The sequence below is a fragment of the Silene latifolia genome, chromosome 8, assembly GCF_048544455.1.
Source record: "Silene latifolia isolate original U9 population chromosome 8, ASM4854445v1, whole genome shotgun sequence".
Lineage (NCBI taxonomy): Eukaryota > Viridiplantae > Streptophyta > Magnoliopsida > Caryophyllales > Caryophyllaceae > Silene > Silene latifolia.
Window position 1 is genome coordinate 18,196,126 of NC_133533.1, and position 72,089 is coordinate 18,268,214.

At 40.7% G+C, this 72,089-nt stretch overlaps 3 protein-coding genes across 3 annotated transcripts; all 3 read left to right on the forward strand.

Moving 5' to 3' along the window:
• The first annotated feature begins 5,232 nt into the window (after positions 1–5,232).
• LOC141596527 (putative disease resistance protein RGA3) lies at positions 5,233–10,672 on the forward strand. The gene is made up of 2 exons (XM_074416727.1): positions 5,233–5,433; positions 6,903–10,672. Exons 1-2 carry the CDS (start codon positions 5,293–5,295, stop codon positions 10,416–10,418), a joined length of 3,657 nt encoding a protein of 1,218 aa, XP_074272828.1. The 5' UTR covers positions 5,233–5,292; the 3' UTR covers positions 10,419–10,672.
• A 33,466-nt stretch (positions 10,673–44,138) lies between these two features.
• Positions 44,139–48,011, forward strand: LOC141594796 (peroxidase 57-like). Its single transcript, XM_074414786.1, has 5 exons — positions 44,139–44,405; positions 44,525–44,704; positions 45,215–45,374; positions 45,455–45,858; positions 47,697–48,011. The coding sequence occupies exons 1-5, from the start codon at positions 44,139–44,141 to the stop codon at positions 48,009–48,011; spliced, it is 1,326 nt and encodes a 441-aa protein (XP_074270887.1).
• Positions 48,012–53,524: 5,513 nt separating this feature from the next.
• LOC141594797 (cationic peroxidase 2-like) lies at positions 53,525–55,189 on the forward strand. Its single transcript, XM_074414787.1, has 3 exons — positions 53,525–53,632; positions 54,525–54,684; positions 54,765–55,189. The coding sequence occupies exons 1-3, from the start codon at positions 53,525–53,527 to the stop codon at positions 55,187–55,189; spliced, it is 693 nt and encodes a 230-aa protein (XP_074270888.1).
• The last annotated feature ends 16,900 nt before the right edge of the window (positions 55,190–72,089 follow it).

Genomic DNA, 72,089 nt, shown 5'->3' on the forward strand with positions numbered 1-72,089 from the left:
TCTAATATACTCGCATGAATATTTATAATAATTATGTTTAAATGTTTACACATAGATGGTAGTAATGAGTATGTCTAAATGATCACACATGTAGGATGTGATCTGAGTTCTAATGTCTTTCATGTGAGTTTGTGTGCTCATAGTTATATTTATTACCTTCATCGCATTAAATTATTTCAGTTGAACCTAAACCTATGACATGATAATAAACAGTGTTGTTATTCCTTATTGGATATGTTCGTTATTATATTGTCATAAAATGCTAAAGTGATTCTTGCAATTGTATGGGCGTGATATGAAGGAAACTGTTTGATGTAACACGACATTTGACATAGCTATATTCTCGAGTCGTTGCTATCAATTATATTCTAATGAAGATTGCTTATGATAACTATGTTAGCAATTATAATGGGATAACCCTTTGATGATTCACATGATATGCGTTGGTTTAAATGATAGTCGTTATAGTTACGTTTAATTGAGCCTACGAGTTGCCTAATTATTCAAATCGCGCAAATCAGAGAAGTTGTTCGAGTTGCTAATCTTTTATCGTAAATAATGTTCTACAAAGTATATGATGGCAAATGTATATGTTTAAGCTATTTATGCGATATCTTTTGTTTTGCTGAAAATGAGTTATACTAAGTTGCTGGACACAATTGAATGATATGGTTGCTAAAATGTTAAACACATGTGTGATATGGGAGTAATGTTGTTGTTGTCATGGATCATATGTTGTTAATTTTATTGGTAAATATGTTTTCAGAATTGATATCGTGCAAACAATTTTGATAATTTAAAATATATGAATTATGAGTATGTTGTTGATTGTTTAAATTCATCGGCCTAATTCGTGACCTAAACCAGTGAGTGAGTAAATGGTTGTATGGACATGTCAATAAGATCCTGTGATTGTGGTGGATAGTAGTGGTAGATCTATTTTCTGTGATATGTTTACAAATGTGAGAAGTTTCTTAAATCGTCTTGTTATTTTTTTTTTACCCTTCTATATGATGGTGAAAATTTTATGTGTGATAACATTCTGATTTAGCTTTTCAATGCTTTAGTTTCATGCTAATATGAATTATATTTTGAGAGAAATAAATATTTTAGTTGACAGTGGTCAGATTGTTACTACACGGTTCTGTTTCGACCCATGTCTTCGAAAAAGAAACCATTTAAAACATGTTTATTGTTTATGCATAATTCCAACTCCACTGTTTAGAAGATTCATTCGCGTTTTCAAAATGATAAGCCACGTAAAATCGTAACGAGTCGTTATTTAATAGTGATTTTTGCAAGTTGCCCAATTTTCTGTCTAATTGCTGTAAAGTTTTGTTCCAATCAAATGAGTTGTAAAATTTGTTATAAATAAATTCCTTAAGCTTTGCAATTGATTCTCTTTTCTATGATTAGTTAATTCATTATATTTCCTAAAAACGATAATAGCTCGCAAAATAGCTAAGCGGTTATTTAATTATGAATTTTGAAAGTTGTTGCATGATGTTTGATTGTTGAAATTGTAAGTTATGTGAGTTTCATATAAAAGTTTAATCAAATATGAATTATGTGATGTAACCATGTAACACTCTGATATGAATTCAGTAGCATGAACGGTAGGCATATGATATGAGTATGAACCTTGTTATATGATAATATAATCTTATTTGTTTCGGTGGGTTTTATGTAAAGTAGTCTCAATTATACAAACGCTATTACATTGCTTGAATTTTGCCTAGTGTCTTTCTCTAAACCTGATTTACAGAAATATGGATTTTACTTCTATGATATGATTACTGATATGAAAATTTTAATTCGTCAAGTATGAACTATGAGTTAGTTGATTGTCTACATTGATGTAAACGTGTTAATTTGGTGTCAAAACATCCAAGTATTTGTTACCTTGATTTTGTGTAATGCGTAGCATGAAATGGACAAGTGTGTTTTGTTGCTTGAAAGGTCGGATGCTAGTTGCCAGTGTAGAGTAATTAGCTTATCAGATGATTTGTGTCTATTGTTTCAGTAATCTTCTTAAACATTGGACGTGGAATTTTATAATGGGGTTACGGGGACGTAACCATGTTTTAAGGAGGATAGGATTGTAAAATCTTGATGGTTTACGATCTGGCTAAGCAGTATGTTATGATTGGCTGACTGAGATTTGACCATGCATGGAATCTGCTGTTTTAATTTGTTATTATTCGGTCAATGTTGTGATTCTTTAAGTGTCACATACTTCTGTCGAATGTTCAACTTTGGGGACAAAGTTTCTTAAGGGGGATAGAATATAACACTTCGCGTTTTAGAGCTTATGTATATGTACTACTTGTGTTTGTCTTAAGGGGGATAGAATATAACACTTCGCGTTTTAGAGCTTATGTATATGTACTACTTGTGTTTGTCTTATGCTTGTGGATGTTTGGTTATCATTACGGGGTGGCGAACTTCGGGACGAAGTTCATTTTAAGGGGGAAGACTGTAATACCCCGTATTTTATATAATCGATTAAACGGATATTATTATATACTAGTTATTATACATTTTATATTGGTTGCATCGTAATATCGTGAATGTTATTAAGTCGGGTTTATATCGTATATGTTGAGTCGGGCTACATCACATTTTGTCTTTTGGGTCAAGAATCGTATCACCCATTTACCCATCTACATTTACCCAACGACCATACCCGTTTAACCCATTTGCCTTACCCGGAACATGTAACCACCATTTACCCTAAACCTAATCTAAGAGCCGCTCTCCCTCTCCCCTCTTTTCATTTTTATCATTCATAAAACCATTTCTAAACCTAGAGAGAGGGAGAGGAAGAAGAATTGTCGAGTCTTTCATTTGATTGAAGATTTCTCATCGATTCCAACCTAATTCGATTTCCCTGTTTGTAAGTCGATTTCATTCCATTGTTTATACTGTTTTAAAGTGTTCGTCTTCAAAAAGTTTGAAAAGAGAGTCATTTTTATTTGATGTCTAGTTTATGCATATAAAATCTCGTAGTCAAATTCTTTATGGTTTGTCCTAGGTGATTTATTTATGAACATGTCGCTGAAAAGTCCGCGAATCTGATTTGGTTGTGGAAAATGATTTGAAACCCTAATTTTTATGTCGATTCAGTTATGAGGCTTCTTCATACATCATATTTGTATAGTCTAGATGATAATAGGATTTGGAATTACTGCAAAATAATGTTTTAAACTCGTTTTATGAATCAATACTTTTTATGCGACGGTTTATGTCAGTTTTTGGAAATCAGTCTGAAAATCCTTGATAAGTTTAGAATTTGAGAAAAACACGTTAGATATAATTTGTAGTTAAGACTCATGGGGTTCCAATCCAATTGGCCTTGTATCAATTTGATTTTTCTGGAATTAGTTATGTATTTTATTCCGAATCTGTCGTGTGCTGGAAAATCAGGAAAAATCGTGTTTGTTCTTTAAGTTGATATTACTATTAAGTTATGATGAGTCTAGGTTATGTGCATGATTATTTGATTGAGTAGGTGGTAATTATACATAATTATGTTATGTAGGTGATGGATATGTGAAGGATCATATTTGATTGCTTGTGTGCTTGGATTGCGAAAAGGTAGGGAAATACACTTGACTTATCAGCGTTGTTGTTAAATTGTGTTGACTTGTTGTGTTTCATATGACCAAGCTGTGAACGTTGACTTGTTTCGTGGTTGTTGATTCATGTTATGATTCATATACTGGAATGTGGTTGACTGAACTGATCGTGTTGAGTATGTTATCACAACATTTTGGTAGCTGGCATGATTTCATTCATTGATATACATATTGTGTTGCATTAATTTCTTGAGCATTCATATGCATTGGAGATGGAGGATGTTGTGGTGACGTGGTGTGGTGTGGTGATGATGATGTTGTGATAAAGCCTAGGCGGGTTCTGCAGGACTTGCCCTGGTGTCCTCAGCTGCGAGCTGGCAGATCGGCTACGGTCGATATATAGTCTACCGGGGATCGGTATGGCTGGGTTGTACGGGTTATGAGATATGAGTTGAGATGGAGATGGAGGTGACGGAGGAGCATGCATATCATATTTTGTTGTTGCATTGTATTCCCTACTCAACCTCGTGGTTGACCCTGTGTATTCGTGAACACCTGTGATGATCCAAATATTGGGAGCGAGACTTGGGGTTTATGAGATAGGATGGGAGCTTGATGGGCGTGAGACACTAGATCAGAAGACTTAGTAGCTAGATCATTATTTAGAAGACCTTCACTTTTATTTATGCTAGTTCTTTGTAATTTGATGTAAAAGAGGTTTTGTAACAATTAAGTTAAAGTAATTATATAATCTGCCTTGGAGTTTAATTTGTTATTCACTACCTCGGGAAACCGAGATGGTAACAGTCCAGTTTATTAGGGAATGTCTTGCTAAAGGCTCCTTCATAAATCGGGGTGTTACAAAGAATTTGAATGTGAGAATCATGATTTCACATTTCTAATTTGAGATTGGTCTTTTAAAATGAAATTCAAGTCTTCAAACATTGTCTTAATAAAATTAGGGTTTGTAGAAATTACTATTATCAAATTAAGGGATATTCCGGTAAGCAATGTGCATGTTATGTGCAATAAATTAAAACCCATTATCATCTACTGTGATTCCTGGAGTATAGTAGACTCTAATCAACTCGTGTCTCCAATTTTCTTGATTTGGTCGTGGATTGATTTGACATTAAGGGGCACTAATCACTTTGGTTGCATAACCACCAAAAGTCCAAAACTGAGGAAATTTCATGCAAAAAAAAACCTGATATGAACTGATTTGACATCAAACAATGCTAAATACTGCATAATCATATGAATTCAATTTTATAATACTGCATCCAACATTCAAATCAATTATGTCGGGTTATACTCATAGTTGAAAAAAATACAATTTTGGAAACAATCTACAGACGCAATAATGACGTCGTCAATTGACATCAGCGGCTGGTCCGATAGTCTGTTGTACACGGGCGGTGGCGGTGGCGGACGACTGGTGGTTTGTTGGTAAGTGTGGATTGATTAATTTGAGAGGATTAATTAATTAGGTAACAAAATGAAAAATTGAGGTGTAGAAATGACAAGGGTATAATGGTTATTCATGTCCATGATTAAGTAAATCATGTCCATGAAAGAGCATAACCCAAACTTAGTACACTGAACGTATAGAAAACCGATAAAATCGACAAAACAGAGAATTTTAATTTTTAAAACCAAATTTAGAAAGCTTCAGTTCAGACTCAAATACGCTTTGTATAATGAAACTCCTTTGATGACCACCACAGGCGGCGGACCGACGACCACCATTCCGCCAATGACGGTCAACCGGACCACCGTTGACTCCGCTCTTCAGTCTCCGATCTTATTTCTTATCAAATCCATAATCAAACGGTCATCCAACTACCATTTCCAGGTACGATTTTGGGTATTAGGGTTCCATGATTTTTTAAAAACAAATTTAGGGAAAAATTCAATTTCGATCCTCTCTTTATCCTTTTTAGTCACTCCGTGATGTAAATCTGCATGTTTTTTTTGATTTAGATCTTCTCTTTGTCCTTTCTCTGAAATTACCAAGCTTGTTCATGAGCTGTTTGCAAAGTTAAGTTCATTAATAGGCATCTTAATTTAAGACTTCTCAAAACCTTTTTTAATTTTCACCTTTATTTTACCCCGGTTTTAATCGGGTGTGAAAGTCGTCTTAAATCAAGACGGTGGTAAACAAGAATTGGTGAAAGCTAAAAGCCTAAAATACCGGTGAGCTCACGAGACGTAACAAAAATAAAAGGGATTTCTTTCGTGTAATCCTAAGGGTGTGTTTGGATACCATTTTAGGAGGGAAATGGAGAGGAGGGGAAGTGAGGGGAAGGAAAGGTAGGGGAGGGGAGGGAATGGAAAATAAATTATGTTTGTTTGGATAACAAAAATGATGAGAGGGTGATGGAAGGGGAGGGATGGTAGAGTGGATGGAGGATGATGATGAAATGAGAGTTAAAAAAAGTTTTCCTTCCAAATCTTGCCAATAATGGAAAAATTTTAGTTTGGTCTAAAGGAGGAAAATTAAATCCTCTAATTCCTCTCCCCTTCTATTTCCCTCCTTCCGTATATTGTAACCAAACAAAGGAAATTAAACCCCTCTCTTTCCCTCCCCTCCCTTTCCCTCTAATTCTCTCAATCCAAACACACCCTAAACGTTTTCTAAGGTGTATCCCTCGTTTTTCACAAAAAAACTTTGACCGACAATAATTCTCTGTTACGAGTTCAGAAAACGGTAATTTTTTTTCAAACCAATTATCTCGTTAAGACCTTGAATTTAAAGAAAAAATTCACCGCTTTTTGAAATCGGAGCCGGTAGTTATGGACTTATGGTTGGTCAAAACTTTTTTAACGAATAAACTTTGACCGATCATAATTCCCGACTACGAGTTGAGACGTCGCTGAATTCTTTTTCAAACTGAAGACCTCTTAAAGAGAGTCAATTTGAAATTTTTTTTTATCGTATTCTGAACTTGTAGCCAAGAGTTATTGACGGTCAAAGTTTTTTTTGCAAGGAAAAAGAGGTACATCTTAAAAAATGAAAAGGTTGAGGGGTACACAAGAGAATATCCCAAAATAAAATAAAAGAGTTAACTCTACTGGCATAATGTATGCTGACACACACATAATCTAATCAAAGTCTTTAAGAATTTGAAGTTAGTCTTTAAAAAAGCACTGTTTACCAAGTGGGGTAGTGGCAGAGCATTAATCTAAGCGAAGTCGACAACTATTGGTATATGTAACTATCTTCTGAATCTGATCTCCCACAAATCTGCAATCTTTGAAAGAACTGAGAAAAAAAGTGAGATTGAGAGTATGGCGGAAGGAACATTGTTCAATGTTGCGCAGTCACTTCTTACAAATTTAGGCTCGAGAGCATTGAATGAGGTTGCGTCTACATGGGGTATCCAAACCCATGTCGGAAAGCTGAAAAACACGATAAATACAATCAAAGATGTCATGTTAGATGCTGAGGAAAGACAAGTTGAGAGCCACACTGTACGTGGTTGGCTTGACAGGCTTAGACCTGTTGTGTTCGCTGCAGATGACTTGTTTGATGAGTGTACAACAATGGCATCGCAAAGAGCAGTCATGGGCAGTGATGGTATATCTAAAAAGGTACTCAGTTTCTTTTCCCACTCAAACCAAATTGCTTTTGCCTTCAGTATTTCTAATAAGATTAAAAAGATTAGGGAAGAGCTTGATGACATAGTTAAAGACAGCTCTGAATTTGCCTTGGTACTACGCCCTCATGAGGAAAGCGAGGAAAAAAGGCTAAGTAGGCAAGTGAGAGGGCAAACTCACTCTTTCATAGCTGTAGATGAAGTTATCGGTAGAGAGGATGATAGAGAGGCCATCATAGATATTATGATGGCCTCTCATGCTGCACAAGAGCAGCGACTTGCTGTCATCCCTATTGTAGGGATCGGGGGTTTGGGGAAGACAACTTTAGCTCAACTGTTGTATAATGATGAACGCGTTGAGAAGAACTTTGAGCTCAAGTTATGGGTTTGTGTCTCTGAAGTCTTTGATGTAATGGAAATCACAAAGAAGATTATTATGTCAGCGACAAATAGCAAGTCTCAGAATTTAGAGATGGACCAGTTACAAGGCCAACTTAGGAAAGAAATTGGGGGAAAGAAATATTTGCTTGTTCTAGACGATGTGTGGAATGAGAAGCCTGAGGAATGGCGAAATCTAAAGGCACTTTTAATGGTTGGTGGAGAGGGAAGCCAGATCTTGGTAACTACACGATCAAGAAAGGTGGCCGATATCATGGGCAGTGTACAGGCTTATGAGTTAAATGGCCTTTCCGAAGAGAAGACATGGAAATTATTTGAAAAGATGGCATTTAATCCTGGAGAATCTCAAAAGCAACCGCAATTGGTGAAATTAGCGGAAGAGATTTTGAAAAGGTGTGTAGGTGTTCCATTGGCCATAAGAAGTTTAGGAACTCTTCTACGTGGAGAAGAAGAGTGGAAGTGGATTTCAATTGCAGGTACTAGCTTTGTGAATTTGCCTGATAAACAGAACAACGTTATGGCAATTTTAAAGCTCAGCTATCATCACTTGTTGTCTCCATTAAAGAACTGTTTTGCTTATTGTGCATTGTTTCCGAAGGATTATAAATTTGAAACGGATATGTTGATTGATCTTTGGATGGCGGAGGGCTTTGTTATTCCATCTGGTAAAACTCAATGTTTAGATCTTTGTCACGAATATTTAATGCAATTGCTGCAAAGGTGCTTCTTTCAAGATATAACAAGAGATGAATGGGGAAATATTTCAAGTTTCAAAATGCATGATTTGATGCATGATTTGGCAATAGAAGTAGCTGGAATCCAGTCTCGGAGTAAAGTGGGGGACTTACAGGACGGAGATATCAATGCCAAAATCCGTCACTTGTCCTTTGATTATTATTATCAGACTGACTCATGGGAGATCCCAAGTTACATGCTACAGGCGAAGCAACTGAGGACTTTTCTTTTGCCAGAGTATAATAGATCTGGATCATATTTCAACAAAGCTATTCTTCAACAGCTAATTTCCAACTTCAGATGCCTGCGCGTGTTGGATATGCGTGATCGTGGGGTCAAGGATCTACCCAAATCCATTGGTAAGTTAATTCACTTAAGGTACCTTAATCTGTCCTTGAATCCTAAAGAAGAACTTCCACATTCAGTCACAGGACTTTATAATTTGCAGACATTGATTCTCTATGGTTGCCAATGGCTTAGAGCATTACCTATCCATACTAGAAAACTTACTAATCTTAGGAACCTCAATACTCTTGATTGCAAATCTATGACCCATATGCCATCTGGCCTCGGAGAATTAACTTCTCTTCATAAATTACCCGTCTTTATAGTGAAATGTAAAGAATCTAATACCCTACAGTCCGATGCTACCACCGCTCAGTTAAGGGACCTGAAGACACTGAATAACCTAAGTGGATCGTTAAAAATAATTTTTTTCAACTATCCAATGGACCCTGCAAGCGAAGCAAACTTACATGGCAAACACAGGCTGATTGAGTTAGCTTTGGAATTTGACGACTGTGGCACAATGGACCATGATGAGGCTATTTTAGAAGGTCTGAAACCACACCAAAACTTGAAGAAGTTGGATATAAAGTCATACAAAGGTAGAGAGCTCCCGAGTTGGGCAATGCGAGAGTGTTTTTTTAAGACTCTTCCAAATCTAGTTGAGGTCCATCTTTTATTATTCCCTAATTGCCGAGAAGTCCCTTCTTTCAGCCGACTCCCTTTCTTAAAACGCATGTCTGTTAGATGTTTTCCTGAAGTGGAGTACATGGAAAGGAGTCTACTTGGGATTGATTTATCACTATCACCCCCTCAAACATTTTTTCCATCTCTTGAGGAACTTAGACTCTCTGTTATGTTTAAGTTGAAAGGATGGTGGGAGGACATAGAGACGATAGATTACAGTGATCATATGAATATATCTCACCCGTCAAGTCACCATCATCCTCTCTCTCTGTCATTCTCCAAACTTACAAAGTTGGAAATACAATCATGTGAGGAACTAAAAACCTTTCCACTTTGTCCTATTGTCGAGGAATTAACACTATGGGATGTCAACAAACACCTCACTTTGTTACCAGAAGTAACAAGCTCCCAAGCTAGTGGTGATGTTGGGTTATCAGTCACCACATCCGAGTACTGTTCAAAGCTAAAGACCTTGAGCGTGGATGAAGTTGAACACCTGTTTTCATTGCCGCGAGAATGCTTAGCTCATATTACTTCATTGGCTATTAAAGATTGCAAGTTGCTCAGCACTTGCATACTCAAGGAAGTCTTTCAGCATCTACCTTCTCTCGTCTCTTTGACTTTTTTATTTTGTTCACGTCTCACATCAATTTTTGAGGGGCTGGAACATCTCACTTCTCTGGAAAGTTTAGTCCTGCGGGGTTGCAAGAAATTATCTCTCTCACAAAATAGACAAGTCGACTGTGACATGCCATGGAAATCCTTGAAAAGTATTCGTTCGTTGGGTATTCTTTACATTCCTGAGCTACATCATCTCCCTAATGGGCTTCAACACCTTACAAAGCTAATCAGTCTGAAGCTACAAGAAAAACCTAATTTGGAAGCACTGCCAGAATGGATAAGTTGTTTCTCGTCTCTTGAATATATGCGTTTGTTCAAGTGTCCCAAGCTGACCTGTCTGCCTGAAGGATTTAGTAAGCTCACTACCTTATATGAACTCGAGATCGAAGATTGTCCGGGATTAACCAACAGATGTGCTGGCCCAACTTGTGGCGACTGGCCTAAGATTCAGCATATCCCACTACTTTCTGTCAAAGAGAATTCCAAAATGATATACCGTGTCTCTCGCGCCTAGATGATCCAGACAGATTAGTAATACTACAGTGTAATAATTTGTTTTTTCTTGTAATGATGTATTCTTACGATTTTCCTTCCTGATATTTGTCCGCTTTTAAACACATTCAATAATTTGTACTCCGTATTTTTTTCCCTTAGAAGAAGTAAAGATAGTCCTTAATTACTTATATAGTGTCTGTAACTCTCTGTAAGTATGGCTATGAGAAAATGATATGTCATGTTGAAGTAACAAAGATTTGTGTTTGTGAATCCTGATTTAGTTGTTGATTTTTCCATTTCATTTGGCCGGTGTTACGTATCAGTAGCCCGTGCTTAAGACCGCCTTGAGTCACAAGACCTCTTTCAGAGAATTCAAAAAAGTTTGCTGTGCAGGTTTGTGTCTTTGGATTGTTTCGGACTTAATTCTGTGACGGATATGCCCGTCACAAAGGAGACTCATTGTTTACATGTATTTCGAGTTTGGGAGGGTTTGGATTTTGTTATGAATTTTGTCTATTACATTGAATTTTTGATTTTAGACGTAAATTTACATTAAAATGTCTTCTTTCCAACGGGAATATATGAAAGCATGTATCAAATCAGTTTTGTTTAGGTCCGAATACTGAAAATAGGTGACCGAGCCTCTCATTTCTTCAGCTTGAAGCTTGATGAAGAAACTTTCAGGTATCTTGGGTTCACGAATTTTATAAAGCAAATGCACCAATGTCCCCTTTTATTATAGGATGTGATAAAATTTTGTAGGCCGTTTATGGGTGACCCAAGATAGGTCTGGTGAAGAAAACATCATCATATAAAAACAATAATATTGCCTTGGTATGTAAGTTTCTCATTCACGAGCTTGAACTCACGTCAAAAACTTTATCAAACAACCCCTAGTTCTCAAAATAAGAGAGTTAAATAAATCAATCGCAACATTAATTTTTAGTCACGGATAATTAAAAAGACGTAACATTAACCAAATATCATGTTTATATCAAAAACATAACTAGTAGTTCTACTAAAACTCTTTCGCAATATAATGGTATTGTGAAATTAACAATAAATCAAATTCATAGCCGATTAAGTAATTAATTAACTAACACACATTCTAAAATATAAGACCACTGAATAGCTTATAACAATATTGTTATACACCATTCAACGGTCTTATAGAGATGAATTATATTGATTAATTCGGACTAGACCCAGTAGAAGGAGAGGGGGTGTCTTGAGAAGCAATGTCGGACTTGTTATTAGTTCCCTTGCTCTTCCTGAAATATTCAACTGCGCGACCTCTAAAATTTGGGACATTAAAGTTTTGAGCTACAAATATTCCCCACATAGTTCCTGCTGCAAATATTAATCCTGCTCTCAAAATACTTATATCCATCTTTTTTTAAGGCACAAGAAATATTATAACGAAGATTATGGGATTGTTAAGGGTTGTTTTGGATCCTTAGGTTTTTGGGTTTTGGCACAATTGATAGATGATGGTGGAGAGCATGTATTTATAGTATGAATGTATGATTATGTATTTTAGGTTAATAGGTTGTCTTGTAACCCAAGTAAAATAGTGCCAATTTTAACGTGATTATGATCGTGTTTCCCCCTTCCCCAAGACTCGCACTGCTTAATTAGCATACTTAGTTTGGTTTTCATACATACGAATAATATATAATACTTTCTCCGTCTCAGAGATAAACAAATAATTGAGACAATAAAGAGAGTATATACGATGTCTATTTGTTTTATTAAGTCTTAGATGACAAGAAATCCATCCAAGTTTTCTCCTATACTTTACTTGTTTACACATCAAAATCAAGCAATTGAGCTTGTACAACCGGATAATTCTAGTTATTTAATTTGAAGAAAAAAAAAATAATTTGAAGACAATATTTTCGGCATATATTACAATTGTACCTTGCTTGTCGAGTGGTTATAGTTGATAGTCCATATAGGTGGCAATCGGGTCAGTTAGGTCGGGTCACGTCGGGTCGGGCCATATAGGGTTCGGGTCATATCGGGTCAGCATACCCTTTCGGGTCGGGTTTGGGTCAAATGATGTATCGGGTCGGGTCGAGTCATTATCGGGGCCGGCTACTTAATCGTATTACTACAATTAATTACTATTGAATTTTTAAATTTAGTTTTTAACCTATTATTTAGTTTAATTACTTCATTATTAAGTCAAACATATCAATCTAAACACAAAATAACTTTTATTTTGATTAAAATTAATCTTAATAATTGTCGAGGCATCAATTTGATCGGGTCGGGTCTGGGTCGGGTTTCGGGTCCTGTCGGGTCGGATCAGACTTGCCAGCTCTAATAGTCCATAGTGTCTAGGTCGGATTTGAGTCGTCTCCTAAGATAATTCGGGATTGTGTCTTAACTTATGAGACCTACAAGTCTACAACCAACCGGACCGGTTGAGTTATGATCAAGGTCTAGTTCATACTTCATTTGGACCTGCCTAGCTAAAATCTGCGTGGGTCGAGTCTGTGTCTAAAGTTGGTGGGCACGGGCCTCATTGGGCCTGCTTCCATGATAACCCGACTCATTGTCTTCCACTCTTCTCTAGGCAGAAGGGTCATTGTAGACATAACGGAGTTAGGTGACCGATCTCTCATTCCTTTGCTTGAAGCCTAATGAAGTTGCCAAAGATGAAACACATGATTACACAAGTGACCCAAAATCAACTAACTAGTACGGAGTATTATTGTTTACCAAAGTAAGGTACAGGATGCCATTGATGATTAATGAATAGGCTGTGGTGGTGTTGTCCTAAAACTACCTGGGATAGGAATCGAATCGGGTTGATTTTGCATTACAAGAAATTTAAATAAATGAACATTGGAACACTATTACTCTCTCTCTAGGGTTTCTATGAGAGCCTCCGTCTAATCGTCGTCTTTAGGGTCATCCTTTCTCTTCAAGGAGCTTTCTACTTTTCTCGTGGTGATTTCTAGACATCGAAATAGGGTTTGGTCTCATTTTTATTCTCGACATGGCATCAAGTTCCGATTTGAGGCAAAGGAAGGGCAAAAACGTAGTGGGAGAGGATGAGGAGTTTGTTTGGGATGTGGGAGAGGAGGAGACGGAAACTGATAAAACGAAGGCTATTCTGGTGGGCAGAATCTGGACGTCGAAGGCAATAAATGCAAGGGCTGCAATCGACACCATGACAAAATTGTGGAACCCTAAAGGTAATGTTGCTGGAAACCTAATTGATGTTAAAAATAAGATTTTCATTTTCAAGTTTGAACTTGAGAGTGATAAAGTTAAGGTAGTCGATGGGCAACCGTGGCATTTCGATAAATTCATTTGGTGCTTTAATGACCCCATAAGTGATGGTAAAGTGTCTGATACACCACTATACCATGTTCCGTTTTGGGCTAGGGTTTATGATTTGCCATTGAGGGGACGTACGAATTTGGATAATGTTCGGAGACTAGGAATGCAGTTAGGCCGTTATGTGGGAGTCGATGAAGCGCCAATGCCTGAAGTGGAGAGGGCTGTCCGGGTTAGGGTTCTACACGATGTGCGTTCCTCGTTGCGTGATTCTGTGAAAGTTATACTAGCGAAGGGAGAGAAGGTCGAATTTGAAGTGAAGTATGAAAGACTTCTTATATTTTGTTACGGCTGTGGAGTCTTAGGACACGGAGAAAAGGATTGCGACGATGGGCCATATGAAGAAGGGGAGCTTCGATTTAGTGAAAATTTGAGGGCCTCACCACGGAGGGTGGTGAAAACCATGGCTGAGGTCAATCATACAAAAGCTAGGGCATTGTTTGGAGTTTTTGAAGAAGAGCAAAAGCGCTATGAAGAGAAGGCAGTATCGAATATGATAGCGAAACTCCAAAGCATATCTATTAAAGGCAAATCGAGGAGTGTGGTAAAGGAGGGCAGAGGGGAGTGTAGTGCTGAAAATTTGAGGCGAAGAGAGGAAGTGCAGAGGAGTAGGAAAAATGACGGGATGAGAGAAGGAGGGGAAACTAATGTGGAGAGCGTGGAGACAGTAGGAAGTTTGTTGGGTGGGGAGGAGGTGGATGTAAGGGAGAATACCGTAGTGGAGAGTGGAGAGCAGCAGGAGGAGGGAGAGATCATGGCGATGGTTGGTGTAGGGCAGGGTCAGGAAGGTGAAAAGGGGAGAGGGGAGGCGAGGAAGTGGACGAGGAAATATAAGGAGCCAAAGGAAGGAGGACAGGGAGGAAGAGAGACCAGTATGGTGCATACGGGTGAAAAAAGGAGTTGTAGTGTACTGGGGAGTGAAGGACGTGAGGATGGGGTGTCTAAATTTCGGAAAATCATGGATGTATGTTCATCTGAGGCGGAGGTTGAGGGCGCTCAACCCCGCCGGGCCCAATGAATCTCTTAAGTCTCAACTGCAGGGGGCTGGGCAATCCCGCTGCAGTTAGCGGTCTCCGTAATTTACTACGGAAAGAGGCCCCCGCCTTGGTCTTTCTCTCCGAGACCAAGCTTAGCGGTGAAGAATTTAGGAGAGTTCGGGCTAGTTTTGATGAGTATGAGGGAATGGAGGTGGATAGTGTGGGGAGGTCTGGGGGTTTGGCGTTTATGTGGAAGAAGCATGTTCGTTGTACGTTTCGGTCGGCTTTGGTTCACCATATGGATTTCGAGATTATGGAGGATGATGGGTCTTGGAGAGCGACGGGTTTCTATGGGTGGCCGAGTGTTTCTGAGAGGCATCTTTCGTGGGAACTGCTCCGATTACTAGGAACGCAATATAATGGTCCGTGGGTGTGTATTGGAGATTTTAACGAGGTACTCTTTGCGACGGAAATGAAAGGGGGAGTGCGACCACAAAGACAAATGAATAATTTCCGGGAAGCAGTGGACGATTGTGGTTTGAGGGATGTCGAGTTTGAGGGGTACATGTTTACATATGACAATGGACAGGCGGATGACGATAATAGGCAAAGTCGAATAGATAGGGCCTTGTGCAATGAGGCTTGGATCGATTTGTTTCCGAGAGCAAAGCTTACCCATCTAGAGCGTGAGTGGTCTGACCATGCCCCAATCTTGTTGCGTATGGTGCGTAGAAACCGTGAGGAGCAGCCGGTTAATAAAATTTTCCGGTTTGAGCATATGTGGGTGGGGGTGGATGGTTGCGAAGGAGTGGTTCAAGAGGCCTGGGATAGCGGGGGCACGGACCTGGTTGACTTATTAGCTCGGTGTGCGGAGGATTTACAAAAGTGGAAGGGGGTTAGCATAGGCAAAGTGATGAGAGACTTGAAGAAAAAGCGAAGGCGTTTAGAGGTGTTGAATGCGGGGGGGAGGTCGAGGAGGGCAGTAATGGAGAGGAAGGCGGTGGTGAAGGAGATAGCGGAATTGTTAAAGCAAGAGGAGCTGTTTTGGAGGCAAATATCACGGGCAATTTGGCTTAAGGAGGGTGATAGGAATACGAAATTCTTCCATAGAAAAGCAACACAACGCAAGGAGAAGAATCATATAGCCAAATTAGTTGATAATGAGGGTAGGGTTTGGGAAGGCAGGGATAACATTTCTAAGGTGGCTAGGGAGTATTTTGAGGATGTTTTTGCTACGGGGCAGCCGACTGGGTTCGAGCATCTGCTTGATGGAGTAGAAGGGAGGGTTACCGAGAGGATGAATATGCTTCTTCGATGCGATTATACAGAGGAGGAGGTTGTGACCGCGCTGAATCAAATGCATCCATTGAAGGCTCCCGGACCAGATGGCATGAATGGGTTGTTCTATCAAACCTATTGGCACATTGTGGGACAAGCTGTGACTCGAACGGTGATAGGCATTCTACGAGGAGCTCTTTTCCCGGAAGGTATTAATAAAACTCACATTGTTTTAATTCCAAAAAAGAAGGCTCCGGATAAAATGACTGATTTTCGCCCGATTAGTTTATGCAATGTAATTTATAAATTGGTGTCGAAAGTGTTAGCTAACCGGCTTAAAACTTTCTTGGGTGAGATTGTGTCGGAAAATCAAAGTGCCTTTACCCCCGGTCGTCTCATTCGATAACATTCCAGTTTGCTTTCGAAATGTTTCACTATATGAAAAATTCCAAACATAAGAATGGGTATATGGCTCTCAAACTTGATATGTCTAAAGCTTATGATAGAGTGGAGTGGAATTTTTTGGAGAGAGTTTTACTCAGAATGGGAATGGATACGAGATGGGTGAATAGGGTAATGCTATGTATGACTTCGGTGCGTTTCTCTGTTCTTATCAACGGCTCCCCGACGGAAGAATTTTGCCCTAAGCGAGGACTTAGACAAGGCGATCCGCTGTCCCCATATTTGTTTATTTTGTGTGCGGAGGTCTTATCCAGTATGATGAGAAGGGCAGCGGAGATTGGGTCTATTCATGGTGTACGGGTTGCCCCTCAGTCGCCTATGGTAACACATTTGCTTTTTGCGGATGACAATATTTTCTTTGTGAAGGCAACGATTAATGAAGCGACTAAGGTGCAGGAAATCCTACATGAGTACGCAGGAGCCTCGGGGCAAGTCATTAATTTCGACAAAACAACGGTTTCTTTTAGCCGGGGGACAAGAGAACGAGATAAAAGCGGGGTTACCCAAGTTTTGGGGGTGCGTATGGTGGATGGGCAGGATCGTTATTTGGGGTTGCCGACCATGGTGGGCAAATCGAGAAGTGTGGTGGCGAATGTTGTACGCGATAAACTGGGGAAGAAGCTTCAAGGATGGAAAGGGCAGTTGTTTTCGAAGGCAGGTCGGGAAGTGTTGATAAAGGCAGTAGCCCAATCAATCCCAACCTATGCTATGAGCGTCTTCAAACTCCCGGATAATTTTTGTAACGAACTTCGGTCCCTTGTTTCGCGTTTTTGGTGGGGAGCAGCTCGGGGTAAGGCGAAAATTCCTTGGGTTGCGTGGTCAAAGATGTGTAAGGCGAAGGGGATGGGTGGCCTGGGATTTAGGGACTTTCATAAGTTCAACATGGCGCTTCTCGGAAAACAAGCTTGGCGGTTCTTGACCGATAAATCTAGCCTCATGGTTCGAGTTCTTAGAGGTAAATATTTCCCCACGGGTAGGTTTTTGGAAGCTAACCTTGGAGATAATCCTAGCTATACGTGGCGAGGAATTTGGGAAGCCCGAGAGGTGTTGAAACTGGGTATACGGAGACGCATAGGCGACGACTTGACTACGAAAGTTTGGGTCGATCCATGGGTTCCACATACGATCAAGGATGATCCTTTCCCCGCGAGGTGAAGCACCGGCTGATATGATGGTAGCGAATTTGTGGTCGGCTGATGGAGGTTCGTGGGACTTGGCTAAGGTGAGTGAATTGTTTCTTCCTTTCGAACAAGAACGAATCCTAAAGATACGCATAAGTAACACGAGACCTGAGGATGGATGGACATGGGACCTCGAAAAGAATGGGGACTATTCGGTAAAGTCCGCATACAGAGCTTTGCTTGGTGAAGAATGGGAGGCGATTGGGTCATCGGATTGTATACGGGAAAAGGCGCTGTGGAACCGTATTTGGAAAGCGAATGTTTGGCCCCGAGTTAAGGTGTTTATGTGGCAGTTCTGTAACGAGGCAATTGCTACAAAAACGAACATAGCTACTCGAATCCATTCCGTGGATGCGGGTTGCCCAGTGTGTGGTTGCGAGTTGGAGACTAGTCTTCATCTTGTAAGGGGTTGTGGGTGGACGGGAAGGGTGTGGGATAGGTTGGGGTTGGAGGTTAGGAGGACGGAGGGGTATGTGCGGGTGAGGGAGTGGGTGGAGGATGTGTGGAGGGAGTTGGGGAATAGCGAGATAGATACTTTCATTTTCGGGTGTTGGGCGATGTGGGAAGCAAGAAATAAAATGGTGTTTGAGAACGAGAAGATTGAGGTGTCGAAGGTGGTTAAGAGGGTGGAGGGAATGAGGCGGGAGTTGGAGGTTGATATACACAACAGGGAGGAGAGAGTGGTAGCAGTAGGAGGTGGTGGACAGTGGGAGAAACCGGAGACAGGCGTTGTGAAGCTGAACACTGACGCAGGGGTAAAGGAGGGCTGGGGATTGGGGATTGGGCTAATCTGTCGTGGAAGTGAGGGGGAGGTGGTGTGGGGAATGGCGGAGCATAGGATGGAGGAGATGGAGGTACGGATGGCGGAGGCGTTAGCAATTCTTGAAGGCGTTAAAGAGGCAAGGAGGCGCGGCCACACGAGTATTATTATCGAGAGTGACTGCAAGACGGTGATTGAGGCTTTGAAGACGAAGGAGAAAGGAAATAACGACTTTCATTTACTGCTAGATGACATTCTTTATTTTTGTTCTGATTTTGATTATGTTTGTTGGTCTTTTGTAAGTCGAAAACCTCAATGGTGTAGCTCATGAGCTTGCCCATTTTGATTCGACACTCATAGGTAAGCAATTTTGGGATAGTTCGCTACCCGAACATGTTATGTCGTTGGTTTTTAGTGATATCAATGAAATGAGGTAAACCCGCTTTGGGGTTGTTTCAAAAAAAAAAAAAAAAAAAGAAAGTTAAATAAATGAATTGAAACATTAATTTGTCATCACAAATAATTGAAAGAATATTGTCAATATCACAAAAACTATTAGTTTCTACTAAAAAAAACTCTGTAATATGCATAATAACATATCTTCTCATATAAGACCGTAACTGTATAGCTTACAACGGTATCATATATAGTAACTTAATTAACTCATGTACTTTATCTACTAATATAATCAAATAAAGTGCATCGATTTATTAGGAGGCCGTTATACACCATTCAAGAGTCTTATAGAGATGAATCGATTAATTTGGAGCGGAGCCACTAGTAGAAGAGGCCGTGTTGAGAGAAGCAGGGTCAGGCTTGCGATAAGTTTCCGCGATGTGTTTGCTCTTCCTGAAATAATCATCGGCACGACTTCTAACATCTGGTACATTGTAGTTTTGAGCTACATATATTCCCCATACAGTTCCGGCTGCAAATACGAAACCTGCTCCCAAAATACCCATCTTTTTTAAGCCACAAACAATATTATAACGAAGATTATTATGGGATTGTTAAAGATTGTCTTAGGTTTTTCGATTTTGGGACAATTGATAGAGATGATGGAGAGCATGTATTTATAGTTATGAATATATGATTATGTAAGGTTTATAAGTTGTCTTGTAACCCAAGAAAAGTTGGTGCCTATCTAAAGTGATTATGCTTGTGTTTACCCTTCCTCAAGACTCGCATTGCTTAGCTACTTAGAAAATACAGTAACAGACTTCATCTTTGTTGAGCTACTTAGTCCCCGTATATTCTAGAAACCTCCGGGTTAGGGTACACTTGTTGCAACTCTTTGATGGCCTCTTTAATATGATCATTTTGGTATCTAGCCAAAGCGTTGAGTTCATCTAAACATCGCAACTATTAGGAATATCCTATAGAATATTATGAATATTCTTGGATTATCCTCCAGCAAGACGGTTTACTATATAATATAACAGACCTATCAATAAGAATCAATTCATTCAGTTATAATCTTCATTATATTGTTATCATGGTATCAGAGCCATCGTTCAAATCCTAGCAACCTCAAAACTCTTCAAAAACTCTCGAAGTGGAATTCCAGCACAACTAACCACTCTTCAAGCCTAATGGGCATTTGAGTAAGGAGGTGTAATAGGAATAATTATAATAGTTGGGCTCAACCACCACCTTAAGATTTTTAAAAAATGAGACGAGAATTATAATTGATAATTAAAACAGATTACATGTCACATGTATATATACTAGATGGAGAGTATTACTAAACCCTAAATTAGAGCTAACAAACACTACAATTAAGGCTAACCTTAGCCTCTCGTTGACTGACTGGGCGGCCTTGACCTTTGGCACCCTCCCTAAACGGAAAAGGCAACTTAACTCCCGGCTGCTCGGTGTCCAGAAAGAGCTCTGCATCCATCCCAACTCCCACTTCCTCTGTAACCTCAATGACTCTCTCACCCGTGACCTTGACCGTGTCCTTGACTTCGAGAACCTTTACTGGAAGGATAGAGCCCACCTTAATTGGCTCACTGATGGGGACTGTAATACCTCCTTCTTCCAAAAATCCGTCACCCTTCGTAGGAGTTTCAACCGCATTCTCTCTTTGACCAATGATGTTGGGTTGTATGGACAGCGGGCCGCCCACGGGGGCGCTTGGTGAGAAACGAGGGACAAGCGTTTGCATTTTGTAAGGAGTCGCCACCAATTTTTATGGGAAATTGGAACCGTTCGAATACCTCGTGTCATGTCAAGACACAAAGTAGTGACATGAACACTAAGCAATCGTTACCCTTAGCATTCTATGTCTAGAATGACTCTCGTGGATGCCAATGAACACGGGTGCTCACGGAGATCTGGAGTAAGGGGTGAGGGTACGTATTAGGAAGCTCTTTTGATCGAACACCTAATCCCGCCCGCCTCGATAGCGGCCTCTACTAATGATTAGGGAAGTTATTCGCACTTGATATATTGTCGGCTATATGCATGCAATGCAACATCCAAGTTTTAATCCTAGCATGTGAGAATTTAACTAAGTCGGTTGACAATTAAATTAACAAACAATTGATGTCGAAGTAGGAGTTTAATGTTCATTTACATGTGAAAGCATACAAACAATAAATGGAATACAATAATCATAAATTACAATAATGAAAATTACAATAATTACAATGGAATAGACGATTTATGTCGAAAATACCTTTAAAACGGATAATTTGAGAAAAAGGAATAAAAGAATAAAAGGAATAAAATAAAATTAATAAACTAACAGGAATTAGTGATATTACGACTAATAGTTAATTACGTAGATTAATTAAACTAGGTCAAGGTAGAAAGGAGTTCGTGAGACAGAACTCATCCCGGGAACAAAGCAGAGGATCGCGCCCTTTGGAAGAGCGCAAAGCCCGATTTGCCGCGTCTGTTCAAGGGTGAGTTCTGGCTGTGAAGCCGGAACTGCAAATCGTTAATGTTAATTGTTAATTTTAAGGATTGATTAGATTATTTGACTCGGATGAAAGTTATTAGCAGATTATTTACACATGATTGAGGTCATAAAACGGTAAAACATGGATGAGACGGAAATAAACGGATTAATTATGTGAAGGGTCGATGTTAATGAATGATTAATTAAACTAACTAAACGAATTATTAACTAAACATGATGAATTGACGACGGATTAACGACTAAACGGTGAGAATATATCAACAATGAATCCTTAAACTCAACATGAACGAATTGAATCTCTAAAACTCGAATTGAATTTGATGACGAAAAACCCGCAAACATTGATTATTTGGGATTTGAGTCGGATTTATGATGAATTAAAACATGTTAATGATGATGGTTAATATACATATGAATTATTAAACTATCATGATGAAGAATTAATGATTTAACAAAACAAGAGAAATAAATTTGATACGAATTACGAGAGGACGGAGGAAGAAGAAAAGAAGCGAGAAGCTGCGGCGGCCCGAAGAGGCGCGGCAGTGCTGCGCTCTTTTCAAGAGGCTAGCGATTTTGCGTCTTTTCTCGACGATCGTCTCTGAAATCCGCAAAAAGGTTTTAAAGACGGTTTTAGAAATCGGTTTTAATGAGGTACTTTCGACATAAACCTTACAATTGTTATACAATAATAAAATACAATAAATAAAAGAGAGATTAATACACCCTCAGACTTACATGTTGACGGAACGAGAAGAACTAAGAAGATCGATTAGTGATGCTCGACGCGAACGCAAGGAAAGAGTGCCCTCGAAAGAGGAAAACGATTTAACAAGTTGATTAATTAGATTGATTGAGTGTAGTGGTCAAATTGGTCGGTCATGCAACGGAGAGGCTGGTACCCGGAAAGATCCGAGCTTACGTGGTCGGAAGTCAAAGCACGTAGGCGCCAATTAGTAAGAACGAAGTCTAGAATGCAAAGGGAGAAGAGAAGGGCGGACACTCGCGTGAGAAATATGAGGAACGAAGGCTCCTATTTATACTAATCACACGGAGGAATAGGGTTTCAGAGACTCTTTGGAAGTGAATCTCGGAAAGATATAAAAAAGATACGTAAATCATGCAAAGAAGGGCCTGGGAAGAGGCGCGCAGCGTACTGCGTCTCTTGGAAGAGGCGCAAAGACTTCTTGCGTCTGTTCCCGTGAGGTTTCCTCTGTTGAAGAAAGATTTCCGTGTTTAAGTTATGGTAGGACGGAATTAATTCGATTATCTTTAATATCTTATGTAAATATTACGGGATATTATTTGCCAAAAGATAAAATTTGAGAAATATGGAATAGAAATATCCGGAACATTCGAACCTTTCGACTCGGGATTTAACGGCTATCGAGAAAATGGAGACGGTTTTTGACCGGACTCGAATGTACTCTAATTATCGCCAAAACGACCGTATCGGGACGTAGATGACAACTAAGAGGTTGACATTAATATTTGAGCAATCACTTGACGATAATCTTACGAACTGTCACAAATCGTTCCGCGTACCAAACATGCGGCCCAATCATCACCGGGTGGTTTGCGAGGGGTGCAGAAACGAGGTGTCTACAGAGCCCCCACTTTGACTGAGGCTTGGACAAGGCGAAAGTCAAAGTATAGCCATCAGGTCAATCGAAGATTACAACCTGACGACTATGGCGACGCGAGGCGGCTCAAGGGGTCTGAACCAAGGACCTATCGTCGGGAACATTTTAGAGTCTGTCGACTATCGGGGAGGGTCGTTTAAAGTCCATTAGACTACGTAAGGAGGCTCGCCAGCCACAAGAAGAGATCATACCTGAGATTTAATCGAACTTCGCGGGGAACAAGAGATATTGAAAGCAGCAGGACGTCGGTAGAAACTGCTAGGGATCCGCTTGCGTCGGTCTCAAGCGAACTCTTGCGAAATTTGGAGGTTGAATCTGCTTGCGTCGGTCTCAAGCGAACTCTTGTTGGGGAATATATTGACGACTAGGAACATCTTGATCGTCGGGAGAAGTCTTGCGTGAGCAGTACTGCAAAATACTACTGCGCTGGGCAAAATAAATTGAGCAATACTGCAAAATACTGCTGCGCGGGATAAAACGGGTTTGGACAATACGCAAAAATCTTTGTCGTCTTTGGATAAAATGCGGGCCGAAACGAAAGAAAATCGTCGAAACGGACCAAAAGGATATAATAGCATTGAAGAAGAGGCGCACCAAAGATGGGCCCACAAATAACGAACTCATAACGAATTTTCGAAAATTCGTATGGAGGGAACAAAAGGAAGAGGCGCAGCAAGAGCTGCGTCTCTTGGAAGAGGCGCAGCGCCTGCTGCGTCTTTTCCCCAATTTGGCAATTTCTGCGTAAAAACGCGAAACCAGAAGGTTTATTTCATTATTTTCGAAACACAAATTCTTCAATTTCTCTCTCAAATCTTCACCATTTTCGTCAAGATTTGATTCAAAAGCTTGCTTTAAATATGACTAATCGAGGTATGTGTCTTAATCTTGCATTAATCTTCCATATTTGTCGAATTTTGAGCCGCGAACATTAGGGTTTTCGACCCTTTTAATCGAAAATTTGGGGCTTTTCCCCCAAATGGATTTGTCTTGCCAAATTGATGTTAGAAATGGATAATAGGTAATGTTAGGAACATAACCATGTATTTGCTTTGAATTTTCATCGAGTTTTGAGCCCTTGAGCGAATTTTGAGACGGTTTCACAGCTAGATCGTAAATTGCTTCGAAAACGGCCTTAGGATTGCCCATTGGCGATGAAATTTGATATTCGGGATCCTTGGATGATGGGTAAACTTCCTGTCATCTCGAAATTTTGGTTTGTGACAACTTTTTCAGGACACCTTCTAGGGCATAACCGCCATTATAACGAAATGCTGCCGAATTTTCGACTCGAACCCGGGACTAGGCTTTGACTTGGACTTGACTTGACCCAATTTATCACATGAGTGATCGGGTTGGCGGGATCATGGCCAAATATGGCCAGAAAGGACAGTTTTCAGGGCTCCGGAGGCTCGAAAACTTCTTAACAAAGGCTCGCCGTCGTGTGACGCGGCCTAAATCTACTTCAATGTTGCAGGTGAAGGGGCTTCCACTTCTGGGAGGACTCCCATGGAGGTAGACGCCGGCGCGGTTGAGGAGGCTTTGGAGCAGGCTTTCACCGACGCGGTGATGGCCACTGGAGACGAGGCACATGAGGAGAAGGCCGCTGATGAGGAGGAGATTCCGAGATGGGCCCACCTCGGACGAGGGGGTCGTCAGCTGAGAGGAGCTCCTGGGCTGAGACCTGGGAGAGTAGGCACCTTGTGTGGGCTGCAGAGGGTCATTTGTCCTACAGGACGGTGAAGAGCTTGGTAAATAGGAATTCCCTAACTCATTACCTACCCCTTTCTACTTTTGTTCAAATTTCCTTTCAAATTTACTCAAAACTAAAGATAGCTTTATTTCGAATCATAATAGGAGGCTGGAAACATCCGGTCGTTCTCGGGGTACACGACGGCGATGGAGCACTACGAGCGGCTGTCGGCGGAGGAGAGAGCCATGATCGAGCGTGGAGCGTTCGGTCCTCTGGTTCAGGTCTGGAGGGATATCGTGAAGAGGAAGTTGCGGGCCAATCTTAGCCTGGTCCGCGCTTTCTTGGATCGATTTTGGGATACGACTTCCACGTTTCACCTGCCTTTTGGTGAGGTGGGAGTCACCTTGGAGGACTACGGCATGATTTCTCAGTCCGCCGTGTGGGGCCGAGGAGATGGTGTGGCGGAGGCGGCATGAGGGCGGATTCGGCCGAGGCGAGGAGGTTGATCGGTTGGAACCATCGCCGAAGGCTGTTGCGGTCGGGTTTGGTACCCAGACCTATGTTCGAGATTACTTTGCGGGGAAGACCCGGCATCGGTGGTGATCGATGGGAGGGAGACGGCTCCCCCTCCTTTGTCTGGTGAGCGAGAGAGGGCTCGTCGTGGCTTTGGTGGTTCTTGTCTTCGATTTACCTCGGAGACAAGGGTGAGAGGTTGTCGACGAAGCTTCTCCCCTTTCTTTCGACCTCGGCTCCCTAGGGCGTTGGGACCGGGTCATCGCTGGTTTTGCGGTTCTCATCCGCTTTATGAGGGCCATGGTTCGTCGGAGTTGATGGAGAAGGGGACTTCTCCTGGTGCCGTCGGACCTGGCTCTTGTTGGAGGTATGAACCTTCCTTTAGGCCGAGTCAATTTCTTTCTTTATCGACGACCGATAGATCGTCATTGATTATTATGCTTTGCAGGCGTGGGTGTACTCTTACTTTCCGGGCCTCGCGCCCAAGAGGACGGAGCCGCTGGAGAGGGCCTACCCCGTGGTGAGGGATTGGGTCACGTGCCGGACGAAGAGCAAGCGTTCCTCTCACAATGTCTACCGGCGGGATGTGAACGCTCTTGGTGAGCGTGAGTATCCTATTTGTATGCACTTATTCTTCTCATACTTTGTTTTAAATTGATCATAGGAATGACCTTTGCCCTTATATTGTGTGAGTGGGTGCCTGGACCTTGGGCGGAGTACGCTGGAGCGCCTCCTTTTGTCGCCGAGGTCCTTCGACCTAGGAGCTCGAGTCATTTCTTTGTTGTGGACGTCGATGGGTCTGTGTGGTATCCGGGCGAGCGGTTAGCTCGTCGTGTGTTCGGGCGCGTTGACGGTTCCGTCGATCCTCCTAGGACGATGTTTAGGGAGCCTTCGAGGCCGAGAGGAGGCGGACTTGGCTGGTGCTAGTGGTGACGACCTTCTTCTCCCTGACGAGGATTACTCGGCGTTCCTTTACGGGAGGTTGGCGTATTGGCCGGTAGTGGTGAGTATCTTTTGTTTCTTGTTGGATTTTGATTTTCGAGAATCGCGACGAAAGATCGTCGATTAACGAGAGCCATTTGTCTTTGCAGGAGGTTGAGGCGGCGGGCATCGAGCCCCCAGGGTACCCCGAGACCCTCGAGTACACTGATGCTACTGGGAGGACGACGATCTCCGAGCTGCGTGACTTTGACGTGGCTGTGACGGATGCTGGCCTAGATGACTGGCAGCATCTGATTCGGAGGGTGAGTTCTTATTTTGCATAGTTTTCGTGTAAGAACACATTTGATTGAACTTGTTCAGTTTACTGAGAATTCTTTTGAAACGCAGGTCGCACAATCTCGGTTTGTGGCACTATGGAGGGTGGCCAACCGGCTACGAGCTACGGCCATCGAGGCACTCGTCGGCGGTCGAGGTCGTCAGGTATGAACCTCATTTATTTTTCCTTGATCTTTGGTTTTTCAGTTTTGTTTGAATTGATTGACATGAGCCAATTTCTTGTTGTCCACAGGCCGATCGTGAGCTGGAGCGAGAGTTGACCCAGTCTCGGGAGGAGATGGCTCGTTTGTCGAGGGAGCTCGAGTTTCGGGACGCCGAGATTGCCGCTCTTATGGCGAGGGTTGCCGAGCTGGAGGGTGCCCAGCAGTAGTCTGCGTGGTTTTGTAGACTTGATTTTGAACATTTTTGGATTTGTTTGGGGCGAAGCCCCCAGTCTACATTTGGACTTGTTTGGGGCGATGCCCCCAGTTGCACATTTGGACTTGTTTGGGGCGAAGCCCCCAGTTTGCTTGTATATTTGCTTTTTGTTGTATATACGACGGCCTGAGTGCCTTTTGCTGCTGGGTTGTGTGTACCTGCAGGTTAGCTTTTGAACAGGTTTGGTAGGCAACGGTTTACACCGTCATGCTGCCGACATTTACATAGAAAATCACGTAACACATACATTTTTATATACACATAAGGCCTTTAATTAGTGCAAAATGAGACTCGAAAGGACGTGAAAATGCAAAAATTTTGTCGGAAATGACCGGACGGTAGGGAGGGTTACCCCCGAAAAAAAAGAAAAAGAGAAATCTATAAGTTAGAAAATGGAAAAAAATAGAAATTAAGTAAATGAAATGACTAAGTAAATGTTGAAATAAAAAAGAATTAAAATGAAAACTAAATATAAAAGTGTGAAAAAAATGGCGGAAAATGTCGATGTCGCCTCGAAATGCGCGTTTGCGGATTAAGGAAACCTGAAGCATGGTAAATTTCTCGGATTTACCAAAATAAAATCCCGTAGGAATAGGAAATTATTCGTTTATAGAATTAGGAAAGATCCAAACACGGAAATCACGAAGTGAGGTGGGGAAGAGGCGCAGCATGAGTCGCGTCCCTTTGAAGAGGCGCGGCAGTGCCGCGCACTGTTCCCTGCAGTCGGTTTCGACGGATTTTTGGAAACAAAGAATTAGTATAAATAGAAGCGTCGACGAAGCTTTAAATCATATAACTCTTCCGTCTCTTCTTCGTCGATTCACACATAAAAACTCCCAATAAATTTTCAAGAGAAAATTATCATCATGAATACCTTAGAGATTCGCTTGAAGGAATGGACTAATGAGTTTTCGAACATTGAGAAACATGACATGGGTGCTTATAACCTTGGGTCTTTGTTGAGTTTGAAACTCATTAAGGTTGTAAAACCGTTCTTGGATGCTTGCCTTGATTATTGGGACCCAAATTATCATGTTTTTGCGTTCCCAGGAGGTGATATTTGTCCTTTTCCGGAGGAAATTGCTGCTATTGGCGGGTGGGACCCCGAACATTTACCTGCCATCCCTTCTACTGCTCAAGGGTATAAGAGCAAGTTTAGAGATTTGCTTGGACTTACTAGACTTGAGGTATATCGTCTCGTTACTCCGAAGGGCGTGAGGATGCTAGATTTTATAGACCGATTCATCAACAGGCCGACCCTCTGTCTCTTATGTTGCTAGGAGGAGAGCATTTGGCTTGTTTGCTTCATGTTTATGTCTTTCAGGGACATGTTGATGAAGATTTGAGAGGTGATCCCCGTCTATTGGGTTTTATTGAGCAAATGGAGCTACGCAGGAGCCCAGCTTGTCTATGCTTAGGGGAGATTATCTTGGGTTTGGACAATAGGAAATTCAACCGCGATCTGCCATTTTTGGGGAGTCCCGTTATCCTACAGGTAAAAGACACCCTTCTTTCTTTTTTTTTTTTTTTTTTTTTTTTTTTTTTTTTTTTTTTTGCGGGTGTCTAATACCTGTTTTTTGGTAGGTTTGGCTTATGGAACGGCTCCGATTGCTCGAGCCCCCAGTTCATGTATTTTCCTATCATGCCCGTATGATTTCGATGAGGACGCGGTTGTACATGGTGGACTTCACCCGGGTCTGCGATTATTGGAAGAACAAGCTGAAGAATGATGATGGCCCGCTGATCAGGTGGGTCGTTCCGTGGTGGCACCTCAAGTCTGTCACTGGAGTGTCTTCTTTGGATCCTACTAGGTCCGTGCGCATTCCTGGATTGGAGTTTATGGTATGCATCTTTCCTGAGAGATTGATGAGGCAAGTCGGGTTGAAGCAGATGATCCCTAGGCTTGACACCGTTCATGCAGATCGCTATGGCGCTTACTACGAGAGAGCCGAAGAGAGTGGGCTATGAAGTGGGCCCAAAGAAACATGTGGTTCTTGAACTTCTCCTCCAATGCCTTGTGGGTGTTGGACTCTTATATGAGGTGGAGGAAGGCCGCAACTTCGGAAGAGCGCGAAAGACTGAGGAAGCGCGAGCCCGTCGACTACAAGGTGCGCGAGGGAGAGAAAGAGAAGGAGAAGCATCTGACTGAAGGAGAAGAAGAAGCCGGGTTCCAAGTCATTCATCCTTCGAAGAAATCGAAGACTACTCTGTCCGCAGAGATGGTGGTTGGCAAGAATGGAAGAGTCGGGGCCTCGAGAAAGACCGTTGGTGATTAGGTCTGAAGTGGTACAAGAGCGCCCGGCTCGAGGTCGTGACAAGAAATATGACAAGAACGACAAGGGCAAGGGAAAGATGGAGGAATAGCCCAAGTCTTACTTATTATTTGATTATTATTATTATTGTTGTAATAAGAAAGGAGGGATTTTTAGAATCCTAGCCTAGTCTATTTTTATTATTTGCCGTATTATTACTATTAGAAATTGAATGAAATAAAAAAGGTTAAGTGGTTATGAAACCGTTGTGATTTTCTTTAATTATTCTTGTCGAATTTCAAATGCAATGCAAATGTCCTTCTATTTACATTTTAAATATAATGGTGGGTTGAATCCCGTGAAGGATTGCCTACGTATTCACTTAAAAAAGCGAAATCAAACCCTTGCGCGTAGTTCGAGTAAATGTAAAAGAATAATTGTTCGAAGCAAGAGCTTGTAATGAACATAGAAAATAAGCATGAGCTTTTGTTCTCAAGGTGCGAATTTAGTTTATTTGATGATATGAGGATGACAATCTTGTCAAGATGCAAGAGCATGGTGACACTTAGCTTATTTCAGCTTGGCCAGGGGCCATTTATTTAGTGCCACAAGAGCGACACATGGGTTTACGCGAGGCGCGTTTTTGTCCTATTCTAGGCATAGTATCGTTTCAGTTGGTCAAGGTTTGTGGGGTTCGAAAACTCATTCCCGTCTAGGTCTGTGATTCTAACCGCACCCCCTGGGAGTATTGATTTGACTAGGTATGGCCCGGCCCAATTAGGTTTGAATTTTCCCCTCGGGTCGACGGGTAGAAGAGCTCTAACCGATTTGAGTACTAAGTCTCCTTCTTTGATGTTTCTTGGTCTAACCCTTTTGTTGAAAGCTCGTTTGATACGTGCTTGATATGTTTGGACATTATGTAAGGCACGCAGCCTACGTTCATCCAGGAGGATGAGTTCTTCATATCTATCCCTCTTCCAATCGGCTTCAGGGATTTGACTTTCGAGTAGAATACGCAAGGATGGTATTTCTAGCTCGACTGGTTGTACGGCCTCCATGCCGTAGGTCAAATAGAAAGGAGTAGCCCCAGTGGGCGTCCTTACTGATGTACGATATCCCCATAAAGCAAAGGGTATCTTGCTTGGCCAATCTCTATAATTGTCAGTCATTTTCTTGAGGATTGTGACGACATTCTTGTTAGCCGCTTCCACCGCGCCGTTAGTCTGTGATCTATAGGGCGATGAGTGATGATGCTTGATCTTGTACTTGGCTAGCAATTGTTCGGTTTCGGCTTGGAAGTGGGACCCATTATCGCTAATGATCTCATGCGGGCAACCATATCGGCAGATGATGTTATTTTGTATGAATTTGGCTACATTCTTGGCCGTAAGAGCGGTGTAGGAAGCCGCTTCTACCCACTTGGTGAAGTAGTCAATTGCTACTAGGATGAAACAGTGACCTCTGTTGTTCCTGGGGTTATTTTCCCAATTATGTCAATTCCCCATGCGGAGAATGGCCAAGGAGATGTCATCGTATAGAGCAACGAAGGAGGGACATGTTGTACATTCCCGAAGATTTGGCAATTGTGGCAATTCTCATATATTTGATGCAATCGGATTCCATTGTGGTCCAATAGTATCCTAGACGTGTGATTTTCTTTGCCATCATGGGCCCACTCATGTGAGGACCGCATTCTCCGTCGTGGACTTCTTCCATCACCTTTCGTGCCTGTGAATGATCAAGGCAACGTAGGACTATACCAAGAGGTGTTTTTTTGTATAATTCTCCTTGCATGAGAACGTATTGTGAAGACAATAGGCGTATAGCTCGTTGTCCCCTCTTGTCCATATCTGGTGGATAGGTACCATTAAGCTTGAAATCCAGGATTGTTTGGAACCAGGGTTCCTGTGTGATTTCTTCTTCATCGGTGATTTGATGGACATAAGCCGGCTCCGACCGTCGTTCGATACACAAAGGCATTTCCATCATGTAATCTGGCATGTTTATCAAAGATGCAAGTTTCGCAAGAGCGTCTGCAAATTGATTTTCCTCTCGAGGTAGGTGTAAGTAGGTTACGTGATCAAAGAATTGAGCGACTTGGTCTATCCTAGCCTGATAGGGTGCTAGGCTTTCACTTCGGATTTTCCAGGATCCCGTAACTTGATTGATAATCAGTGATGAATCCCCATGTACCCGGAGGTTTTTGATGCCTAAGCTTACTACCGCTTGTAGTCCAATTAGACAAGCCTCATACTCTGCGGCGTTGTTTGTCACCTCGAAGTCGAGTTTGACAGCAATCGGTGTATGCTCACCCTCAGGAGAAATGAGCAACACTCCTATCCCAAATCCTCTTAGGTTTGATGCTCCATCAAAGTATAGGTCCCAGGAGTCTACATCTGTTTGAAGTATATCCTCGTCGGGAAATGACCAAGTATCTATGGTTTGTGCGTCGTTGATGGGATTTTCTGCGAAGAATTCGGCGACGGCGCGACCCTTTATTACTTTCAGTGGCACGTATTTGAGGTCAAATTCCGAGAGCATCATGGTCCATCTTGCCAGGCGTCCGTTGAGGACAGGTTTCTCGAAGAGGTATTTGACTGGATCCATTTTGGAGAATATCTTGACGGAGTAGCTAAGCATGTAGTGACGTAGCTTCTTTGTTGCCCACACAAGAGCGAGGCATGTCTTTTCGAGTTGTGAGTATTTGCACTCATATTCCAAGAACTTCTTACTTAGATAGTAAATAGCTCTTTCTTCACTTCCTACGGTTTGAGCTAGCATGGCACCCATGGCGGTTTCGGTTACCGTGAGATACAAACCAAGAGGTTGATCTTGTTGTGGTGGCATGAGCACTGGTGGTTTAGCCAATATCTCCTTGATGCGGTCGAACGCCTTTTGACAATCATCATCCCACATGGTGTGGTCTGTTTTCTTGAGTTTCTTGAAGATAGGCTCGCAAATCATCGTAAGTTTCGATATGAATCGACTTATGTATTGAACTTTTCCCAGGAATCCTCTGACTTCTTTTTCTGTTTGAGGTTGTGGCATTTCAATCAGAGCTTTGATTTTGGAAGGATCTATTTCTATACCTCGTTGGCTAACGACGTATCCTAGGAGTTTGCCAGACGTTACCCCAAATGTGCATTTCTGAGGATTGAGTCTCATGTTGTACTTTCGTAGCCTTGTGAAGAACTTGCGAAGGTTCGCAATATGTCCCTCTCTCTCCTTGGATTTGACGATCATGTCATCTACATATACCTCAACTTCTTTGTGCATCATGTCATGTAAGAGTGTAGTTGCGGTGCGTTGGTATGTAGCTCCGGCGTTGATCAATCCGAACGGCATTACTGTATAGCAATAGGTTCCCCATTGGGTGACGAACGCGGTCTTATGCATATCTTCCATGGCCATTTTGATTTGGTTATAACCCGCATATCCATACATGAAGGATAGTAATGCGTGGTCTGCAGTATTGTCCACTAATATGTCGATGTGAGGCAGAGGGAAGTCATCTTTTGGACTCGCTTTGTTCAAATCCCTAAAGTCAACACAAACTCGGATTCTCCCATCCTTTTTGGGTACGGGTACTATGTTAGCTACCCAGTCAGAATACTCGGAAACTTTGATGAACCCGGCTTTGAATTGTTTGTCAACTTCTTCCTTAATCTTTAGAGCCCATTCCGTTCTCATTCGTCGAAGCTTCTGTTTCACAGGCTTGAAGCCCGGCTTGATCGGAATCCTGTGTTCGGCGATATCCCTGTCGATCCCTGGCATGTCTTTGTAGGACCAAGCGAAAAGTCTTTGAATTCATTTAGGAGGTCTATGAAATCGGCCCTTTCGGTAGAGCTCAAGGTAGTCCCTATCCTAAGTTCTTTGGGTTCTAGTTCGGTTCCTATGTTGATGGGTTCAGTGTCTTCTATTACTGGTCCCCCTTCCCCTTCCTGTAATATTTCTTTGGCTACATAGGGAGGTATTTCGGTCAAGTCTGGGTCTTGGTCATCCTCAGTATCATCATAAACAGAATTGCACTCGAAAGAACACAGAGAGTAAGCAGAACCTGATTTATTCATATTAAGATTTGAGTAAAGTTGAAACAAAGAAGCCAACTGATCCATGGTCAGTGGCGGCAAAGGAACAGTAGTTGGGGCATTTCCCGAACTACCGTGACTACTCGATGCTAGGCTAGGAGAAACGAAGGGAGTGGGGATGACGACAGGAGTAGACTCTCTAATGACTTTTCTAGACTCTGACTCTGACTCCGACTCCGACTCTGATTCTGATTCGAACTCGTCGTCTTCTGGTTCTTCCTTGAACATCTCTCCTTCTCCAGTGGTGAGCTTGAAGAGTCTTCCTTGATTGTTGGTCCATTTGATTGATTTCCTCCATCCTTTCTGCTGTTTTGTATCGATTTCTGTGATCAATGCGGTGGGGTTGAAGCGATCGTCTTGGAGTATCGTAGTAATGATCTCATCCTGCGCGGCCTTAACAAATCGGTCCTCTCCAAACAGGAGGCTCACAGCTTGCTCGTCTAAGCAAGGTGCTTGACGGGTTTTGACGGTAGGAACCGTTTCTGGAGGGATGAAGTAGCAATCGTGAAAGATCTCGATTCCGGCTAACTTCCTCTCAAGGTAATGCCAAGGTTCGGGAAACCCGTGAAAGAGTTCTGAACTTCCTTCTTGAACGAAGTATCCATTTAAGGTGGGGAGATATGGCCTCATTTGGACTCCTACATACTTGCGATTTTGGACTTGGGCGAGCATTTCGAGAACTTTTCATTTGTGGGTTTGTACCTAGTCCAAGTGGTATTCTCGATGAGTTGCCTTTCTTGTATGGCGCGAAGGTATTCTTCCGAACTGGGTTTAAAGGCATTCCAGGGAAGTATCCTTGATTCTTGAGTATGTGGTTGACCACCAAGTTGGAGTAGGGATTATAGTACAGGGGTGCCAACTCACTTTCTATGACATTCACACTTTGGAAGCCCCCAAGTTCGTATATGGGATCCGCAAGGACTTGATTGTTTGATTGCTTCTCGATTATTGCCTTGATAGGTGACGAAGTGATCGTCACGACTTTGCCATTGAGTGGGATCTTGATCTTTTGGTGAAGGGTGGATGTTACCGCTTTGGAAGCGTGAATCCAAGGCCTTCCCAGAAGTATGTTGAATGAAGCTTCGATGTCTACTATTTGGAAGTTGACTTTTCGTTCGATAGGTCCCGTGGCTATGGTTAGGCTAGCAAGTCCAACCACTTTTCGTCGCGTACCGTCATATGCGCGTACACCTTGATTGGTGGGAGTCCAATCCGACTCTTTCATGCCTAGTTTATATGCCGTTTTGAGGGGTATGACGTTGACCGCGGAGCCATCATCTACCAAAGTCATTGGCACATTCTTCTTTAAACAAATGACAGTGATGTATAGAGCAAGGTTGTGACTAGCGCCAAAAGGTGGCAAGTCTTCATCTGAGAAAGTAATAGGATTACCTAGCTTCGGTGATTCTTGGAAGACCAAGTTGACTACATCTTCGGGGGTAGAGTTATGCGCTACATTTAATTTGGTCAAAGCTTGCAGTAAAGCTTGGCGATGCGGAAATGAGCTTGCCACTAGTTGCCAGACTGAAAGATCAGCCTTGGTTTTCTGTAATTGCTTGAGCAAATGATCAGTGGGGTCGTCTTCGTTATCATTTGGTGTGATGACATTGGTTGGACCGTTTTGAGTGGTGCTTTGATATGGGCGATCCGAGCGAGTTAGGTGATCCACATCTTGGTCTTCGCCATTTTGGACTATTTCTTTGACTAAGGAGTTTTCAATGAGGTATTCGTCTTCATCGTCATCGGCCCACACCCCATTGATTGCAGCTAGTTCCTTCATTCTCATGATATCACTTTCTAGTTGTATGATTTGATCGACTAGTTTATCAACCACGGCGACTACCTCTTGCATAGTAGCATTTTGAGAGAAGATTAATGGTACACGTTCTTTAAGCATTGCATTGGGATTGCGCAAGGTCGTTACCATGTTTTCTAGTTCCCACACTTGTCTATCTACACTCCTTGCCCATGCGATGAAGTCGGAAATGGTAGGGGAGATGGTAGAGTAGGGTCTTTCTTTCTCAATTGCATGAATTTCATTTTCGGTGGGAGAAATGAGATGTGAGCAATCTAAGGTAGATTCGTCACTTGTAATCACTAGAACTCCAAGAGGATTCTGAGTGTTGTTGGGTTTACCTCCTGGTGGAATTGGAAGTCGACCGTCTTCAATCATATCCTGAAGCACGTGTTTCAACTTGTAGCATTTTTCTGTGTCGTGCCCTTTGCCCCTATGGTATTCACAGTAGGAGTTTTCATCCCAGAACTTGGACTTTCTTTCGGGTTCGGGAGTAGGTCCAATGGGTTGGAGTTTACCTTGCTTCATTAGCCTTTTTAGCGCGTTGGAGTATGTGTCCCCAAGGTTCGTGAACTTCCTTGGTGGGCTAGTCTTCTTGGATGGCTCGAGAAGGTTAACTTCGTCGGTCTTGCTAGTAGAGCCGTATGAACGACTCGTGGACCCTTGATATCCTCGACCTACCGTTTTGGACAAGAGCCCTTTACGGATGTCATCTTCGATTCGTGTTCCTAGTACAGTTAAGTCCTTGAAGGTCTTGATGTTTTGATATCTCAAATGGTTGGCATATATGGGCTTGAGATTGTCCACAAACTTTTCTACGAGAGTAGCCTCATCAGGGCGTTCAACTAGTTGGGTACTAGTCTTCCTCCACCTACTTAGGAAGTCGGTGAATCCTTCTTTGTCATTTTGGGTAAGAACCTCTAGAGTACGCATGTTGACTTGGATCTCGGCATTATCCGCGTATTGTTTCGAGAACTCGATCGCGGCGTCTTCCCAAGTAGCGACCTTTTTGTGATCTAAAGTGTAGAACCATTGCTTTGGGATGGTGTCAAGAGATGAAAGAAAGATCCTTAAGAACATCTCGGGTTTGATGCCTTTGATAGACATGTAGTCCTTGAAGGCGCGGATGTGGTTTAGAGGGTTCTCATGTCCTTTAAACTTAGGGATATCCGTCATGCTAAAGTTAGTGGGCAATTTGGAATTGACGGCTTCATACTTGCGATTGTTCTCCCTGTAAATGTCATCCCCCTTAAGGTACATCAATTGCTCCTCTAGGTATTGGAGTCTTTTCTCAGCTGCAGTTGTTCCTAGGACAGGATTCTCATCTTTAGACTCGTCATCGGAAAATTGTAGCACTCCACTTTTAGGGGGAGGTAGCTTCCCCTCTACATCAAAGATACGGCCTTCGATAAGCTCAAGGCGGTCATAGGTTTGTTCTTGAGTAATTTGCATTTGGGTTATCGCGGCCAGGATTCGATCATTACTTTCTTGAATTTGCTGGAGGTTCGTTTCATCACTTGACCCATGCATCTTGGAAACTGGATAAGAGATCGGCGATGAATCAAAACACGATCGACCATTCTATCACACTTGCTAAAAGAGGAAAAGTTTTGACTCGTGAAGTGGGTGTGTGCCACTTGTGTTGAGTGAGTTTTGAAGAGAGACAAGGTCTTTGAAAATGTGTGTCCTAGCCAACTGTAGTGTAGTTGTAGGAGTGGACTCGAGGTGAGGTTTGAAATGGGCTTGTGGCCCGAATTTTGACACGACAAACGGACAGAGTTTTGACCGGATTTTGTGCTAATTAAAGGCCTATATTTCGAAATTCTTGATTGAAATTGGGTTTTGATTTTTGAAAATTCGTCATGATTTGTTTTGAAATGGTGATCACGTAAGGTTTACATATTTATACAAGCATTATAACGGGATGCTGAGTGCATTTAGAAGGGTTTTGGTTTAAAGGGTGGGTTGCCATACCGAACCATCAAACCCGAAGTCTGTGGAGAGGCTCGTGCCAAACAAGAGTAAGGCCGATTCCTAGTCCATTTCCTCAAGTAGTGAAGGCCCTTGATACAAACAAGAGTAAGCATCATGGTATGGATGACGTCAATCGCTGTCCATCCTTAGGCCCAAATAAGAATTAGGACCGTTTAGACGGGACGATTGGTCGAATGGGTTGGGTTGGGCCTAGGAAGGCCGATTTAAACGGTCTAGGAAGACCGAGTTATGAAAACCGACAATTGTCTTGTACAAACTTATTCCTTAACCTTGTTCAAGTTTCACCCTTGCTACATGTAAGTGTATTTTCCCCAGCGGAGTCGCCAAACTGTGGACAGCGGGCCACCCACGGGGGCGCTTGGTGAGAAACGAGGGACAAGCGTTTGCATTTTGTAAGGAGTCGCCATCAATTTTTATGGGAAATTGGAACCGTTCGAATACCTCGTGTCATGTCAAGACACAAAGTAGTGACATGAACACTAAGCAATCGTTACCCTTAGCATTCTATGTCTAGAATGACTCTCGTGGATGCCAATGAACACGGGTGCTCACGGAGATCTGGAGTAAGGGGTGAGGGTACGTATTAGGAAGCTCTTTTGATCGAACACCTAATCCCGCCCGCCTCGATAGCGGCCTCTACTAATGATTAGGGAAGTTATTCGCACTTGATATATTGTCGGCTATATGCATGCAATGCAACATCCAAGTTTTAATCCTAGCATGTGAGAATTTAACTAAGTCGGTTGACAATTAAATTAACAAACAATTGATGTCGAAGTAGGAGTTTAATGTTCATTTACATGTGAAAGCATACAAACAATAAATGGAATACAATAATCATAAATTACAATAATGAAAATTACAATAATTACAATGGAATAGACGATTTATGTCGAAAATACCTTTAAAACGGATAATTTGAGAAAAAGGAATAAAAGAATAAAAGGAATAAAATAAAATTAATAAACTAACAGGAATTAGTGATATTACGACTAATAGTTAATTACGTAGATTAATTAAACTAGGTCAAGGTAGAAAGGAGTTCAGAGACAGAACTCATCCTGGAACAGGCGCAGCAGGGACTGCGCCCTTTGGAAGAGGCGCAGCAGTTGCCGCGTCTGTTCCAAGGGTGAGTTCTGGCTGTGAAGCCGGAACTGCAAATTGTTAATGTTAATTGTTAATTTTAAGGATTGATTAGATTATTTGACTCGGATGAAAGTTATTAGCAGATTATTTACACATGATTGAGGTCATAAAACGGTAAAACATGGATGAGACGGAAATAAACGGATTAATTATGTGAAGGGTCGATGTTAATGAATGATTAATTAAACTAACTAAACGAATTATTAACTAAACATGATGAATTGACGACGGATTAACGACTAAACATGTGAGAATATATCAACAATGAATCCCAGAAACTCAACATGAACGAATTGAATCTCTAAAACTCGAATTGAATTTGATGACGAAAAACCCGCAAACATTGATTATTTGGGATTTGAGTCGGATTTATGATGAATTAAAACATGTTAATGATGATGGTTAATATACATATGAATTATTAAACTATCATGATGAAGAATTAACAGACGAACAAAACAAGAGAAATAAATTTGATACGAATTACAGAGGACGGAGGAAGAAGAAAAAAAGCAGGAACTGCGGCAGCCCCACGAAGAGGCGCAGCAGGTGCTGCGCTCTTTCGAAGAGGCGCAGCGGTTGCTGCGTCTTTTCTCGACGTCTGTCTACTGGAAATCCGCAAAAAAGGTTTTAAAGACGGTTTTAGAAATCGGTTTTAATGAGGTACTTTCGACATAAACCTTACAATTGTTATACAATAATAAAATACAATAAATAAAAGAGAGATTAATACACCCTCAGACTTACATGTTGACGGAACGAGAAGAACTAAGAAGATCGATTAGTGATGCTCGACGCGAACGCAAGGAAAGAGTGCCCTCGAAAGAGGAAAACGATTTAACAAGTTGATTAATTAGATTGATTGAGTGTAGTGGTCAAATTGGTCGGTCATGCAACGGAGAGGCTGGTACCCGGAAAGATCCGAGCTTACGTGGTCGGAAGTCCAAGCACGTAGGCGCCAATTAGTAAGAACGAAGTCTAGAATGCAAAGGGAGAAGAGAAGGGCGGACACTCGCGTGAGAAATATGAGGAACGAAGGCTCCTATTTATACTAATCACACGGAGGAATAGGGTTTCGGAGACTCTTTGGAAGTGAATCTCGGAAAGATATAAAAAAGATACGTAAATCATGCAAAGAAGGGCCTGGGAAGAGGCGCAGCAGCCACTGCGTCTCTTGGAAGAGGCGCAGCACCTGCTGCGTCTGTTCCCAGGAGGTTTCCTCCTGTTGAAGAAAGATTTCCGTGTTTAAGTTATGGTAGGACGGAATTAATTCGATTATCTTTAATATCTTATGTAAATATTACGGGATATTATTTGCCAAAAGATAAAATTTGAGAAATATGGAATAGAAATATCCGGAACATTCCGAACCTTTCGACTCGGGATTTAACATGCTATCGAAAATGGAGACGGTTTTTGACCCGGACTCCGAATGTACTCTAATTACTGCCAAAACGACCGTATCGGGACGTAGATGACAACTAAGAGGTTGACATTAATATTTGAGCAATCACTTGACGATAATCTTACGAACTGTCACAAATCGTTCCGCGTACCAAACATGCGGCCCAATCATCACCGGGTGGTTTGCGAGGGGTGCAGAAACGAGGTGTCTACAGGTTGGTCATCTCGGGTCATGCCGCCCTCAACTCCCACATCACTAACTTCTTTACTACCCTTTACACCACTGGCAAAGACCGTGTCCACCTCCTCCCCCCTCCCGTCTACCCCCACCTTAACCTTAACCCTTCCCTTATCACTTCCTTCTCGATTCCTTGTATTGATGAGATTTGTCTGGCCCTATTTTCCCTTGGTTCCAACAAGGCCCCGGGCCCTGATGGATACCACGCTGGCTTCTACAAAAGATGTTGGCATATTATCAAACTCGACATTGCTCTGTTTATCCAGCGCATCTTTCTCACCAAACTTGTCCCGACTGCTATCAACACAACCTCCATTTCCCTCATTCCGAAAATTCTCTCTCCTCAAACCATCTCTAACTTCCGTCCCATCAGTCTCTATAACACTACTTACAAAATTGTCACAAAAATCATTGTCAACCGCCTCAAACCTCACATGCATAAAATCATCTCCCCTAACCAAGGCAGCTCCATCCCCGGAAGAGGAACTGACACCAATTACATTATTGCCTTTGAGATTCTCCACTCGATGCACTCCTCAAAAAGCAGGTTGGGCTGGTTTGCTCTTAAACTTGACCTTGAAAAGGCTTTCGATAGACTTGAGTGGGATTTTATCAGAACTTGCTTTCTTTCTGTCAATATTGATTCGGATACCATCGCCCTCATTATGAGCTGTATTTCCTCCTCCTCTGCCCATGTCAACCTGAATGGCTCCTCTCTTGATAGCTTTTTCCCCTCCAGAGGAATCAGACAAGGAGACACCCTATCTCCCTACCTTTTCATTATCTGTGTGGAAGCCCTTTCCAACCTTATTCATCAATCCTGTTGTGACAACGAGTGGACCCCATTCCCTCTCGGGAAAGGCGGTGCCTCTTTCTCCCATCTCCTCTTTGCTGACGACATCCTTGTTTTTGGAAGAACCTCACACAAAAACCCCTGTGCTCTCCAAGACACCATTCTCTCGTTCTGTTCTAACTCTGGCCAGAAGATTAATTGCCTCAAAAGCAAGATAATCTTTTCTAAGAATACTCCCCTCCCTGAGATTAATCTCTTTGAGAGCGCTCTTGGCATCAAAAGAACTACTAACCTTGGTACTTATTTAGGTTTTCCCCTTATGGGAAAGAAACCTAAAAGATCCGACCTCATCTTTATTGTCAACAACATCCAAGCCAAGCTTGGTAGCTGGAAATCACGATACCTTTCTAGAGCTGGTCGCATCTGCCTTATCAAATCTACCATTAATGCCATCCTTTCTCATGTTATGCAATGCATCCGCCTTCCCTCCTCCATTCTTCACGACATTGATAAGATTACCAGAAACTTTCTTTGGTCTAGCGATACCGCTAACAAACTCCATCTTGCTAACTGGGACGTTGTCACCCTCCCCTTGACTTTGGGTGGCCTCGGCATCAAAGCATCTAAATCTCTCAATGACGCTCTCTCCACAAAACTAAGTTGGAAACTCCTCCTCAATAAATCTTCTTTATGCGCCAAAGCTATCCATAGTAAATACTTGTCCCCTTCCCCCCGCTCCTTCTCCTATGGTTCTCACATTTGGAGAAATGTTGGAATCGGGTGGGCCACTCTCAAAAACCACCTTTCCTGGTCCATTGGCGACGGCTCCTCCATCCGCCTTTGGGATGATGACTGGCTTGGCCTTGGCTCTCTGAGGAGTTTCATCTCGGGCCTTCTTACTCTCCCCTCTTCTTCGGCCAGGGTCAGCTCTATCATCATTGACGGTGGATGGTCCCTGGATTCCCTTGACTTTGACCTCCCGGATGATATCCACCTCAAGATCCTTTCCTATCCTATTCCCTCCTCTCCTCGCCCTGACATTCTCACCACTTCTCTTGCCCCTAGAGGCAAGTTCTCCATTAGCGAAGCCTATCACTCCCTCTCTGATCCTGCCAATCCCCTTCCTCCTTTCGCCACGGACATGACGTAGCTTTGGGACCTCCCTACTTTGCCTAGGATCAAAGTCTTTCTCTGGCTCGTCTGGTGGGATAAGCTCCCTCACTGAGCCACCCTGTTTTCGAGAAATATCCTTCCCTGCCAGTCCTGCACACTCTGTCCCAACCCTTCCCTTCCTGAGTCCTCCCTCCACGCCCTCCGCGATTGCAGCTTTGCCTCTTGTGTCTGGGCCCGCCTCGAGTCCAACCACTCCTTCTTCTCTTCTGACCTTAGACGTTGGATTTTTGATAACTACACCTCTAACCGCCCCCAGTGGAACACCCGCTTTTCCTTCTTCATCTGGCGCATTTGGCTTAGAAGCTGCGATCTGACTTTCACACAGCACACTCCCTTTCCCATTGGCTCCTTCTGCGACTCTGTCTCCTCCTATGCCTCTGCCTGGCTTTATGCCCATGACCGTACCTTTACCCTTTCTGCCATTTCCTTTGATGCCTCTTGCTATCCTGTTAGCTGGGCCCTCCCGCCTCGTGACTGGCTAAAAACCAATGTCGACGCGGCTCTTTCCCCCTCCTCCTCCCTTGCTAGTCTGGGGTGTGTTACTAGAGATTTGTCTGGTTCGTGGGTTTCGGGTTGGTCTTCCCGGTTGGTTTCCTCTAACCCGTTCCTTTGCGAACTTCTTGCCATTCGGGGTGGGATTTCTCGATCTATTGGTCTAGGTACTAGTGTCTTGATCGTCTCTGATTGCTTGGATGCCGTTTCCTTTATTTTAGGGGATGTTACCCCTTGTGGCCCTTGTACTAACATTATTCTCGAGTGTAGGGCTCTTCTACAGGACTCGCCCCATTTGAAGCTGGGATTTGAGAGGAGATCGGCCAATCGTGTCGCTGATGCTATCGTCTGGTTCTCCCTTTTAGACACTAGCCCTTCTGAGGGTTGTTTTGAGTGGGACTGCGTTCCCAATTTTTTTTCCGAGCTTTGTATTTCAGACTTTATTTTGGCCTTTACGCCGCTTTCTCCCGACCCGCCCCCGTGATGTATTGAACTCGCTTGTTACTCTGTTTATTTAACGTTCTTCTTTTCCAAAAAAAAAAACACTACAATTAAGGAGTACATGTTGACTATAAGACTAACCAATATACATAATAATAGGAGATAAATATGGGATGATATACTAGCTTTTAGGCGTTGGACTTGGTTGAGTAACAACCTCATTTGTGGACTTTAACTTATCCTTGACAAGGTTTTGGTTGAGATAATTCATCTATCAGCAACTCATTAAATGAATAATCATTTTTCGAATGTGGCTTTGTAGATGGGTAAGCACCCGATTGAGAAGTTCCCGGGTATATAAACCCTACTCGCTACAAGATTAATTCCTTGAAATAGCAGATTTTTGAATACGATAGGGAGTAGGAATACAAGTCACAATTCTGATATCTCAATTTTGATGTCAACCGTGTAATTTTTTTTTTTACTTTATTCAACATATACTTGGGTGAGAAGCATCAAGTCGACTAGTGGTAAAATAATGGGGACTAGCATAGACGGTCCCTAACCATTTTTAAAGCAACAAAGCAAAAAATAATGGATTGACCAGGAAACCCTTTGTTTGCAATTATCTGTTTGTAATTGCCATTGTCATGTCAACCTTAAACTAACTATTTTTGAGTTACATCAAGGAATGTTTCCTTGTTGACTTTGGTATTTAATTTGTTGATGTGCACTCCAACAATCTATTCGAAAACACCTCTTGACAAGCGTATGTGCCCTTTATTCTGCCTATACATCCTCTCTCCGTCTACACAACAACAACATTATCCCAAAGTCCCTCAACCCTCCAAAGAAATTGCACTGGGGTGTCAGACCCTTCGGATGTGCGAATCCGCAACACAAAAAAACCTGTATCCGAATGACCTAAGATGAAAATTGCTTTGAGAACTACATCCAAGGGACTGTTATTTAATTTCACAAGAGAAAGAAACGCAGTCACTTTACCAAGTCATTTGCATTATTCCATCTATCCGTCTATGCCTTCCATGATACAAAATATAACAATAACGGGAATTGAATTCTTGTCTGCCATAACTTTACCAACTAAGTTAACTATCGATAAAATGATTCATTCGATCCGATGCTTATGATTTATGACCTTTGGGTTATGCGAATGTCAAACGTATGTTCATGAGGGTTGATTAGCCGGCCATAATACTAATACTAATAATAATAATCTGAAATTCTAATTACTGATTCGTGCATTCCACATATTTAAACGACTACGTGATTGTCCACTACTATACTAGACATAATTGTCATAACAGCAAGTAATCCATACATATTATTGTAATAAACAAATTAAACTCAAACATGTATATATATCGACACAAATCGACTCAAAATTATAACAAAAATCGAAAAAACAAAAGAAAAACAAAAAAAATGACGAGTGTAGCAAGTTTTGCATTAGTTACTGGGTTAATCTTGGCAATGGGTCAAGTCGGAGTGTTGGGGTGGTTAGATCCGAGTGAGTTGACTAATAAGCTACCCATATCAGGGTTGCAAGCCGGGTATTACCGCGGGAAATGCCCGGATAAGAGTATCGACATTCAGGGGATTATTGAACACATTGTCACGGAACATTACTATAGCGATAAAACTACACTTCCTGCTTTCCTCCGAATGCAATTCCATGACTGTTTTGTTAATGTGAGCATCATCCTTATTTGTTGTCTATATTTGTTTTCTTTGTTATAACATAAACTCTTCAGTCGATATATAACAACGTGTACGTAATCCGTACTAATTTAGTAATGTGACTTTGAAAGGGATGTGATGCATCGATCCTGATATATGGAAGTGCAACCGAGAGAGTCCATGCTGCTAACGCCGGAGTGAGGGAATACGATTTCCTCGATGATTTGAAAGCTAAAGTCGAAACCATATGCCCTGACACCGTCTCTTGCGCTGATCTCATCGCTATTGCTACAACTACTGTGCTCAGGCTGGTAATGTTCTTTTAAATTCTTTTCTTTTTTTGGGATATTCTCTAGTGTACCCCTCAACCTTTTCATTTTCTATAATATACCCCTCTTTTCTTACAAAAAAACTTTGACTGTTATAACTCTTGGCTACAAGTTTAGAATACGATAAATTTTATTTTTCAAATTGACCGTCTTTAAAAGGTCTTCAGTTTGAAAAAAAATTCACCGACTTCTCAACTCGTAGCCGGGAATTATGGTCAATCAAAGTTTATTCGTTAAAAAAGGTTTGACCAACCATAACTACCGGCTACGAATTCAAAAGGCGGTGAATTTTTTTTTTTCAAATTCAAGACCTTGACGAGATAATTGGTTTGAAAAAAATTACGGTTTTCTGAACTCATAACAGAGAATTGTCGGCCAAAGTTTTTTTATGAAAAACGAGGGTACATCTTAGAAAACGAAAAAGTTTAGGGGTACACGAGAAAATACTCTTTTTTTTTTTCATAATTTAACTCGTAAGTATAATATTTACAGGGAGGAGGGCCGAATTACCCTGTACAAACAGGGCGAAAGGATGGAGCTAGATCAAATGCCGGAGATGTGAAACTTCCAAGACCGTCTGTAAACGTGCAACAAAGTTTTGAATTCTTCAAGGCGAAAGGCTTTTCTTTGGAGGAAATGGTCGCTCTTATAGGTATGTACCCGACTAGTTAAGATAGCTGAAATCTACGCGTGGTGAATAACATAATACTGATGATTACACGAAATGCGTAGGTTGTCACACAGTCGGGATTGCACATTGCGGAACATTCCAAAACCGTCTCTATCCCGGTAATACTGAATATGACCCTGAGATGGATGGGAGCCTACGATGGCAGTTGAGTGAAAAATGTCCTCAATACCAAACATCAACTGAAGCGGTTTTACTCGACCAAGGTGGCGGAGGGTACTCAAATTATTACAGTGACGATAAATTTGACGTTTCTTTCTTCCATCAAATATTACAGCAAAGAGGAGTCCTCACAATCGACCAAGCCCTAGCTCGTGATCCTAGTACAGCAAACACGGTGCGTAGCTTCGCCGGTAGCCAAGGCTTGTTTAATGCTATATTGGCACAAGCTATGGTGAAATTGCAAGCCGTTGATGTCAAAACTGGACTTGATGGAAACATCAGAAAGGTCTGCAGTAAATTCAATTAACGAGGCCACCCGACCGTGCTGGTTATGGTCGGACTACTCCCTCCATTTCGGTCCATAAGCTCAGTATCATCCCGTAAAGTCAGAGGAGACAGAGGGAACACTATCTTTTGATATTTTGGTTGTTATTTTTTGAATTGTTTTTAATAGAATCGGAGAAGGGAGAAATTTATGAAGGGATTGTGTTATTATTGATAATTGTTCGTGTTTTCATAATTACAATCGTACCGTATTTATAGTACTCGTAAGATCTCCTTATATAGGAAACCATAATAATATAACTTATTTTATTCTGATTACGGTATATTACGATACGATACCGTAATCTCCTCTAACATCCCCTCCAACTCATGGTAATTTGAAAAAAGTTTCCATGAGTTTGCACAAAAATAAGAAAAAAATATGAAGAAAAAAATAAGGTAAGCAAAGACCAATAAGCCCATTTTTCTTCAACCTTCGATCTTTAAGAGGAACGCCACTCTTTTCGAATCGGGTTCGTCGGACGGAAACGTCGTCGCTTTTCCAACCCACCAAATCGTTGAAATTTCGTTGTCAAGAACGTCGCATTTTTTCGAACTTGACAAATTTCGGTGCGTAACTCACCAGTCAATGTGTATAGGACTCGCCATACATACCGAGTTTCGCGTAAATCGCCAATAACTATAAAGTCCCACATCACCAATCATCACATGATTGCATTCCAAACGTCGGAATACCATCTCATCGGATGATAAAAACGGCCATTGAAAAACACCATCTAGGTGTAATTCAGATCAAAGCAACACCATTACGGTGTATATAAATCAAAATGATAGATTTCCTAAAATTGAAAGCCATCATTGGCCAATTCGCCACCAACCAATACTATTCAATCGTCTTAACGAAATATTATTGTATATAAAATTTTCGCCAACACTAATTATTATATTTTTGTAAATTCCCGCCGGAGGGCACCATAATTTATTAGTCCCTCCGGCAGGCGGCGGAATATTATTTTGTGAAGAATCACATGTAACTCTCCCGCATAGGAGAAATAGGGAAGAGTGATCTAGCTTATAACCCAAGGGGCTATTCCTCTCATTGCCAATTGGTTTTGGGATGGAACCTCCTTAGAATTGTAGAGTGGACACTCTCTCCTCCTTGACGGGTGAGGCACATGCCCATGTGCGATCTAACCTGGTAGCAGAGCCGCCCAAGGTTTAGTCCTGGGTTGTGAGGCGAAGACGGGTCCGAAAAGTGACGACGTTCCCGTCCAACGAAAAACTTGCCCACTATTTAGCAGGTCCGAAAAGCGACGACGTTCCCGCCCGATGAAACAGGTTCGAAAAATTGCGGCGTTTCTGTCGATCGATCGAAAAGGAGACCTTACATGTGAGGGGGCGTGTGAAGAATCACATGTAGCACTCCCACATCGGAGAAATAGAGAAGATTGATTTAGCTTATAACCCAAGGGGCTACTCCTCCCATTGCCAATTGGTTTTGGGATGAAACTATTGGAATATAATTCAAATATTCTCCTTAATTAAGACTATCCTATAACTTAGGAGTAAGTTGTTTTGTGGCCTAAGTTAATGGCATTAGTTGTTTTTCAGTTTCCTATTTTTCAGAGTAGTGTAGGGTGTGTTGCTCCTTGTTTTGTGGCATTTCCTTAGACGTGCAATATGAAGTTTGTTGACTTAGTTTTTCCTATTTAAGCATGTAAGTTTCATTGAATTAATACATTCATTTTCTCCCTTCTTCATATTGGTCAGTTTCAAATAAAACTTCACAAAAATCACAACAAATTTGATATGTAATGAGCTTTAGGTTTTGTATCCTAGGACTTGTCATGGCATCAAATGGATCAAGCTCAAATGATCACTCTCAATTGCCAATATTTAAGGGGTGTGGAATATCAATTTTGGGAATTGAAAATGAAGACCCTGTTTATGTCACAAGAGTTGTGGGAACTGGTTGAACATGGATTTGAAGACACCAAACCAGATGAACCAGATGCATCACTCAAGGAAAAGAGAAAGAAAGATGTTAAGGCTTTGTTCATAATTCAACAAGCCTTGGATGAAGAGATTTTCTCTCGTATTTCATCTGCTACTACATCCAAGGAGGTCCGGAATATTCTCAAATCGAATATTTAGGTGACAAGAAGGTAGTCAAGGTGAGACTGCAAACATTAAGGAGAGATTTTGAAACTGCTCTCATAGGTGATAAAGAATCAGACAAGACTATTTGTCAAGAATGTCGAGGAGTAGTGCAGCAGATGAGGGCCAATGGAGAGAAAATGACAGATGAGCAGGTAGTTGGAAAAATTTTGAGAAGCATGATAAGGAAGTATGATTATATTGTGGCAGCCATAGAAGAGTCAAAGGATTTACAGAAATATACCTTTGATGACTACTTGATGGGCTCACTGCAAGCACATGAAGAAACACTGAACAGAAATTCAGAGAAGAAGGAGGAGCAGACATTTTTCTCCAAGGGAGATTCTTCCAAAGACAGATCAAACAGGTCAAATGGAAGAGGCAAAGGCAGAGGAGGCTTCAAAGGGATAGGACGTGGCAGGTCATCTGGCCAGTCATCTGAAGCTCTGGCTAAGGACACTCAGGTTTCAAGGGGTCCTATGAAATGTTACTACTGTAACAAGACAGGTCATAAGAAGGTAAACTGTTGGCAAAAAGAAAAGGATCAGAATGAACAGAAAACTGATCAGAAAGTGAATGTTGTAGAAATAGAAGAAAGACTCTTTTTTACCAGAGATGATCACAAGAGACTGCAGAGAATGTTTGGTACATTGACAGTGGTAGCTCTATTCACATGTCAAGTACCAAGTCTATGTTCAAAGACTTGGATGAATCCAAGACAACCAAGGTGAGGCTTGGAGATGACAAGCAGTTGAGTGTGGAAGGTGTTGGGACTGTTGCTATCAAAAATGAGCAAGGTACCATCAAAGTACTCCATCATGTGCAGTATGTGCCTCTATTAGCCTATAATTATTGAGTATTGGTCAGTTGTTAGAGTCTGGTTTCTCACTACTATTTGATAATAATTCTTGTGAAATTAAGGATAAGAAATAAAATGAAGTAGTGGCCATGACATCAATGAGAATGAATAAAATGTTTTCCCTAGATTTGGTAAGGAATGTTAATAGAGCCTTGACTGTGAAAGAAGATGACAAGGCTAGACTATGGCACCTAAGGTTTGGGCATTTAAATATGCAAAGTTTAAGATTATTGAGTAATAAGGGAATGGTAGAAGGGTTACCAAGAGTTGGTGAATTAGGTCTGTGTGAAGGGTGCATTTATAGGAAACAGTCAAAGGGTTCATTTCCAATTGGCAAGGCATAGAGGGCTGATGAGTGTTTAGAGTTGGTTCATGCTAATTTGTGTGGGCTAATGCAAACTGAATCTCTAGGTGGGAGCAAATACGTTCTACTATTCACAGATGGTTATAGTAGGATGAGTTGGGTGTATTTTTTGCATTCCAAGTCTGAGTCATTTGAGTTTTTCAAAAAATTTAAAATCATGGTGGAGACTCAGAGTGGAAAGAAATTGAAGTGTCTTAGGACAGATAGAGGCGGTGAGTTACCTCAAAGGAGTATGCAAATTTATGTGAGAATCAAGGAGTGCATAGGGAATTGACTGCTCCATATACACCAGAGCAGAATGGAGTTGCAGAGAGGAAGAATAGGATTGTGGTTGAGATGGCTAGGAGTATGCTAAGGGGTAAAAGACTGCCAAATAATTTATGGAGTGAGGTAGTGTCAACTGATGTGTATATCTTGAATATCTCACCAACCAGGGACATTCAAGATAGGACACCTTATGAAGTTTTGAAAGGCAGAAGGCCAAATGTGGATCATCTTAGAGTGTTTGGTTGTATAACATACACTCTAGTCAATTTAAGGACAAAGCTTGATGAGAAATCTGTCAAGTGTGTATTTATTGGCTATGCTACTCAGTCCAAGGCATACAGGTTGTATAATCCTGAAAATGGAAGCATTATAATCAGCAGAAATGTGATATTTATTGAGAATGAGATCTGGGATTGGTCACAGAAGGCCAAAAGTCAAAGAGTATTCACATTTGAGTTTGAGAATGACTCACAGAAGAATAATGATCAAGTTGTGCAAAATGATACTCCATCAGCAACTCCTCCAGGAAGCATTATAATCAGCAGATATGTCCTCTAGGTTTACTGATTACTGGAGTTGCGTGGCAATGGCTCCAGACTGTCATTCTGATTCCTGATGGCTGAAATTCCTGCAATGAGGAGAATTTTAGCTTCGACGGAATCAAAAGATAAGGTATTACCTGACGTGGCCTCTAGTCTGATCAGCGTGAAGGGTGGTTGTATGTTGAGCCTCCAGGTTGTAGGCTGGCGACTAGCTCCTCAAGGATCTGTCTATTTGGGCCCTAGATTCTTGAGGTCCTGATCTGCTTGTCAGCCTGCTAGTCCACTTGATGTCTGTACGGTTACTGCTGGTACATTGTTGCTGATTTCTGGTGGATTAAACATTCCTGCTCTGACAGAGGCTGGTGGAACTCTAGAGAGTAATTCTGCTGAAAGCGTTTAGATGAATTCTGGGGAGCGTGTCTGCTGCAGGCATCTGAAGCAATTCCAGGGACCGGATCTGCTGCAGGCATCTGAAGCAATTCCAGGGACTAGGTCTGCTGCCGGAATCAGGCTTCTGAAGGAATTCTGGGAACCAGATCTGCTGCCAGACTCAGGCATCTGAAGAAAGTTCTGCTGCCAGATCTGCTTCCAGACTCAGGCGTCTGAAGGAATTTCGGGGGCCAGATCTGCTGCAGGTCTCTGGTAGGACATCAGGGAGCAGATCTGCTGCAGGACTTCTGGAGGATCCCAGGAAGCTGATCTGCTGCAGGTCTCTGGTAGGACTTCAGGGAGCTGATCTTCTGCAAGACTTCTGGAGGATCCTAGGAAGTTGATCGGCTGCTGGCTTCCGGATAACGTTCGGGGAGCAGATCTACCGCTGACTTCTGGAAGATCCCAGGAAACTGATTTGTAGTTGGCTTCCGGATAACTTCCGGGGAGCAGATATACTGTTGACTTCTAGAGGATCCCAGGGAGCATATCTGCTGCGAGACTTCTGGCGGATCTCAGGAAGATGATCTGCTGTTGGCTTCCGGATAACTTCCGGGGAGTAGATCTACTCCTGACTCCATAAATAGCGATGAGATCTTGCTCGCTAGCAGACATGGCACCGGAGATTAATTTGATAATAACTTGGCTATAGAAGTCGATCACCATGCCCCACGGTGGGCGCCAAAACTGTTTTGGTATAAAACTGTCAAAACACGATGTTCTGTCTCGCTAGGGGTTAAAGTGACCTACTCTTTTTAGCCTCGTATCGGGGGGTTATATTATATGTGACTCATGACGAAATAATGATGTAAATAATGTAAAGGGTAAAATAAAGGAATAATGACACAAGAGATTTTGGTGACGCGGAAAACCCGATGTGGGAAACAACCGCGGGGGGAGTCGGTATCCCGCCAATATTTCACTATTTGATAATTAGGGTACAAGTATAATATATACAAACTACGGTCTGACGACGAATAGCTAGTTCAGATCTGTTGGTAGACAACTATTCCAGCGTGCTAATCATGACAGACGGTGTACCAATCGGACATCAAGGGCAGTCTATGGTTCGTATCTCATATGTAGGTTAGTTGATATTGTGGTTATATAGGAACATGTTATTAATGGGGTAATGATTGGTGTTGGGATGTATATATGGTATAACATGATGGTGGATGGATGATTATTATACGGCACGTATAATAGCGGCGACGTCGGAGAAGAAGGCATGCGCCCAGATCGTATCATGGTTATGGCTTGTTTGTGGGTTTATATGTGAGCTAATGATTGGGTAATCATTACTTGGTTAATGATTGGGAAATCATGGTAATAATAAAGGTAGTGCATGGAGATTGAGGATGATGATGGTTATGCCATGTATATTGAAGTTTAGGTTTGGTTATACGTAGTACTTGTTAGCTAGGTAGCGTACGCTGTCTTGTGTATGTATGAATATGGATCTCTTCTCTTCCTTGCTTCCTTGTATTTATAGTGAATAAATCCTAGTGGGTTTATTAGGATTCCCCACTTAATTTGTCTTGTTCCCCAAGGTAGAGTTTGGTATTAATTTGGACTTTCCTTATTCCGAATTTGGTAACAACTTGGACTTCCTTATCTTACTCGCGGTCTTGTCGATATCTCAGTCCAAGCTGAGTTCCTTTTCCTTCGGTCCGTGGGCCCGACTCCCCTATGTATGACATAGGTCCATTTGCTTAATTAATTACCCACTTGTCTCGTGCCACGTAGCTTAAGCCAAATAGTGAATTTTGGCCCAAACAATTCTCATATACGACTGTTATATAGTGCATAGATTATTAGGAGGCCGTTGTATAACACATATTCTCATATAAGACAATTCAACAGTCTTATAGAGATGAATCGGTTAATTTGGAGCGGACCCACTAGTGGAAGCAGCGGTGTTGAGAGAAGCAGGGTCAGGCTTGCGATAAGTCTCCGCAATGTGTTTGCTCTTCTTGAAATATTCATCAACACGAGTTCTAACATCTGGTACATTGTAGTTTTGAGCTACATATATGAATTTTTTTCCAAAATGGGGTGCAATAACAAACAAATTAACGAAATGAGGTGACTTTTAAAGTAATTACCAAAAATGGGTCCACGTAGGCTCGGTTTTGGCGAACCTAGGTTCCGGATTATAGTCGCTCAGCCGGACGACGACTTGAAGCGAAAAAACGCTCACCTGCTGAGCGACTTAAGAGTATGTTTCAAAAAAAAAAAATTGCTTATGGGAAGAATCGAACTGCGCATTAACTTGATTTGTCAATAACCTCTAAACCACAGCACCAAGAATACTTGTTTGACAATTTTATTTGCTTATGATTACATATACCATGTATTAAACAAAATGCAGAGGCTATGACTACTGATTAGATATTTTCAGCGCTAAACTAACATAAATGATTCCTCGGTACAGTGGTTAGTAGTTTAGTATTTATGCGATTGTTTCCGAGTTCGATTCTTGTTAAGGTCATATTTATTAACTTTTTTTTTGGTTAAATACTATAGTCCCCATTTTGGATAATAACTTTCAACAAAGCTCCATTTTGATAATTTCTTTAGTTTTAAGCCCTATTTTTGAAAAAAATGCTACATATATTCCCCATACACTTCCGGCTGCAAATACGAAACCTGCCCCCAAAATACCCATCTTTTTTAAGGCACAAACAATATTACAGGGAAGATTATAATGGAATTGTTTTTTTTTTTTTGGTGCGTAAGAGGGGCGTAGCCCCGATACTAACTATTAGCTATTACACGTGGAGTTGTAACTCCAAAGACATCCTCCCTAAGAATAGGACGGAGTTCATTAAAAGGAATATCTAAATGCGTAATTAAAGTACTTGCGTTGACTCCTTTATTGGCCAAGAAATCCGCTGCTTTGTTCGCCTCTCTGAACGAGTGTTCCAGCTTGACGCTCCATTGCCTTCCTCGTATAAGATCCTTACATCGTCTAACAATGAATTGCAACCCATTGCTAACCAGCTGGTCTTCATTTATGAGGTTGACATAGGGAGAGTTGTCCATATTGATGAGCAGCTTCGATTTATTAAGAGACTTAGCTCTTTCTAGACCCGCTAGTAATGCTAGGAGTTCCGACTTCATAGAAGTGCAATGCCCACATGAAAAGAAATATGCAGTAATAAAGTTACCCGTTTCGTCGCGAAAAATACCTCCACCTCCTGCTGGTCCGGGGTTACCCTTAGAGGCTCCGTCTGTGTTTAGGAGTGTCCACCCGTGAGGAGGAGGTGACCAACGGATGAATATCTCCGTCCTTGGACTTCGTGGAATAGGCACAAATATACTGTGACGATCTAATGCTTGCTTGGTGCTATGGAATTGTTGGTACAAAAAATCCCGCGGATGTAGAGGATTGTCACCATCCCTTCCAAAAACAATGTTGTTCCTCCACTTCCATATCCACCAACATGTGAGAGCAAAGTACATAGGCCAGTCTTCGATGGATGATTCGATATCATTACTAGCATTCTGCGTGATCCAAGTCAAGAAAGGGGTGTCGAAGAAGAAGTTGTTGGAAGGATCGATCCCGACTAGTTGCCAAATTTGTTTCGAGACATAGCAAGAACGAAGCAAATGCTCCACAGTTTCCTCTGAGCCGTGACATCTAGGACATAATGGGTCGTCCCCCATATTTCTTCTAACCCGATTGACGTTAACCATCAATCTGCCGTGAGCTGCTAACCAGAGAAAAACCCGAGCCCTTTGTTGTATCGGTAGGCGCCATATAGTACGCCATACTGGTGGTTCAGGAATTTGATCATAGTCGATACCCTTCAAATAACCTAAGGCGGATTTAATAGTGAACTTACCCGATGAGGAGCCCTGCCAATATAATGAGTCTTCCAAGCTCGGATCATTGACGAGTTTTCTGAACTCATAACAGAGAATTGTCGGCCAAAGTTTTTTTATGAAAAACGAGGGTACATCTTAGAAAACGAAAAAGTTTAGGGGTACACGAGAAAATACTCTTTTTTTTTTCATAATTTAACTCGTAAGTATAATATTTACAGGGAGGAGGGCCGAATTACCCTGTACAAACAGGGCGAAAGGATGGAGCTAGATCAAATGCCGGAGATGTGAAACTTCCAAGACCGTCTGTAAACGTGCAACAAAGTTTTGAATTCTTCAAGGCGAAAGGCTTTTCTTTGGAGGAAATGGTCGCTCTTATAGGTATGTACCCGACTAGTTAAGATAGCTGAAATCTACGCGTGGTGAATAACATAATACTGATGATTACACGAAATGCGTAGGTTGTCACACAGTCGGGATTGCACATTGCGGAACATTCCAAAACCGTCTCTATCCCGGTAATACTGAATATGACCCTGAGATGGATGGGAGCCTACGATGGCAGTTGAGTGAAAAATGTCCTCAATACCAAACATCAACTGAAGCGGTTTTACTCGACCAAGGTGGCGGAGGGTACTCAAATTATTACAGTGACGATAAATTTGACGTTTCTTTCTTCCATCAAATATTACAGCAAAGAGGAGTCCTCACAATCGACCAAGCCCTAGCTCGTGATCCTAGTACAGCAAACACGGTGCGTAGCTTCGCCGGTAGCCAAGGCTTGTTTAATGCTATATTGGCACAAGCTATGGTGAAATTGCAAGCCGTTGATGTCAAAACTGGACTTGATGGAAACATCAGAAAGGTCTGCAGTAAATTCAATTAACGAGGCCACCCGACCGTGCTGGTTATGGTCGGACTACTCCCTCCATTTCGGTCCATAAGCTCAGTATCATCCCGTAAAGTCAGAGGAGACAGAGGGAACACTATCTTTTGATATTTTGGTTGTTATTTTTTGAATTGTTTTTAATAGAATCGGAGAAGGGAGAAATTTATGAAGGGATTGTGTTATTATTGATAATTGTTCGTGTTTTCATAATTACAATCGTACCGTATTTATAGTACTCGTAAGATCTCCTTATATAGGAAACCATAATAATATAACTTATTTTATTCTGATTACGGTATATTACGATACGATACCGTAATCTCCTCTAACATCCCCTCCAACTCATGGTAATTTGAAAAAAGTTTCCATGAGTTTGCACAAAAATAAGAAAAAAATATGAAGAAAAAAATAAGGTAAGCAAAGACCAATAAGCCCATTTTTCTTCAACCTTCGATCTTTAAGAGGAACGCCACTCTTTTCGAATCGGGTTCGTCGGACGGAAACGTCGTCGCTTTTCCAACCCACCAAATCGTTGAAATTTCGTTGTCAAGAACGTCGCATTTTTTCGAACTTGACAAATTTCGGTGCGTAACTCACCAGTCAATGTGTATAGGACTCGCCATACATACCGAGTTTCGCGTAAATCGCCAATAACTATAAAGTCCCACATCACCAATCATCACATGATTGCATTCCAAACGTCGGAATACCATCTCATCGGATGATAAAAACGGCCATTGAAAAACACCATCTAGGTGTAATTCAGATCAAAGCAACACCATTACGGTGTATATAAATCAAAATGATAGATTTCCTAAAATTGAAAGCCATCATTGGCCAATTCGCCACCAACCAATACTATTCAATCGTCTTAACGAAATATTATTGTATATAAAATTTTCGCCAACACTAATTATTATATTTTTGTAAATTCCCGCCGGAGGGCACCATAATTTATTAGTCCCTCCGGCAGGCGGCGGAATATTATTTTGTGAAGAATCACATGTAACTCTCCCGCATAGGAGAAATAGGGAAGAGTGATCTAGCTTATAACCCAAGGGGCTATTCCTCTCATTGCCAATTGGTTTTGGGATGGAACCTCCTTAGAATTGTAGAGTGGACACTCTCTCCTCCTTGACGGGTGAGGCACATGCCCATGTGCGATCTAACCTGGTAGCAGAGCCGCCCAAGGTTTAGTCCTGGGTTGTGAGGCGAAGACGGGTCCGAAAAGTGACGACGTTCCCGTCCAACGAAAAACTTGCCCACTATTTAGCAGGTCCGAAAAGCGACGACGTTCCCGCCCGATGAAACAGGTTCGAAAAATTGCGGCGTTTCTGTCGATCGATCGAAAAGGAGACCTTACATGTGAGGGGGCGTGTGAAGAATCACATGTAGCACTCCCACATCGGAGAAATAGAGAAGATTGATTTAGCTTATAACCCAAGGGGCTACTCCTCCCATTGCCAATTGGTTTTGGGATGAAACTATTGGAATATAATTCAAATATTCTCCTTAATTAAGACTATCCTATAACTTAGGAGTAAGTTGTTTTGTGGCCTAAGTTAATGGCATTAGTTGTTTTTCAGTTTCCTATTTTTCAGAGTAGTGTAGGGTGTGTTGCTCCTTGTTTTGTGGCATTTCCTTAGACGTGCAATATGAAGTTTGTTGACTTAGTTTTTCCTATTTAAGCATGTAAGTTTCATTGAATTAATACATTCATTTTCTCCCTTCTTCATATTGGTCAGTTTCAAATAAAACTTCACAAAAATCACAACAAATTTGATATGTAACAGAGCTTTAGGTTTTGTATCCTAGGACTTGTCATGGCATCAAATGGATCAAGCTCAAATGATCACTCTCAATTGCCAATATTTAAGGGGTGTGGAATATCAATTTTGGGAATTGAAAATGAAGACCCTGTTTATGTCACAAGAGTTGTGGGAACTGGTTGAACATGGATTTGAAGACACCAAACCAGATGAACCAGATGCATCACTCAAGGAAAAGAGAAAGAAAGATGTTAAGGCTTTGTTCATAATTCAACAAGCCTTGGATGAAGAGATTTTCTCTCGTATTTCATCTGCTACTACATCCAAGGAGGTCTGGAATATTCTGAAATCAGAATATTTAGGTGACAAGAAGGTAGTCAAGGTGAGACTGCAAACATTAAGGAGAGATTTTGAAACTGCTCTCATAGGTGATAAAGAATCTGTACAAGACTATTTGTCAAGAATGTCAGGAGTAGTGCAGCAGATGAGGGCCAATGGAGAGAAAATGACAGATGAGCAGGTAGTTGGAAAAATTTTGAGAAGCATGATAAGGAAGTATGATTATATTGTGGCAGCCATAGAAGAGTCAAAGGATTTACAGAAATATACCTTTGATGACTACTTGATGGGCTCACTGCAAGCACATGAAGAAACACTGAACAGAAATTCAGAGAAGAAGGAGGAGCAGACATTTTTCTCCAAGGGAGATTCTTCCAAAGACAGATCAAACAGGTCAAATGGAAGAGGCAAAGGCAGAGGAGGCTTCAAAGGGATAGGACGTGGCAGGTCATCGGCCGGTCATCGAAGCTCGGCTAAGGACACTCAGGTTTCAAGGGGTCCTATGAAATGTTACTACTGTAACAAGAGAGGTCATAAGAAGGTAAACTGTTGGCAAAAAGAAAAGGATCAGAATGAACAGAAAACTGATCAGAAAGTGAATGTTGTAGAAATAGAAGAAAGACTCTTTTTTACCAGAGATGATCACAAGAGACTGCAGAGAATGTTTGGTACATTGACAGTGGTAGCTCTATTCACATGTCAAGTACCAAGTCTATGTTCAAAGACTTGGATGAATCCAAGACAACCAAGGTGAGGCTTGGAGATGACAAGCAGTTGAGTGTGGAAGGTGTTGGGACTATTGCTATCAAAAGCGAGCAAGGTACCATCAAAGTACTCCATCATGTGCAGTATGTGCCTCTATTAGCCTATAATTATTGAGTATTGGTCAGTTGTTAGAGTCTGGTTTCTCACTACTATTTGATAATAATTCTTGTAAAATTAAGGATAAGAAATAAAATGAAGTAGTGGCCTTGACATCAATGAGAATGAATAAAATGTTTTCCCTAGATTTGGTAAGGAATGTTAATAGAGCCTTGACTGTGAAAGAAGATGACAAGGCTAGACTATGGCACCTAAGGTTTGGGCATTTAAATATGCAAAGTTTAAGATTATTGAGTAATAAGGGAATGGTAGAAGGGTTACCAAGAGTTGGTGAATTAGGTGCGTGTGAAGGGTGCATTTATAGGAAAAGTCAAAGGGTTCATTTCCAATTGGCAAGGCATGGAGGGCTGATGAGTGTTTAGAGTTGGTTCATGCTAATTTGTGTGGGCTAATGCAAACTGAATCTCTAGGTGGGAGCAAATACGTTCTACTATTCACAGATGGTTATAGTAGGATGAGTTGGGTGTATTTTTTGCATTCCAAGTCTGAGTCATTTGAGTTTTTCAAAAAATTTAAAATCATGGTGGAGACTCAGAGTGGAAAGAAATTGAAGTGTCTTAGGATAGATAGAGGCGGTGAGTTACCTCAAAGGAGTATGCAAATTTATGTGAGAATCAAGGAGTGCATAGGGAATTGACTGCTCCATATACACCAGAGCAGAATGGAGTTGCAGAGAGGAAGAATAGGATTGTGGTTGAGATGGCTAGGAGTATGCTAAGGGGTAAAAGGCGCCAAATAATTTATGGAGTGAGGTAGTGTCAATCGATGTGTATATCTTGAATATCTCACCAACCGGGGACATTCAAGATAGGACACCTTATGAAGTTTTGAAAGGCAGAAGGCCAAATGTGGATCATCTTAGAGTGTTTGGTTGTATAACATACACTCTAGTCAATTTAAGGACAAAGCTTGATGAGAAATCTGTCAAGTGTGTATTTATTGGCTATGCTACTCAGTCCAAGGCATACAGGTTGTATAATCCTGAAAATGGAAGCATTATAATCAGCAGAAATGTGATATTTATTGAGAATGAGATCTGGGATTGGTCACAGAAGGCCAAAAGTCAAAGAGTATTCACATTTGAGTTTGAGAATGACTCACAGAAGAATAATGATCAAGTTGTGCAAAATGATACTCCATCAGCAACTCCTCCAGGAAGCATTATAATCAGCAGATATGTCCTCTAGGTTTACTGATTACTGGAGTTGCGTGGCAATGGCTCCAGACTGTCATTCTGATTCCTGATGGCTGAAATTCCTGCAATGAGGAGAATTTTAGCTTCGACGGAATCAAAAGATAAGGTATTACCTGACGTGGCCTCTAGTCTGATCAGCGTGAAGGGTGGTTGTATGTTGAGCCTCCAGGTTGTAGGCTGGCGACTAGCTCCTCAAGGATCTGTCTATTTGGGCCCTAGATTCTTGAGGTCCGATCCGCACTGTCACTGCTAGTCCACTTGATGTCCGTACGATTCTTCTTTGGTACATTGTTCTTTGATTTACGGTGGATTAAACATTCCTGCTCTGACAGAGGCTGGTGGAACTCTAGAGAGTAATTCTGCTGAAAGCGTTTAGATGAATTCTGGGGAGCGTGTCTGCTGCAGGCATCTGAAGCAATTCCGGGGACCGGATCTGCTGCGCAGGCATCCGAAGCAATTCCGGGGACTAGGTCTGCTGCCCAGGAATCGGGCTTCAAGGAATTCGGGAACCGGATCTGCTTTGCCGGACTCGGGCATCGAAGAAAGTTCTCGCTGCAGATCTCGCTTCGGACTCGGCGTCGAAGGAATTTCGGGGGCGGATCTGCTGCAGTCTCGGTAGGACATCGGGAGCGGTCTGGCTGCAGACTCCGGAGGATCCCGGGAAGGCGTCTGCTGCGCAGGTCTCTGGTAGGACTTCGGGAGCGATCTTCGCAAGAGACGGAGGATCCTAGGAAGTTGATCGGTGGCGGCTTCCGGATAACGTTCGGGAGCGGATCTCTACGACGGAAGATCCCGGAAAGCGATTTGTAGTTGGCTTTAGGATAACTTCCGGGGAGCGGATATCTTGTTGACTTCTAGAGGATCCCGGGGAGCATATCTGCTGCGAGACTTCGGCGGATCTCGGGAAGATGATCTTTGTTGGCTTCCTAGGATAACTTAGGGAGTAGATCTACTCGACTCCATAAATAGCGATGAGATCTTGCTCGCTAGAGACATGGCACCAGGAGATTAATTTGATAATAACTTGGCTATAGAAGTCGATCACCATGCCCCACGGTGGGCGCCAAAACTGTTTTGGTATAAAACTGTCAAAACACGATGTTCTGTCTCGCTAGGGGTTAAAGTGACCTACTCTTTTTAGCCTCGTATCGGGGGGTTATATTATATGTGACTCATGACGAAATAATGATGTAAATAATGTAAAGGGTAAAATAAAGGAATAATGACACAAGAGATTTTGGTGACGCGGAAAACCCGATGTGGGAAACAACCGCGGGGGGAGTCGGTATCCCGCCAATATTTCACTATTTGATAATTAGGGTACAAGTATAATATATACAAACTACGGTCTGACGACGAATAGCTAGTTCAGATCTGTTGGTAGACAACTATTCCAGCGTGCTAATCATGACAGACGGTGTACCAATCGGACATCAAGGGCAGTCTATGGTTCGTATCTCATATGTAGGTTAGTTGATATTGTGGTTATATAGGAACATGTTATTAATGGGGTAATGATTGGTGTTGGGATGTATATATGGTATAACATGATGGTGGATGGATGATTATTATACGGCACGTATAATAGCGGCGACGTCGGAGAAGAAGGCATGCGCCCAGATCGTATCATGGTTATGGCTTGTTTGTGGGTTTATATGTGAGCTAATGATTGGGTAATCATTACTTGGTTAATGATTGGGAAATCATGGTAATAATAAAGGTAGTGCATGGAGATTGAGGATGATGATGGTTATGCCATGTATATTGAAGTTTAGGTTTGGTTATACGTAGTACTTGTTAGCTAGGTAGCGTACGCTGTCTTGTGTATGTATGAATATGGATCTCTTCTCTTCCTTGCTTCCTTGTATTTATAGTGAATAAATCCTAGTGGGTTTATTAGGATTCCCCACTTAATTTGTCTTGTAAAGGTAGAGTTTGGTATTAATTTGGACTTTCCTTATTCGAATTTGGTAACAACTTGGACTTCCTTATCTTACTCGCGGTCTTGTCGATATCTCAGTCCAAGCTGAGTTCCTTTTCCTTCGGTCCGTGGGCCCGACTCCCCTATGTATGACATAGGTCCATTTGCTTAATTAATTACCCACTTGTCTCGTGCCACGTAGCTTAAGCCAAATAGTGAATTTTGGCCCAAACAATTCTCATATACGACTGTTATATAGTGCATAGATTATTAGGAGGCCGTTGTATAACACATATTCTCATATAAGACAATTCAACAGTCTTATAGAGATGAATCGGTTAATTTGGAGCGGACCCACTAGTGGAAGCAGCGGTGTTGAGAGAAGCAGGGTCAGGCTTGCGATAAGTCTCCGCAATGTGTTTGCTCTTCTTGAAATATTCATCAACACGAGTTCTAACATCTGGTACATTGTAGTTTTGAGCTACATATATGAATTTTTTTTCCAAAATGGGGTGCAATAACAAACAAATTAACGAAATGAGGTGACTTTTAAAGTAATTACCAAAAATGGGTCCACGTAGGCTCGGTTTTGGCGAACCTAGGTTCCGGATTATAGTCGCTCAGCCGGACGACGACTTGAAGCGAAAACGCTCACCTGCTGAGCGACTTAAGAGTATGTTTCGAAAAAAAAAATTGCTTATGGGAAGAATCGAACCTGCATTAACTTGATTTGTCAATAACCTCTAAACCACAGCACCAAGAATACTTGTTTGACAATTTTATTTGCTTATGATTACATATACCATGTATTAAACAAAATGCAGAGGCTATGACTACTGATTAGATATTTTCAGCGCTAAACTAACATAAATGATTCCTCGGTACAGTGGTTAGTAGTTTAGTATTTATGCGATTGTTTCCGAGTTCGATTCTTGTTAAGGTCATATTTATTAACTTTTTTTTTGGTTAAATACTATAGTCCCCATTTTGGATAATAACTTTCAACAAAGCTCCATTTTGATAATTTCTTTAGTTTTAAGCCCTATTTTTGAAAAAAATGCTACATATATTCCCCATACACTTCCGGCTGCAAATACGAAACCTGCCCCCAAAATACCCATCTTTTTTAAGGCACAAACAATATTACAGGGAAGATTATAATGGAATTGTTTTTTTTTTTTTTTGGTGCGTAAGAGGGGCGTAGCCCCGATACTAACTATTAGCTATTACACGTGGAGTTGTAACTCCAAAGACATCCTCCCTAAGAATAGGACGGAGTTCATTAAAAGGAATATCTAAATGCGTAATTAAAGTACTTGCGTTGACTCCTTTATTGGCCAAGAAATCCATTGCTTTGTTCGCCTCTCGAACGAGTGTTCCGACTTGACGCTCCATTGCCTTCCTCGTATAAGATCCTTACATCGTCTAACAATGAATTGCAACCCATTGCTAACCAGCTGGTCTTCATTTATGAGGTTGACATAGGGAGAGTTGTCCATATTGATGAGCAGCTTCGATTTATTAAGAGACTTAGCTCTTTCTAGACCCGCTAGTAATGCTAGGAGTTCCGACTTCATAGAAGTGCAATGCCCACATGAAAAGAAATATGCAGTAATAAAGTTACCCGTTTCGTCGCGAAAAATACCTCCACCTCCTATTTGGTCCGGGGTTACCCTTAGAGGCTCCGTCTGTGTTTAGGAGTGTCCACCCGTGAGGAGGAGGTGACCAACGGATGAATATCTCCGTTCTTGGACTTCGTGGAATAGGCACAAATATACTGTGACGATCTAATGCTTGCTTGGTGCTATGGAATTGTTGGTACAAAAAATCCCGCGGATGTAGAGGATTGTCACCATCCCTTCCAAAAACAATGTTGTTCCTCCACTTCCATATCCACCAACATGTGAGAGCAAAGTACATAGGCCAGTCTTCGATGGATGATTCGATATCATTACTAGCATTCTGCGTGATCCAAGTCAAGAAAGGGGTGTCGAAGAAGAAGTTGTTGGAAGGATCGATCCCGACTAGTTGCCAAATTTGTTTCGAGACATAGCAAGAACGAAGCAAATGCTCCACAGTTTCCTCTGAGCCGTGACATCTAGGACATAATGGGTCGTCCCCCATATTTCTTCTAACCCGATTGACGTTAACCATCAATCTGCCGTGAGCTGCTAACCAGAGAAAAACCCGAGCCCTTTGTTGTATCGGTAGGCGCCATATAGTACGCCATCATCTTGGTGGTTCAGAATTTGATCATAGTCGATACCCTTCAAATAACCTAAGGCGGATTTAATAGTGAACTTACCCGATGAGGAGCCCTGCCAATATAATGAGTCTTCCAAGCTCGGATCATTGACGAGTGAAATTGAGGCGATCTTGAGCAGCACGTTTTGTGGTAAGTAATCAGCAAACAGGTCCCACTTCCAGCCGTTAGATTCACACCACATCTCGCTAATGTTGCCCCTAGAATATTGTGCGGAATAGGAGCTAGCACATTATCGATAAACAAACCCCATCAACCCAAGCATGGTCCCAAAAGAGTGTCCGTCTTCCATTGCCGACTGCCGTCGCTGTGCCCCTTACTATGGTTCTCGATTGAGACGATATCCCAGCCTATATATTTGACATGTTGCTCTTTGATTGAAAGATATCGATGTCACACCTGTTGTTGCAATACTTGGCCCGGAGAACTCTTGACCATAAACTCTGAGGCTCAGCTAAAACTCTCCACCCAAGTTTTGTAAGAAAGGCTGCATTTGCTTGTCTCGCTGAAACAATACCCAGCCCTCCACGAGACTTCGGCTGCTGTATTGTTTCCCAATTAATTAAGTGGATGGACTTCTTATTCTCATCTCCTCCCCAAAGGAAGCGACGTGCTTTCTTGTCAATAGAATCACATATTGTCCGTGGGATTTTAGCCGTCTGCATGCTATAATTAGCTATAGTTGAAAGGGTCGACTTCTTATAATGGAATTGTTAAAGGTTGTTTTTTATCCTTAGGCTTTTCGGTTTTGGGACAATTGATATATGATCGAGAGAATGTATTTATAGTATGAATATATTATGATTATGTAAGGTTTATAAGTTGTCTTATTGTAACCCAACAAAAGTTGGTGCCAATTTAATTACCCCTTCCTCAAGACTCGCATTGCTTAGCTACTTAGTTTGGTTGTCATACATACGAATAATATATACTCACCTTGTCTCAATCATTTATTTACAAATCATTGGAACGGAGAGATTATTATACAAGCAATCCGTCCGAAGTTTCTCCTATATTAACACACTACTATGACCCGATGTAGTTAGGTTGTTATCTTGGTTTACCGTATTAATAAAACTAGTATTGGTGCCCGGCTTCGCCCGGACTACCTCTACTTACCATTAATTTTTTTTTTCATTAAATAAAATAAGTAAAAGTTGCATAACCGTTAAATTTATCATTAATATATTTTTCTATGGCATATCCTAAAATTACGATGAAATAAATTTTGAGACAAATTCAATACTCTCGCTATTAATATTTTACTCTTATTAATGAAAAAATAGTAATAACATTTCACTACTTGCTCGTAATCTTTGTTACTTTCACTACTCCCGCCGTAGTTATTGTTATTGTCACTATTGTCGCATTAATATTGATAATTTCACTACTCCCGCCGTAATTATTGTTACTTCCACTATTGCCGCATTAATATTGATTATTTCACTACTCTCGTTGTTGTTTCTACCACTTTCACTAATCTCGCTAATAATATTGTTACTTTTACTATTCAAATGAGTGATTACTATCATATAACTATATCCAATGTTACTACAATTATTTTTTTCTGATTTAAATTACTTTTACTACTTAGGCATGCAATTTTAAGAGGATTATATATTTATATAAATATATCAGATATATGCATTAAATCAAATCGAAAGAATTATGCAATATTATATATTATGAAATCTAACTTGAATTATTTATAACCGACTTATATTATATTTTTGTATGTTAAATAATTAACATCTGTATACATTTAATAAACTATAATGTTTAATAAAATTGCATAGATTTTAAATTTAATATATAATTTTATGATGATAATAATTAATACCATAAGTGTGCATGTTTATACTAATTAATTATTTTATTTGAAGGAAATTGACCATCTTCTAGTCTTCTATAAATATTTAGAAAAATTACCAAGTATCTTCTTTCTTCTAGTCTCCTTGAAATTGACCATCTTAATTAATTATTTTATTTTAAGGGAAATTGATTATCTTAATTAATTTATTTATTTTAGGAAATTGACCATGTTTTAGTCTGTTACAAATGTTTAGGAAAATTATCAAGCTTCTATATAATTTAATTTTAACCCAAACTATATAATATTTGCATTGAGATTCCTTAATCGGGTCCATCACACGGTGCTAGTGATTTAAAACTATATAGTATAACTAATTTGTATAACTTTCTTTAATTACATTGAAATCCCTTGGTTTCTGGAATTAATATATAGTACTAGGAGTTTTCGATTCTATTACACTTTAATAACCGAGCACGAACGATCGAGCACATAGCCTTATACCGGAGCACTACAATAGCTAGTTTTAGAATCTCATGAGTCGACGATCAAACTTAACTTGTTTAACTTATCGAATCTATGTCGAGTCAAGACACATATAAATTTGGAATTTGGAATTACTCCGTATCTCACAAGAGTACCCAAGAATAATACAGAAAATCAAGGTTGTTCATAATGGTTTACTATATGTTTGTAAATTTTCATGACAAGAATGAAATTCTGTCAAAAGAAATAAAAGTTGGTTGATAATCCATCATATCCATGTAATCTACCAAATTTAGTGTAGCCTTGACAAGTTTATCCATTCATAAATTAAGGATGAGCTTATATATGTTAGCAAGTTTTTTGAACCTTGCAAGAATGACCAGTTAATCTGAGCAATATGTTCGTGTATCAAGAAATCATATTCCCTTCGTCTTAATCATTAAGACCAAAAATATTTAACGTTAATCAACCACATAAAATGAGCAAAATATTGAGGGGCCGTTTGGTTCAACAAAGGGAAAAGGAATGAAATGAAGAAAGGGAAAAGAATGGAAATGAATGGGAAATAATATAATAGTAGTATTTCATCCTTTTTCACACTTGCTTTTACATACTTTCTCCTATTCCGGATAACTGTCTTATTGTCCATTTCCGTCTATTCACATAACTGTCTCTTTTGGTAATGGTTTTTCTTACCTAATGACTATACTACCCTTGTTACTTTTCATTACTTACAAACCAACCCACCCTTAACTCATCCTATTAGTACTTTTCATTGTCAATTTCCGTCTATTCACTCACTTAGTCACTTTCTTAATTCTTGTCCCATTTCAGCAATGAGACAGCTATCCGAAATAGGAGGGAATATAAAACATACCAAAAATAGAAATAGATAATAATTCACTAATACACCCAAAATGAAAATAGATAACAAATGGGAGTATAAGTTTATGGAAAGTTTTTTAGGCACAAGTTTATGGAAAGTTTGTTGGCTCTTGATTTAGTCGGTATTTGTTAACACGTAAATAGCTTTTAGGAAAGTTTCCTTAAAATTGCATGCTAATCTCTTTATGTTGTTGGTTAAAAATTATTAACCTCCTCAATCTTTTCCTGTATAAATATCATATTATTACCTCCTCAACAATTTCATAATTTCATACATTCAAACACAAATACACCCCAAAAAAACCCTACAAAATTTGATAAGAATGGAGCACCAAAATACTACAAACTATGTAACACTTAAGATGAAGGAAACACCATTGTCCTACAAAATAGCGTCTCCCTCTAACGCTGCAGTACGCTTCAATTTCAACCATTACCGCGAAATCCACCACTTTGTTGAAGACGATGTATCTCCTTTCGAGCTTGACGAGGAGGAGTCTTTCTCGGCTGTGCTCATCTTTCCACTTGAACCCGAGAGAGTCGAGTATTACGTTGTATTTGCTGAGATGGGTGAGGATGATTGGCCTGATTTTGTGTGTCCTCAAGTATGGAAGGTTGTTAAGGAGAAGGTGTCGGAATACGTGTTAAGGCATGCTGATTTTGATGGCAAGTTAGGGTTTGAGATGGTTGCTGATGTTAACTTTTCTACCCTTGACAATTGACATTCCTTGTTGCTGATCTGATCATCACTTTGAAGACGTACTCAAGATTATCAAATCTTCGTATTTCGTATTTGAATAGCTAATCGCCTATTGTAGATGGATGAAGGCTCTAGATTAATATTATCGAAACTCGTTCTTTATTTTTCTTTATTTTTTAGTTTATGTTTATATTAAGTTAAATGTACTCGTAATTGATTATTTTAATTAAGATGCCTATGGTACTATGGATTTGTAATTTGTTTTTGAGGCTCATAATTTTCATTGTTACTTTGATGTATCTATCTTTATTACTTGCGTGCATGTTATATTGTGATTGCGCAATGAGGAGTTTTCGGTTTTACTTCCTCCGTCTCAAATTTTCAATCATTTGTTTATTTTTAGTTAAACACTTCTATTATAGAATTACTACTTGCTAGTTTTAGAATCTCATGAGTCAATCAAACTTAACTTGTTTAACCTATCGAGTCTATCTCGAGTCAAGACACATATAAACTTCGACCATTACCGCGAAATAAAGATTTGTTGCTTGATGAGGATGAGTCGTCTTTCGGGGTTGAGCTTGTCTTTCCACTTGAACCAGAGACTGTCGAGTTTTAAGATGCCTAGGGTATTATGGAATTGTAATAAAGATTTGTTGCTAGATATTGGGGCTCATATTTTACATTGTTACTTTCTTTGACGTATGACGTATCTATCTTTACTTGCGTGCATGTTATATTGTTACTTCCGTCTTAATCATTTGTTTAGCTTTGATTTAAATACTACTCTTATAGAATAAAAAGGTATGTAATTAATTGGCCCGAGGGAGTATTATTACACTTTGATAATTGAGCTTGAACGAGCTCATATCGGAGCACTATTATAGCTAGTTTTAGAATCTCATGAGTCGATCGATGAAACCTGACTTAGTTTAGCTTATCGAGTCTATGTCGAATCGAGACACATACGGTATGATATAAATTTGGTTGATAATCCAGGCAATCTACCAAATTTTGTGTAGCCTTGAGAAGTTTATCCATTCATAAATTAAAGATGAGCTTATGTTACTAACTTTTTTGAACCTTATAATCTGAGCATGTTCGTGTATCGAGAAATTATATTCTCTCCGTCTTAATCATTACGACCTAATATGTAACGTTAATCAACAACATAAAATGAGCAAAAATATTGAGTATATTAAGACATACTTCCTCCTAAGTCCTATCCAATCCATTGATAATATCTATCTTTTGGAGGTCAAACCTGGAAAACTTTGCCCTTAAATTCCGAAAAAACTATGAAACTTTGAAAGACGAAACTAATATATTTGAATTTGTAATGAAAAGGTCTATTATAAAAATAGGAAAGGATAAAAATATATATTTTTTTTAGAAAAAAAACGTATATAAATGAAGAAAAACACAGTCTAAGTAGTATTGGTCGAAGACCACCAAAAAGTAAATGTTACCAATGGCTTGAATAAAAGGGAGTAAAACATAATACGGTGATTTCCTAAAAAAAGTACTCCGCAAAAAATATACTCCCATCCCACTTTTATCGTCCCCTTTCTCTTCAAATTTTATCCTGTAATTATCGTCCCCTCTCAAAATTAAGTATAAGGAAAACCATTAATTATCCAATGTTGCCCTAGAGAACTAATTACCACTATAACCACCATAAAATTGGGATCTCAACTCTTCTTTCATTTAAGGGGTAATTAAGTTAGTACGTATTTGACCATTTTCCCTTAAATCTTCCAAAAAAAAACGGACAATAAAAATGGGATAGAGAATACATAATGTAATTTAACATTATCGATCCAAATCAAATTTAATCCGTTTAACGGGTTTACCCTAGAGCTGATCAAATGGCCCAAGCCCATTGGCCCGGCCCGGCCCGATTTTTTGAAGGGCTTGGGCCTTTAGTTTTGGCCCAAAAAAGCCCATGGGCCGGCCTAAAAAGGCCCAAAATATTTTAGGGCCGGGTTTGGGCTAAGCGTTTGGCCCAAATTTTGGCCTGGCCCGGCCCATATTTATTAATAATGAATATTTTTTTTTAATAAAACATATTAAAGTAGCGTTAAAGTTATACTCAACTCTTTACAAACTCAAGTATATTTTTTTAGATTTATAAAACAAAGTATACATAACGTAAATCATATCTAAGAATGCACGATTAAGCATTCTAAAGTGGCGATTTTTGTCATTATTTTATTTTAGAGAGCAATTCATATGCATTTCATCATATTTTGTGCAATTTTATACACTATGTATGTTTTAAAAGTTGTAACTGAAGGTATTACGTTAATTATTTCTTAGGATAAGTCGTAAATTTTAGGGCCTGAAAAAGCCCATTTAGGCCCCAAAGCCCGCATTAGCCCATAAGGGCCGGGTTTGGGCTTGCTAAATAAGCCCACGCATCTGGCCCGACCCGGCCCAGCCCACACAAATGGGCCACTTTTGTTAGAAAGGCCCGGCCCAAGCCCGCATTGGCCCGGCCCATGATCACCTCTAGTTTACCCCCACTAATTTCTCAATTTATTAGATAGGTAACACAAAATCCTAACACGAATAGTTAAAACTAAGGAAAATGAGATGGCGCTATCCGGTGGCGCAGATTTTGAGTACCACCAAGGGTAATTTTGTAAATTTATTGATATTTTAATGTTTTTTAAAGATTGGTCAAATCATTTAGCCAAGGGCAAAACTGGTATACTACGTCCTTATGTTAGTGTTTGATCCCTTCAACTTAAGCATCGCTTCGTGCCAACGACAGCCATATCATCTCCGATTCCACTGTCGTAAGCTAATAATACATAAATTAAATTTTTTCCCATAGCCGAGCACAATGATGCAAAATACACCCGACTGTTGAACCGAAATGTGATAATGAAACATGTATCTCACGATTCTAATTACCCTAATCAAGTCACAATTCAAAGTGAAATTATTTAATAAAGTTGAACGGGGATGGTTATTTGAGAAACCAATTATTTCAATGAATTCTTGGCCGAAGAATTGTTTGCTTGTATTAGCTAACTATAGTTCTTTTCGTAGTCGAGATTTAAACCCCATGATTAAGTGGGTATTATTGTATAAACATTTATTGTATGAGGAAGAAAGATGCACGAGGCCATAGCTGTGTAAATTCAGGCGCAAATATTGATATTGGAGACAAATAGTTGACTTCTCTGAATTTTTTGGTTAATTAGCGTTAGTTAGCAAAATAATTAGGTAAATAGTGTTCTTTTGAAACTATTTGGGTCTATAGTGTCTACGTCATTACTTTTTATTTTTTTCCAATTTTTATATGAAACCGCTAAGAAACCTAGCGGCTTCACTTAGTTTTTTTTTTATATACAAAAGGCAAAACCGTTAGGAATCTTAGCGGCTTACCATACCAGTTTTGTCATTTTATAGTGTACTTTGTTGGATTTGTTGGAAATTGCTTGGATAAGCCGTTGAAGTTCTCAGCGGCATTGCTTTTTAAATTTTTTTTTTTTAATAATACAGATACAAATATTTGGACGATGACATTTTGTAAAGCCGCTAGGTTTCTTAGCGGTTTGCATAAAAATTGAAATAAAAATAAAAAGTGATGACGTGGACACTATAAACCAAAATAGTTTGAAACTAACACCTATTCCCTAATTAACTTGCTAATGAATACTCATTAACCAAAATATTCGACTTCTCTACCCTTCCGTAATAAGCGCAAAAATCAGAACCGATTTTAACATTTGTAATTATTTGATTATTTTAATCAGGGTGACATCGAAATTGTGTATCACCCGATGGTGTCATATCATTGTCCTAAAATTAATACAACACTAGTATTGGTGCCCGGCTTCGCCCGGACTACCTCTACTTACCATTAATTTTTTTTTCATTAAATAAAATTACTTAAAATTGCATAACCCATAAATATATCATTAATATATTTTTCTATGACATATCCTAAAATTACGATTAAATAAATTTTGAGACAAATTCACTACTCCCGCTATTATTATTTTACTCTTATTAATGAAACAATAGTAATAACATTTCACTACTTGCCCGTAAGTTGTTACTTTCACTACTCCCGCCGTAATTATTATTGTTACTGTCACTACTACCGCATTAATATTGATAATTTCACTACTCCCGCCGTAATTATTGTTACTTTCACTATTGCCGCATTAATATTGATTATTTCACTACTTTTGTTGTTGTTTCTACCACTTTCACTAATCTCGCTGATAATATTGTTACTTTTACTATTCAAATGAGTGATTACTATCATATAACTATATCCAATGTTACTACAATTCTTTTCTTTACTGACGAAATTACTTTTACTACTTAGGCAAACAATTTTAAGATGATTATATATTTATATAAATATATTACATATATGCATTAAATCAAATCGAAAGAATTATGCAATATTATATATTATGGAATCTAACTTGAATTATTTATAACCTACTTATATTATATTTTTGTATGTTAAATAATTAACATTTCTATACATCTAATAAACTATAAAGTTTAATAAAATTGCATAGATTTTAAATTTAATATATAATTTTATGATGATAATAATTAATATCATAAGTGTGTATGTTTATACTAATTAATTATTTTATTTTAAGGAAATTGACC

Bases quoted from the DNA above. Each gene is read 5' to 3' on its own strand.
- LOC141596527 (XM_074416727.1), top strand. From the start codon at position 5,293: ATGACCACCACAGGCGGCGGACCGACGACCACCATTCCGCCAATGACG. The intron at 5,434-6,902 runs GTACGATTTTGG...AATGTTGCGCAG, and splicing joins CATCCAACTACCATTTCCAG to TCACTTCTTACAAATTTAGG.
- LOC141594796 (XM_074414786.1), top strand. From the start codon at position 44,139: ATGACGAGTGTAGCAAGTTTTGCATTAGTTACTGGGTTAATCTTGGCA. The intron at 44,406-44,524 runs GTGAGCATCATC...TGACTTTGAAAG, and splicing joins TCCATGACTGTTTTGTTAAT to GGATGTGATGCATCGATCCT. The intron at 45,375-45,454 runs GTATGTACCCGA...CGAAATGCGTAG, and splicing joins GGAAATGGTCGCTCTTATAG to GTTGTCACACAGTCGGGATT.
- LOC141594797 (XM_074414787.1), top strand. From the start codon at position 53,525: ATGAGCAGCTTCGATTTATTAAGAGACTTAGCTCTTTCTAGACCCGCT. The intron at 53,633-54,524 runs GTAATAAAGTTA...TAATATTTACAG, and splicing joins CACATGAAAAGAAATATGCA to GGAGGAGGGCCGAATTACCC. The intron at 54,685-54,764 runs GTATGTACCCGA...CGAAATGCGTAG, and splicing joins GGAAATGGTCGCTCTTATAG to GTTGTCACACAGTCGGGATT.